The sequence below is a fragment of the Typopeltis vanoorti genome, chromosome 5, assembly GCF_054136105.1.
Source record: "Typopeltis vanoorti isolate ZY-2024b chromosome 5, IOZ_Tvanoo_1.0, whole genome shotgun sequence".
NCBI classification, from domain to species: domain Eukaryota; kingdom Metazoa; phylum Arthropoda; class Arachnida; order Uropygi; family Thelyphonidae; genus Typopeltis; species Typopeltis vanoorti.
Genome location: NC_143553.1, coordinates 95,194,214 through 95,263,601, shown reverse-complemented (window position 1 = coordinate 95,263,601; position 69,388 = coordinate 95,194,214). Strand labels below are relative to the sequence as shown.

General features: G+C 34.1%; 3 protein-coding genes across 7 annotated transcripts in view; 2 read left to right on the top strand and 1 right to left on the bottom strand.

Annotated features, from left to right (window-relative positions):
• The first annotated feature begins 18,019 nt into the window (after positions 1-18,019).
• Positions 18,020-35,452, top strand: LOC150106667 (zeta-sarcoglycan-like). The gene is made up of 5 exons (XM_090393450.1): positions 18,020-18,277; positions 19,391-19,492; positions 22,811-22,898; positions 26,002-26,121; positions 35,376-35,452. The coding sequence occupies exons 1-5, from the start codon at positions 18,020-18,022 to the stop codon at positions 35,450-35,452; spliced, it is 645 nt and encodes a 214-aa protein (XP_090249576.1).
• A 7,736-nt stretch (positions 35,453-43,188) lies between these two features.
• On the top strand, positions 43,189-55,026 carry LOC150106666 (delta-sarcoglycan-like). The gene is made up of 2 exons (XM_090392619.1): positions 43,189-43,224; positions 54,235-55,026. The coding sequence occupies exons 1-2, from the start codon at positions 43,198-43,200 to the stop codon at positions 54,463-54,465; spliced, it is 258 nt and encodes an 85-aa protein (XP_090248745.1). The 5' UTR covers positions 43,189-43,197; the 3' UTR covers positions 54,466-55,026.
• Positions 55,027-63,261: 8,235 nt separating this feature from the next.
• The window catches only part of LOC150106665 (uncharacterized), a 272,404-nt gene continuing 266,277 nt past the window's right edge, over positions 63,262-69,388 (bottom strand). For all 5 annotated transcript variants that reach the window (XM_090393265.1, XM_090393267.1, XM_090393264.1 and 2 more), the window contains one exon: positions 63,262-65,233. In XM_090393265.1, the coding sequence (XP_090249391.1) occupies positions 65,208-65,233 (26 nt within the window). In that variant the 3' untranslated portion in view covers positions 63,262-65,207. The remainder of the gene's footprint in view (positions 65,234-69,388) is intronic.

Sequence of the window (69,388 nt, the reverse complement as noted above, 5' to 3'; positions counted from 1 at the left end):
GAGAATGGGGAACTGGACAATGAGACTTATTTGTGCCTATGGTCCCACAGAAGGTTCTACTACGGTAGAAGTGGAGGAAATTTTTTGAGGCTTTAGAGAAAGCAACAGACACAATGAATAATGAAAACTTTGTCCTTGTTAGGGATCTAGATAGCAGAGTAGGAAATGATTGCCAGACATACAAAAATATATTGGGAAAATTTAGAGAAAAGAGCAAAGCTAATAATAATGGCAAATACCTGTTGGATTTCTGCTTAGGACATGGACTGCTTATTACTAATACAATATTCCAATATAAAAATGTGCACAAATTCACATGAATAGAAAACATAAGGAATAAGAAAAGTCTCATTAACTATGCTATTGTTGATAGTGATGTTTTCTCCCTGGTGCAGAACACCAGAGTGTACAGAGGATTTGAAATTGGAAGTGATCACCATTTAGTCTTGAGGATAAAATTGAATTTCATATTGAAAAGAAAAACATGTGAAAAGGTTTTAAAGCGAATAAAAGTTGAGAACAGGAATCAAACCTTGGTGATTCAGTGGCAAGCCCTGAAGAAAACACAGATTAATTCAGCCAGAGAAGCATATGGTGAGGTCTGCAAGGATAGAAAAATCAGAACTCCATAATAGACACAGGAAGTTAAAGAGGCAGTGAAGGAAAAGAAAAAAGCATATCAAAAGTTCCTGTCAAGTAAGTCAGCTTGCTTGTGCTCTTAGAGAATATATTGAGACAAATGTAAGAAAGCTAAACACTGTGTAAAAGTAGATAAGCAAAAGTCATGGAAAGACTTCGGTATGAACATAGAAAATAAATATCCTGAAGGTGACTAGATATACTGAAGGTTGTTGAAGAAGCTCAGAAATGGAGGAAAGTGTGCCGTAAAAGGAATTAGAGATGATAAAGGGGACATGAAAACAGGAGAGAAATATATCCTTGAAATATGGAGTAATTACTTTGAAAAATTGCTAAATGAAACAAGCAGTAATGAGAGCACAGTGGTAAAAAAACACTGACCAGGCATACAGTCAGGAATACATATAATGAATATACTTGAAGTAAAAAAAAGTCATGAAAAGCCTGAAATGAAGAAAGGCAGCAGGAGTAGATGATATTCGACCAGAAATGCTGACGTATGGTGGTATAAAAGTCTTACAGTGGCTGCACTGCATAGTTCAGGCCTGGACAGAGGGACGAATTCCAGATGATTGGAGTAGAGCTCTCATAGTTCCCATATATAAAAAGGGAAATTAAACTGAATGTGAGAATTACAGCAGTATTTCATTACTGAGAATTCCTGGTAAGGTATATGCAAGTATACTTGAGAAACGGTTGAGAAGGATTGTGGAATGGAAGCTTCGTGAAGAACAAGCTAGATTCAGTCCAAATAGAGGCTGTCAGGGTCAGATTTTCACTTTACTACAGATAGTTGAGAAATCATGAGAATATAGCAAAGATCTGTATTTAAGTTTTGTAGATCTGGAAAAGGCATATGACAAGGTACCAAGAGAGAATCTATTCAAAACATTACAGTTGTATGGAGTCAATGGAGCTTTATATCAAGCAATACTTAGTCTTCATTTGAGTTGTAAGTCAGCAGTTAGAATTAAAGGAAGTACACGAAGATGGTTTAATGTTAAATCTAGTGTCAGACAAGGATATACATTATACCCTCTGTTGTTAATTTTGGATATGAAAGAAAGTGGTATTAAACCTGATATCAAAATGGGAGATGTTAATCTCAGCTCTTTTCTTTATGTGGATGATGTTGTACTTCCGAATAAATCCGCTAGAACTCTGCAAGATTCCCTGATCAAATTGAATTACTGTTGTAATAGATATGGTATGGTCAGTATTAAAAAAAAACAAAGACAATAAAAATAGGCAGAAACATTGAAAATATCAACTGCATTGCGAAGGAAGAACCTATAGAACAAGTAAAGTATTTCAGTTACTTAGGCACGATTTTTAGTGAAGATAGTAAATTAAATTTTGACCAGATGTCTGTGTAGCATGTTCTAGTCGCCGACCAGAACAACCTTATCTAATGTTTTCTTCTACTGGTTCCCGAGTTAGTCGATCTCTTGCACAGCCAGTTGGATTTTAGCAATTTACAATTCATACCAACAGGCGAACCGTAATATCGGGTATGTCCACTTTTGCTCTGATCACTTCCTGTGCCCTTTGAGGGAGGCCTTCCACCAATATGCGACAGACATCAAGTGAAATATGTAAACATTCCTCTATCTAAGCAGCACTGAGTTCAGTGACAGATCGTGGACGTGCTGCTCTGGGCCTCAATCGCCGCTCTAATTCGTCTCACAGGTGTTCGATGGGGTTGAGGTCAGGACTCTGCACAGGCCGGGGCAGTCGTTTATCATCCACCTCTTCATACCATTCCATAACAGCTGCAACTTTGTGGCATGGGACATTGTCGTCTTGATAGTAACACGGGTCCGTTCCATAAAAACTGTAGAGTGGAAGTAGCACCTGATTATTCAGAATATCAAAGTACTGAGCTGCTTTCGTGGAACCACGGACAACGACCAGTGGTCCCACTTCAAACCAGCTGAATGCATCTCACACCATCACTCCTTCACCACCAAACTTCACTGAGTAAAACATACGCTGTGGTAATTAGTATTCACCATGTTGCCTCTACATCTTGCCATCAGACTGGAAACAGGCGAACCTTGATTCATTGCTCCAGAATACCGTTCTCCACTGCTCAATTGTCCAGCTCACATTGTTTGCCAGGCCAGACGAGCCGCCTTTTTCGTTGTTGTTGTGATGTTCGACTTGTGTGCCGCTGCTCTTCCGTGGAAACAGTAAATGGGATTCTTTTCGTATAAAAGCGCTCTGGAACTCATTACGGATGGTCTGTGTTGATTGTAGACGGTTTTTGCATGCCACCCGTTTTAAAAACCTCCTGTCCCTGTCAATTTCGGCGGCTGCCTTGGGTGTTTTCCTGCGCTAATGATTCCCGAACATCTCCATTTGTTGATCACATTACAAAACCGTTGATTTTGGATGCTCTAGTTGAGCGGCAATAACACATATGGACATACGACCAATGTGGTAGCCCACGACGACATCTCTCAAGTCAATTTTTACTTGGTCTGGAGACCAAATATAGAACGTTCTTTCTCCAACCTAAACAATCACAAACATCCATTCCCTCAGTGGCATTTGAACCCAGAACCTATTGGTTGAAGAGTGGGTAAGTTAACCACTAAAGCATACTGGCTGGCAAATACACAGCATTTAGTCTACATGGTAATTTTCCCACATACATTCTGGTAAAGCTTCAGTGGAAATTAATCTCCAGCTTTTTGTGTAAGACTGGTCTAAGATTCCAGTAATGTTTGCTTAGAACGATTCCACATGCCGTTCAACTTATTCCACAAGTTCATTTCGGTTGAGATCGCAGTTCTGATTAGCTAGAGGTTAGTTGTTATCCTTAAACTAATTGTTCTTTAAGTATCTAACATGGGACAAGTATCTAACTTGTGCCATGAGAGCTTTCTTTAATTCACCAGGAAAAGGAAAAGGAATAATTAATGATGCAATTTTTCCTCAATTATACCATTGCGTTGTTTTATTTACTTTATTTATTTATACCTTTTGTAGTAACCTATAGTTACTTCATCACCACCAACGATTTATCCTTAATGACAAGTCCACAAAAGATAACTTCTACCATGCCAAATTCCTAATCTTAACTGGCATTATTTATAGGTGTTTTTTCTAAGTGGCAGGGTTGAAAATCTCTGTATCCGAGAAGAGAAAACCCCCTCTTCTCTTTCTTGCCAAAGAATCGACTAAACTAGAAATCTGCTGGAAAAATTGTAATTAAGGTTTTACAGGAAATATGGAGTCGGAATTCTTGAGGGAAAATGTGATTATAACATGAATGTTATCTACCCTATATATATAAAATGATAGCCTTTTTCTGTCACGTTTTTATGTCACAGTTGTATGTCACGTTTTTTGAAACTCAGGAGCTACCCTGAGTGTCGAGTCTTCAAAATTCGAGTCATCAGAATTCAAAGAGAACACCAGTCCTGAACTCAGGGGGTTGGGCGCAGTAGGCGCCAGGAGGGGGGAGCCCCCTTTCGAGTCTTCAAAATACGAGTCATCAGAATTCAAGGAGAACCGGCCTACCAGTCCGGAACTCGGGGAGGGTGATGTAGGCGCCAGGGGAACCCCCTTTCGAGTCTTAAAAATTCGAGTCATCAGAATTCAAGGGTGGGCGCAGTAGGCACCAGGGGGAGGACACCCCCTTTTTGAAGGGGATCTCCTCCCCCTGACTCGAATTTTTGAATTGGAGTCATCAGAATTCAAGGAGAACCGGCCTTCCAGTCCGGAACATGGGGGGTTGGGCGCCGTATGTGCCGGGGGGGGCGTATCCCCCTAGTATAGATATAACATGATATAATATTATGATAGATATACCAAAAAAATATATAATAATTTTGAGGAGATTACATGATACATCCAGAAAAGAAAATATGGAAATCACTTTCAGCAAGATAAAAATATTATAATAATAATAATCAGAAAAAAAAAAGAATTATATGCCAAATAAACACTGAAACGCGAATCAAGGAGAATCAAGGGCAAGAATCGTGATTCAAATAACTTGGCACTTTAAGTAAAATATGAAATAATTCACAGACTCGATAAAGAATTGCTCAATATCAGACATCGATATCTTGATCATAATACAGCAGCTTTTTTGCGGAAATGAAAATAAGTTATGAATAAAAAAATAATAAATTCTAGCAATCGGGATAAAGTGTAGAAGATGGATCAGTAACACAAAATGAAGAAGAAAAAAACTCAAGAAAGGGACGAAACTTTCAGATTTTCGAAATACTCAGAAAGAGAACTTAGGTGCTTCGGTTTTTTTTTTTTTTTTTTTTTTTTAAATTACAGCCTTGTAATCCTGAATGCAGGAGTTTCGTGAGACGCATACAGGAGGTCAAAGAACCAGATGGATCTACATGGTAAATAACAGCATAGTAATAATATCGGTGTGCAGATATTTGAATTAGCAAGAGAAAGATCTGCATCGAGGGGGGGGGGGGAAGATCCATGGAAAACTCGTTTACCCAAGGGAATAATAATCGTCAATGTGTGTGCGATCGCTTGTCAACGATGCCTCGTTCTCCTTGATGCAAGAGATTATTGTTATGATTAGAAAGCAATCTGAGGAGAGATCATTCTTCCATCTGATTAGAAAGCAGATGGAAGCAAAATAATCATCTTTAATGGTTTTGGATCTGAAACTTTCTTTTGGACTATTGGTGTGAAAAGGTGTGGAGAATAAAAGGGTTGCACTTCTCTAGATCTGTCTAGAGAAGAAGTGCAACCCTATGTGCATATTGCTAATCTTTATATCGAAATCTATGATGCAGTCGACTTGTACAATAACAAACTAATGAAAAACAAAAGCATATTTATTATTATAAAATTTGCATTTATTTATTTTTATTATAATACAAATTTCAAAGCTTGTATTAACATTTGAGAAACAGTTCAAAATTAAGAGACCATCACCTAGTTTTAAATAATCGGATTAATAGTCAATAAGACAAACTTATGTCATCATCAAGAAATTATGCACTAGGTCAATTAAAAAAAAACAGCACTTCGCGACAACCTATTAAGTGTTTATATTTCTAAAGTAGATTTAAGTTTATTATTAATAATTATTTTTATCAGCTCTCTTATATATAATCCGATAGGTGTGCTTTATCTATATTTCGCAAGAATTATAGATATTGATTGGCTAATTCAGTATTCCTGCTGTAGGTAAATAAAGAAACTTCGACTGAAACTCAAAAGTGTCTCATGTTAACTCTGGTGGTAAACGCAACGCATCCTTTTGTCGAAGGTAAGGAATACAGATAACTGCACATGATATTAATTTTGTCACTACCCATTATTTTAGAATATAGAGAAACAAATTAAATATAACCTGAAACAATAAACATGATATAACTTAAAATGCTTACACCTTTTTTTTTTTTTGTTGTTGTTGTTGTTTGTATTTTCTTATGCAAATTTTCACCGTTTGTTAGAAATAAAGTATCTGTTGATCTACAGATTATGACAGAGTATTCACACCCTTGAATTTTAGAGTTCATCGACCATCGTTGCAATATTTTCTTTGTATCACTGTTCATTTCGGAAGAATCGACGCAGCCAGTACCATTTGCTTCGTACTCATCGCCATGACAACCAAGGTATAAAGTACGATGACGCTAGAACCACTCTCGTGCTTCACAGAATCCTGGGAATCAGCTTCGGTTGCATCTCTTTTCTTTCGCCGAGAGCTAAAGCACCCACTGTACTGCGCTTGCGTATTGCAAGCTGACTTACGGATATGCAGTGAAATTCCGGAGACAGAATGCACAGCAATAGGATAAATAGAGTAGCTTAAGTAAACAAGAAGATTTGAAAAGAAGCCCACAATTTCCATTGACCGTATTTCTGTAAGTAATAAATTCGATCTTAGTGAATACGAACTCTAGTCTGATGTAGATGGTGAATACATTTAAAGGGGGAATGGGATGCGAGAAATGTTTGTGCTGATGCAAGTAGAAAGCTTGTAAAAAAAATAATGATTTATCTTTATAATTATTTAAACACTACATTTATTAATTGATGGTGCTTTGAAAATATGAAAGGGCTTGAATTTGCTAAATTAAATCAGGAAAAAGGTAGGGGAAAATGGGATAAGACGCACCATGCAAATTTTGTTTAAATTCGGACATTAGAAAAATAGATGACGACTGAATGAAACCTTCAGAGGAGTGGGGGGGGGGGAAGGATGGGTGGAATGATTTTGAAATTGATGGTTGAATATCCAAAAATTTGAATTGTATACAGCGTGCATTGTAAGGTGAATAAATCAATCGGGATAATTTATTTGTCATGTGATAATTATTCGGCTAGTTTTCATCCGCATTCGTATTGGATTAAGTGGCGAATGCAGCCCTTTGCGTTCCCATTTTGACTCAGTATCCAAATGATTTGAGAATATTGAGATATAAGAGGGATTCTATTTAGTTCATAACATTAAGGAAACCTTCATCTGATTTTTATGGTCCTTGATTCACTAGATAAAAGAATAAAAGGTCAGTTTGCAAAGCGAAGTGTTTTCCTAAGATTCAACAGTTCAATTACGTCTCTGTCATAGCATTATTGAAGTCTTTATTTTACATTATGATTGTAAATTCAGATGGCTGAAATGATTTGTAGCATAGCATATAAACAAACTATACGTGGTCAGTATTGTAATGATGCTACAAAAATGCAAGTATATTTCCGAATAAAATATTTATAAGATTGGGACCGCACAGTTTGTTAATGGCATTTAATATACATTTCGACATTTCAGTAACAAATACTTGACTCAATATAAATAATTAAAAATAAGCAAAATAACTTAGCATTTAAATTATTAATCTGCTAAATGTTATGAAATTATTTATCAAATCAATAAACCGATAGAGTGAAAAATTAGCAATTTTTTTTATGCTAATTTTCATTTACGAATATAAAAAATCAACACTCCACATATTATAACTTATATGTATTAGATGTGTATTTTCTATTGTTAATGCATATAAATATCGATTTAGATTCCAATTGATTCGTGATTTCAGTCAGTTTATGATCTGGAATTGGGTGATGAAAAAATAATGTGTTCACAAACCAACTGTGCAGTTTCAGTAATGGATAAGTTTATTGTGATATTTTTACTTTTAACAGAGCAAAAATTTTATCGCAGATAGTACTGTGAAAAGAGACAACTTTCATGTGTTTGCTATCAAACTCTGTCTTCCATATATTTAAAACATTGTAATGTCTCAGTGAAGAGAACTTTTTTTTTTTTTGACTCTTCAGATTTCTCGTTTCAAGACCGAAACGAGAAATTTGAGAGACAAAAGATTTTACGGATCTAGTAACAAATTTCATTCCGTTTTGCTGATTTCAAAGGGTTACAAGAAGCGAAACGACTGCGGATTTTTTTCCCATACTTTTTTCCTGCTCCAGATTTTTTTCCTTGAGCCCACCTACGCCTCTTACCTTTTTTTCTGGCACAAATAAATGCATCACGTCCATGGTCTCTTTAGCTTTTGCACTTCCTCTTTAAACATCACCTCTTACCAGCACAACTGTTAGCGTTGCATAAATCCAAAATTCGCCCAGCCTTCGAAAACTGTTCGTACATTTGTGGATAGTTTACCAAAAACTTTCCCGAGAATGCTTGATTGTATCCGTAGAGGGTAGTCCACTTGTTAGATATTTCCTTTCTCTCAGATTCACCAGTAAATTTCTCATACACGTTCTGTTTCCGTCTTGTGCCTTTTTCTTCAGGCAATTTTACGGATGCCGTTTCCCATATCTGCCATCGTCATTCCTCTGTTTTTCTCTAAGCATGTAAAAACAACAGCGGCTGTTGGTCGGTATTCAAACACAGTTCCGGTTCGTGCTTAACGAACCAACTTCTCATCTGTACTTTCATTTCATGGATCTCTGTTTTATGAAACGGTTCTTCTTCACACTGGATTTTACCAAGGACTTCGCCTTTGCGTTACGACACGACAGTGTTGTGTTGTCGATTTTGCAATTTCCCATGTGCGGGGTTGATACATTAAAAAAAAAAAAGAAAGAAAGAAAAGGAAAAGGAGTAGTTATTCTGAATTGTGTGTGATTGGAATAAATTGCCAGAGGGAGTGCTAAGTGCTGAGATAATGAATGAACCTAAGATGCAATGTAACAATATTGAAATCAGATCCGGTAATGTTTTGTAATTTCATGAGAATGTGTTAATAATAATAAAAGCAAACAACACGAAAACTTCAATTTGATCTTAGAATGTAAAATTTATTTCGGACAGCAAATACATCACGTCCATCGCAGATTTTTCCCTGCTTTATATGAGAAAGAATAATGTATCTTTAGTAAGAAATATGGAATATTATTTATGTTTGAAATGAATTGTAATCATATAAATAATAAATAGAAACGTCTTTAACATGCTTATATCTATCTGAGATAGACTTCAATATCTATTTGTTGTTTTGTTTATCAAAAGTGATTGAACTTCATTTGTATGTTTATTTATCATAAGTGATGGATAATATGATAGTTTGTTTTAATTTAAAAAAGAAGCTCTTCAGAAATTATAGATAATTTTGTAACTGCAGCCGAGATACTAAATTCAACCAGAAAGGGGGGGAGAGAGAGATGAGGAAAGAGAGAGAGAAGGGGGGGGGGGAACATAACTGCTTGAGGAACTGTCTGACCTCATTAATGAGGAATGATGTGAAGATGATGTCTGTTACATTTTTACTTCCTTTAATTGTGATGAATACTGATACGTAGAGGCTTTTTAACATATGCGAGTATTAATGACGTCCGGAAGGGTCGTAGTAACTTATATAACATTTCAATATTCAGAATTAGGTTTTAAAAAACGTAAACTAATATTTTCTAATTGATTTGAACGAAGAAGACTTTATATTCAAACAATTCATATTTTACAATAATATGAAAATATTAACTACAGCAAGCATTTGAATGCATACGAATCCAAATCAACGCCTATACGATCCAAAGCTAAAGTTCAGGCCGATCGGACTGTGGTACAGAACAAATTGACAGTGTTCGTCTTTTCTACGTAATGTTCGCATATCTTGTTTTTAGATGATTGCTGTGAAGTATATCTATCCCAATTACCGTTATCAGTCCGATTCTCCTCCCCTGTATAGTTAAAGAAAGAAAAAAAAAAAAAAAAACAGGACGGTTACAAGTCTTACTAACTGAAAAACTTCCATACTTAATGTTTGATCTCTAGAGTGAAGCTCCAAGGATCATATAACTCCACCTACGGTGCTAATGTGGGAGCGGGTTTTCGACCTACATTTAGTGTGTGAGATTCACATTAAAAAAAAAAAAAAAAAAAATCAAAGTAGTCCAGAACAGAACTTTTATAAACACCCATGTCTTATGTGGGATTCGAACAAATAGCAGTATTTTTCAAATCAGCAAACAAGAGAGAGAGAGAGTAAACCAATGCTTCCCAAAATTATACAGATATTATATACCTATATAAGTATACCGGTTTGCAATAAGTGCTGAGCGAAATTATGTAATATGTAAAAATATAAAGAATACTGTCACTCTATTTAAACTGTTAAAAAAAGAAAAAAAACCTTAAGCCAAAGGACAAAGTGCTGCGTTATGAATGTTGCTGTGACCTGACCTGACCAACCGTTTTAATGAGCAAATTAAACGTATGTTCAACTGACGAGTAAAAGAAAACAATAGCACACATTGAACGAAAATTATCTAGTAAACAAAGAACAACATTATATTCCAACTCCTGTACTTATCCAACCAATGATAAATCCAGTCATTCATAGTCGGAAAGCTGAATACAAGAAAATAGTACTAAATCTTACAGGAAGGTTTTTTTGTTTTCCTGCTTGTTGCTATTGATTTGTTTACAAATAATTTTTAAAAACTGTTCGAATCACTTGTATTTAGTTGATTTTCGCAGGAATCTGTTAATACGATACTCTTAAGGAATTTTAGTAATCAGAGTTAATTAGGTAGTGATAAAATATCCCCCCTCCCCCCATTTCGACTGCTTTCAGAATTGGCAATTGTCAAAGAAGTCAAAAACAGAATTATGGTTTAGGATCAGTAGTTATTCTTTTAAGGATAGACAAAAAAAAAAAAAAAAAACCACTTCGTCATAGGATTACAGCCGTCACTTATACATTTTTTCTCACAAGTAATGTAACTGTTAATCACACGTTCCCAAATAAATGTTGTGATTGAGAGCTCTAAGAAAATGAAAATTTTATTCGTGATGTCAGAAGTAAGTCTTTGGAAAATATGAAGCGACTAGAACTCGTTTTTGGAAGAAAAATAAATTCATCTGGATTTGAACTGTTAATGGAAACTGATAGTGTGAGGTTCACACATCAGTTACATTTAAAAAAAAGTAATATATCTTCTTTTGAGCATTATAATTGGATTAATATACTGCCCTTGGAAAATATCTCCTTTACTTCTTTCTGCCTAGGACTGATCCTGCTTAATATTTAGGTTATTCCAGATTACAACTTTAAATATGCATTTATTGTGGTTTCGTTTTAAATTTAACAAAGATTCATTTCACCGACAATTTTCCTTCTCTCAAGAACTGATTAAGATTGGCAAATCAATTGACATTTTAATAAATCCACCAGAATAGTTTCTTCGCTCTCTAACCTTGGGGTTATGAACTCAGCTCCAGCTGTAGCATGGAAGCCTGTGAGAGTTTTTAGTTGGCAGATGAATTTCTTCTCCTTATGAGGCCACTATCCTCCTCGCTAATTGGAGGCAAGCACAGTGGTTGATGCATCTCAAAACCACTAAACATTGTAGTCTTTATTTTATTTTTCAAGATCACCAAACATGGTAAGATATTTTGGTTCTGATTACCTAACAATTAGTCCATGCATACTAACGTGCAATGGGTTTACAACTTTGTGTGAGGACAGTTCTTTTGATCATACTGTCTCCTGATAAATAACAGATGAATTCGGAAGAAAATTGTTGATAGGAAGCTAGTAATAAATGTAAACTTAATTCTGTAGTACAGTCCCAACATTCTGTAGCCTCTTGAGGGTACATAACAAGAATTAACGATGATAATTTATACAAAATTACAAACTATACAAAATTACAAATTTATATTACAAAATTATATACATCAAGCCCTCTCTGGGATGGAAGAAGAAGAAGGATTGCGTCTTTGGCTGGTTCGAATATTGTCCAGATGCAAGAAGCATTCATTAACCTTTCAGCAAATATGAGTTTACCAGTCTATACGGAGACGAAAGGGATTTCCACTGCATTGCTAGACACATAGTGAGAGGATTAACTGTCTATCATAACACAAGTTAAGTTAATGAAAGCCTAATACATAAAAGAAAGATGAGATGAAATATATATACATTCGCACCGACCACACTCTAGCAAATGAATGAACATTCTATCGATTCAAAAGACGCGCAGACTGATAAATGTAAATTGACATTTATAAATCTTATAATGTCACCTTTGAGTAGACTGTTATTCCTCTATGATTATATCAGTACAAAGTCACAAATGGTGGCAAGCACACTCATGCACAGAGAGAGAGAGAGAGAAAGAAAGAATCTGAAAAATATATTTCGCTTTTCCATTTTCACTAACTAGAGTTGACAACCTAAGAGTCCACCAAACAGTCTGGTATTTGAAGGATGCATAAAAATCGAGAGGCCAAAAATAGAAGTCATGTCACCGTTATTAATTTCGCTTTTTCCCAATGGAATTTTCTGAGCCTATCGCTGACCAATGTATGTGTTAAATACGTCGAGTATGAAATTCCATTCGCATCTTCGTGTACAGCAGTGTAAAAATGACAGAATAATAAAACTTTCTATCGTTTCACGCGACTGAGAGTCCACGGTAATTACGTATTGATTAGGAGTTTGAAACTGCACGCAAAAGAAGCTGACGCCCTTTAGGGAACAGAAGGGAGTTGGTCTTTTAGAACGCAACATGTCAAAGAACATTGCTGAAGTCAACTATTTCTGGAGTATTTTCATATAAATGAGGAATATTCATTTGGCAATACAACAATTTAGGAATCTTCTTTCTCTTATTAATTTGACATTTCTTTTATATTCTTGCATATTATGCTTCTAAAGGTGACAACAGCAATAACCCATTTAGCTAATATTTACGAAATAGGAAATAAGTAACAGAAATTCATTTAGTACTCACCAAATCTTCCCCAGACACACAGCAGCATTAGTGATCTCAGATGAAAACGCAAGGAAATAAGTAACTAATGTTTATTTAAAGCCATATATTTCAGCCTGAAATATATGACTATTAAATGACAATAAACCCTCTACAAGAAAACCCTGCTGATGTTGTTATTCTTCTCTATCAAATGCTGTTCGCCATTTTTGAACAATCTGCTCTAAGTATTCACTTAAACTACATAAGACACTTGATTGTCATCAGTTTATTTCTTACGATAATTCACAGCAAGATTAACAACATTTATAGCTTTCAACCTTAATGTATTTCAACTAAAGGATTTTGAACATCACTACGAAAAAATTTCCTTCTATTGGTGATAAGTTTAGATGCATTAATCTTGAAAGATACACTAGGTCTAGTTCTTAATATGCTATTGACAGTTTGGGATCCTTGCGCATGTAAGTGGTCACCTCTCAATCCTCCTCGTTCTAGACCTCTAGAGCAGGACTTCCCAAATTGTGTTCCGCGGAACACAATTTGGGAAAGTGAATAAGTGTTCCGTGAAAAATTATCAAAATTAATATTAATATGAGCCTGAAATGGTTTTAAATGCTGCGACTGTAACCAAGGTGTTTCGTTAAAAATTTCATGATTTGTGAAGTGTTCCGTCGTAGGAAAATTTGGGAAACTCTGCTCTAGAGATTGTTCAAGTCACAGCAATATCGCGAGAGTTTTTATAACTAAACTGAGACATGAACTGCTCGGTTAAATGAAATCTAAGTAAGCTAACATACAAGGAATACCGAATTACCATCGGAGACATAAGTAGTAGTTTTTGTTTCCTTTGTAAGACTATTGTTGTTTCTTATATGAAATTATTGGGTTGTTCGACAAAGATTTTTCCCAAATGTTTTTTTTTTCCTTCCTAAATATTAACTCAAAGAGCATAAATCCTCTGATAACAGAATCGTATAATCTCATTAACAAATAATGATTTCAATTAAAAAGTAAACAGATTTACGCATTTTAATCCTATTAAATATTAATTAATAGCCCTAACTGATTTTAAACTGCTGAGAACCTGCTCTGTACTTGGCTCACTTTTTTGTATATGAGATTTTTTATGAGATATCGCTTATTTTATTATGAAAATCCATTCTTTCAAAAACAGTCTAGAAATAATTGGTTGAAATAGGTTAAATAATGCTACTGTTGGATTCTAATTATGTAGAAAATAGAATAAATGTTGTTTGATCCAGAATCCAACATGACTTTCCGTCACAAGAACTATATTTGTAAATATTATTTGATGTAAATAACATAAATTGTAATTGATATTATATAACTACCTTAATTATGTCAAATATTTAATTGCTTAATCAAAGAAATGTGTTAATGGTAAATAGATTCTGTATTAAATATTATTAAGCGATTTTTATTTATTGTTATGTCAATGTTATAAAATCTTATATTTGTAATTTAACTACGCATTTATTGGAATGCAAATATTCTATTTATTCTTTTCGTGAAAGCTTAATATTATGTAATAACTCAATGTAGTTGTATAGCGTAATGTAACATTCGCGAGAATGTTTACGTCTATCGGTTGTCATGGAGACGCGTGAAAATAAACGGGCGCGTGTGAAGGGAGCGTTTGTGGAGAAGGGAGAAAATAGATACGTAGTTGTAAGTGAGAGTCGGAAGGGAACTTTGGAACTATAAGGTAGCAAGGAAGTAAACTAAAGAAGTAGAAGTAATTAAAAGATTCCTAAGGATAGGAGTTGAGTAGATATTTTTTTTATAAGTGAATCTTATAGTTGGCTGAAAGCAAAATCAGCCATAGTAATAAAAGGAAATTATTGCCGTAATCGGATAATTAGAGAACTGGACATTCAAAGAAGAATACTGAATAAATCCAGTCAGTCTACGATTACGACTTATTTCTATACTACCAAGAAAGGGAATTGTACGGAGTTAAACTAGTTGATGAATGATAAATAAGAATAATTAATGTACCTTATAGTTGTTATCTGGATTTTTGAAGAGCGATTAGTAATGTTTTAGTTATTTAATGTTTCGCAAGTGTGATAAATACAATTTGAAAGTGTGCTCACAAAATATTGGAAGTACTGAAGATTATTTCTGGTAAGGACAGTCATATTAGTTTATTTCAGTGTATGCAGATTTAAGTATTAGCTCCGTTGCGCTGTTTCTAACATTAACTGTAGCTTACCATCGAGGCTGAGAGTTGAAAATATAGACATTGAAGTGATATCTACCGTGGTTAGTGCCTGTTATGAGTTAATCGTAGAGTGTAGCTGAGAGACACAAGGAAACTGTTTAAATAAGAATTTCTATTGTAATAAGTTGAGTATAGGAACTTTGTGATTCTGAAACTGTGAAATTGTATGTGAAAGTTTGAAAGATTGATTTATTGTGAATGACCTGACCTGATGTACTAGCTTGACTGAGTTATCATATTTAAAAGTGGAATACATGTATTTTGTTATATAACCATATATTAAATGTTTTGTTTGTTAATTTAAATATTGTGTTTGCCTGAATTTCTTTTTACTGCACCGTTCACAAAAATTCGGATCTAGCGGGAATCCCAGAAGGAAAGAAAATAAATACCATCGGCCTGAATGAGTGAAAAGACTGCTAACTAATTTTGAATTAATCTTACTAATTCATATAGACTTATCTAAGGATAGAGTGGCGCAGTATAATAGAAATTTCTCTACCCTTAGATCAGTGATTAATTTGCAATTAGTTTTCCTTTATTTTATGAAAGTGACTTTTAGCAAGATGGCGGATTTAGAACATAACATGAAAATAGAACGTCACGACACTACCCCCCCCCCCCTACAGAGGTGTTTCCGACAATAACAACAACATAAAAGCAACTTCCACACCTTGTCATTTTAATCAGATTGAGAGAAATTCCCAAGGAATAAGAAGCAGCGCAAGAAACAACTGTATTCCAAAATTTCTAGAAACTGTATGAATAGTACAAACAGCAGGATATTTTAGGACGATACAAAAAGCATGCACATAGAGAAAAACTTTAAGAAAGAAAAAGTGCACTTTTTTTTTTTTTTTTTCATAATCTGAGCTTAAGAGTCACTGCTGAAATTTGTTGATGACATTGTCTAAAGTTTCCAGCATGAAACCATTTGATGAATGAGTTGCGGTTTAATGTATGATTAAAAATATACGAAGTAATGTATCATTTAATTAAAACAGAATCAATAAAGTTACGCTACAGCACTCCATATTCCACTTTTTTAAAGCTCTGTTTAAAAAACAAAGCAAACAGAAGCACATTCTTCAATATTTATATACATGACAGCATGGAAAATATAAATTCTCTAGTTTTTTGAGTGAACAAATTAACTCAGCGAATGAATCAAAAGTCAGCTACCTTGTTCTCGAAACAATGATTCTTGTCAAGAAGTAGCACATTTCTCAAGAAATATTATACAATGATACCCTTCCCTCTCCTTTTTAAACCCTTTAGCCACCGAATAAGCAATGTGGTGATGGTTCCACACTGAGCTGATAGGATTCGAACTTACAGCTTGTAAATTGGAGAAACAGACGTTTATCCAATTGGCAAACCAGGTTAAACTGCCTGAAGTAAAATGAATTGATATCAAATTCATTATTCCTGACAATCTTCTTCTTAATCTGCAAATTTAAAAACTGGATATGTTATATATCTGACTAATAATGGACTTGGATTCATTCAACTGCCATGGGTTCCCCCCCCCCCCTCTTGCCAACTATTACATGGAACATTTTGAAAAACGAGCCATTGACTCTTCCCCTCTAAAACCTTCTATCTGACTAAAATATGTACATTATGTGTTCTCTATTTGGCCTCATGGCCCAGACACATTAGACTCCTTCCTCGGTCACATCAGGAGTCTACATCCAAGAATCCAGTTTACGATGGAAAAGGAAAATAACAATAGTTTACCCTTCCTAGACACCTTAGCAACACGCCTTCCTAATGGTAACCTTTCTTTCTCTGTATATAGAAAACCTACTCATACAGGCGGATACATTCACAAACTCTCCCACCACCACCCATCCCAACAATATGGCATTATTGCTGGGAGGGGTGGTGGTGGGAGAGTTTGTAAAACTCTGACCAGTAGGGCCCACAGTTTTACTTTGTTCCAGTAAAACTGCCCTTTCAACCGAACTCAAACACATACACAACACCTTCCTTTCCAATGGCTATAATGACTACAGAATTAAAATAATAATCAAGTCCTTCCCCATTCCCCGTCCATCTCTTCAGAAGGACTTCTGAAATGCCATCACCATTCCTTACATCCGCGGTACTTCAGAAAAAATAGCCAGATCATTAAAAAATTACAACCTCCATACACTTTTAAGCCCCACTGTAAACTTGCTACCCATATCCGCTCCACTAAAGACCAGCTCCCTCCTCTTTCAGTGCCTGGTGTATATAGTGTAACTTGTTCCTGTAAACTTGCCTACTTCGGACAAACAGGCAGGTCAGCATCCATTCGGTTAGAAGAACACGGTTCTGCAAACACAATTATGGTCAATCTGGCTTTGCAGACCATGTTTTGGATACATCCCACAGGATCTCCTGAAAAAAAAACTACCATGCTCCACCATAGTAAATTCAAAAAAGAAAGACTATTCTTTGAATCTGCACTCTGGAATCAACCTAATTTAAACAAATATGGTTGCATTAAACTTCCCAAAATTTGGGAAACTTTAATTATCAGAGATCCCTCTTTACATCTCATGCCACCTGCAAATGCCCATAGAGGGCGCACCACCTAGATAGGACTTTAGTTTCACTTTGTATTGTATTTGTGTGTGTGTGTGTTGTTACAAAAAGTTTTTGTAATCCCCGAAGATGTCTCTGTGACGGAGATGAAATATTGGAAGTATTAAAATTCGTTTTAATCCTTTCTCAGTGCTGTTAATATTCCATTAAACCTCTAACATGAAACCATGTGTTACATTATCAACTTTTTGTAATTGTTATGGCCATTTTTATGAAAGAAACTAATTCTTGATATTTCAAGGTAGTAATTTATAAAACTAGTCCCATAACAACTTTTGCATGTGTTTACAGTATGGTAATCTTGCTGCTTACGATATTAAAGCGTTTTACCTCACTGACATTACATTGTTTTATAGGATGTCTCTGGTCACCCCAACTTTATCAACTACGGGATCGCATACATGTAATGGAGGTGTTGCCCAGGCAGCACTCTCTTCCACCCAGGACGGAAGCGTTCCAGGCAGTGATGTTCTCAGATTAACAGAGAATTATCCCCCCGGTATCTACGGCTGGAAAAAGAGATGTCTGTATATGCTTGTAGTGCTACTCCTAATGGTTGTGGTAGTCAACATGTCTCTCACTATCTGGATTATCAAACTGCTGGATCTAACTTCCGTAAGTACTGGGTTTGCTTCAGAGAATGAGATTTGATGCTATTTATGATAATTTGTTATGAGGACAACACAAGATGAGATGATTACGTTAATGCTAAGTTTTATCTTATTGTATTTATCTAACATTTTGTGTTTTGTGTTACTAAAAAAAAAGTCTGATACGGAGGCGAAGGATTTTTCTCCGGGAACCTAAAGGTTTTCTTCCCTCAAACCACACAAACAGGTCCCGTGAACACATACATCTACACACATCATGTACTCGCCCTTAGAAGATGCAGATGAGTGGCAAGTCAGCTGCGTTATAATTGCCTAAAAACCCCTAATTATGGAACTCAACTCATCCCCAACGGAAAAGAATGAGATGGATGGATAGTTTCATTTAATGATGACTAGCGAAGGGTAAATAATGTGGATATTTCTCTCAATTTTCAAATGAATTTTCAAATTCATCAGAGTTACTTGTCATTAACTCAGAGCCTCCGCAGCTCAGTCGGTATAGACGAAGCCCTTTGGTCGGAAAGCTTGGTTCGATTCCCGTTCAAGACCTCACGTCTTGGACGGGAATCGAACTTTCGTCCAAAAAACTCTTTCGACCAAAGGTGAGTTAGCCAGTCTCATACGGAGGTAGGGTTTTTCATCCCCCAGAACCGGCAAACCGGCCCTCATCTACAGACATAGGAGACATTGGGCCAACCACCTTATCCTCGAGACGGTCAAATAAATACTATTTAAATAGTATTTATTTGAGAATTTGAGAAATAAAAACTGAAACCACAAAAATTTAATAAAGATTTACAATGTTTATTTTTTGAATTCCAAAGCATTAAAAAATTGTAGCTAATATCATTTCGGTGTCTAAATGAGATTATAAATTCACTTCTAACTTACACTTTTAAAACCTGGAAACACTTAAGTCACCAGTAACAATTGTAATATTATTTTAATATTGTAATAATTATTATTATGTTTATGAAATGATCGCTGAGTTGATGAAAATGTCTGCAAAAAGTTATGTTTGGCTATTTTTCGCTAAATTGCTAGAGATTTTTAGAAATTAGTCGCTGCTAATATCGAGTACACTTTTTTTTTTTTTTTTTTTTTTTTTCTGTTTCAGGAAGGACCGGGAAAACTTACTATTGTTGAAGATGGCATGAGGGTGTCCAGTGACGTGGAGTTTGTGGAAACTTTATATGCCAAAGACATTATATCGCCTAAGGTAAGGACATAACAAAATGCATTGCCAGAGAGTCTAAACGGTGTGTAAGTAATCTCATATTCTTCAGTTTCATCTATGAAGCATCAAGATCATTCCTAATTAGCAAATTTATGAAACGCTTTTTTTTGTTGCATAATTTACATTATTAAGGTTTCTGTCAGACTCAGTATTTTGCCACATGTACATTAAAAAAAAAAAAATTCATATCTTCTTATCCAGATCGATCACAATAACTTGGTCTTAAATAATTCTGAATGTAATCTTATTGGAATTTTTAAAATTCCGATTATGTTATCACTTTTTTTATTATTGTTGTTGTTTCGTTAAACAAACAAAGAAACATGCGTTTACCATCTTATTTATACAAAAATAAATAATGTGATGTCAGTTCAATTGGTTTCATCTACTGTTACATAAATCGAGGCATATGAAATGAATAAATCAACAAATAAATAAATAAATAAAACACAGAGATATTTCTGAACATACAAATCAGCGATTAAAAAGTATTCTTTATTTCTGCTTAAAACATAAAAAGCTGCTATAAATTTTGTCATAGCAATACACAAAGTCTATCTTAGATTAAGGGCTTTCTTAGGAAAGAAGCATATCAATCATCTCGACTGATGCTCAAGTATTTTCAAATATCTAGCTCCTGGAAATTATAATTCTTGCAGAGTGAGATTTGCATTCTTGACTACTCTTTTGTTATTCATAAAAATATGACATAAAGTGTGGCCAAATCAAAATCCCTTTCAGGAAGAGTGAAAACAGTGTTCTTAGATACAGCTGGAAATTTTTTGTGCTATTTCCTACGAAATAGCACAAAAAAATTGCACAATTCGCTTGCAATTCACAAGCGAGAGAGAATAAAACTTACTGAAAAGACAATAATTTTACAATTTTTGCAGATTTCGTAAAGCAAGCTTCATAATCCTAGCACAATCATAGCACAAAAGAAAAGAATTGTTATTGAATCAGGCATTGTATTTCGATCACGTAAATAACGTTTAAACATTCTGTTTAAGAATGCTACAGAAATCAACTTGGAAGTTTTTTTAGAATTGTATCTGGCTCGTTCACTATTGCGAAATGGGGAATGGGGTTTGCAGTTGTTACAGCCCGGCACAATAATCTGTTGTTATTTTTTTCTTATTTCTTATCTGTTCATCTCAGCCATGGTGCTTAGACTGTTTATGCCCGCTTACCTGATTACCTTGAGGAGATCGAATTTAAATGTCACTTGACTGACCCATACTATTTTGAAATAGGTGTTGACATGACATATTCATTGAAAACATGATTCATTGTCCAACACTATGTAATGATTTCTTCTCTTAAGTCCTCAAGACAGGGCTTTGTGCCATGTGAATTTTGTCTTCCTCTGGGTCTTGTACCCACCATAGTGCCCTCAAATACTAGGCGAGGAAGTCTGTCCTGTTCCATTCGCACAATGTGACCAAACCAACAGATGTTTTTTTTTTTTTTAACTGTATTAAGAATTGTTGAGTTGGAGATATTCACATCTTGCAACACTGTGCATGCATTAGTCTTATGTTCTGTCCAATGAATTCTGCTTATTTTCCTGAAGAATTTCATTTCAAAAGCTAACAGTTTCCTCTTTGCTTCTCTTTTTAAGGTTCAAGTTTTTGCCTCGTAGAGAGCTGTTGGTAGTTTTATACTTTCGTATAATTTTATTTTTAGAGTTGTAGGAATTTTGTTATTTTTCCAAATTTTATTAATTTTATTCATCATTGACCATACTATGGATTAATTGGTTAAAGCAATGTTAAAACGTTTGATCAGAAATATGGCATTCTGCTAAATAGATTTGCGACTTTTAATATTTGTGATCTATATATTACTAATTTATCAAAAAAAAAAATAGGTCTCGAAATCAACTATCGCCATAAAGCAGAAGTGAGGGACATAAGTCGGAAAAGATCAATGTTTTATTATTATTATTATTTTATTTGGTCCCACTAATAAATTTGCACACAGACAATTTACGAGTAGCAAGAGAAATTACGCTGAAGTTTCACGTGAATATAGGGGACAGTTGTTTCACTCTGAAGCAACTAAGACTGAAAAAAAAGATGCATATATTATGTCTTTAAAATGTGTAATCTGACTAGTTTTGGTTCCAAGCATGGCAAAAAAAAAAAAAAAAAAGTGTCAGTGATGAAGAAAGATAAAATCGGGGTGTTCATCCACATCAAGGACTGATTAGAATATTTAAACTGTAAGGCACTTATTCTTGATAATATAAGGGTGTCGATGAAGTGGAAAACTCAAGGACTCAGGGCCGGCGGAAGCGGACCTGCATTGAAGGCGGGTGCCACACCAAGGTGGGCGTCGTTTCGAAGTGTTAGTATGAAGTTTCATTCTTTCTTTAAATTTTTGTAAACGAATTAAGTAATAATAATTAGGTAAGTCAATATAATTGCTGCAAATTGAAAAACAAAAATTACAAGATTACAAATTTACAAAGTTACAGTTACAGATTTACAAAAAATTCTTGTAAATTCTTTCCACATGATTATGACAAAAATAAAAATAAATTTCCGTTTGTTCGGGGACGCTCATTTCAGCTTTGCAGCGGGCGATGTCCAGTCTAGCGTCGTCCCTGCAAGGACTGATTCCACATCAAAGACGGATTAGAATATTTAAACTCTAATGCAGTTATTCTCGACAATAGAAGGGTGTCGATGAAGTGGAAAACTACCTGCATATTAGTTACGGATCTGCTTATGAAGGTCATCCATAGAAGACACTTCGGTAAAGTGTGGTCGTGATGTATTTTCAAAGAGCTTATGAACACATTAGTGTAAAATGCTGCACGATAAGTGGGGAAACAGCGATTCGGAGTAAGTAACGATTATTGCCTGTTTTGTGTTGTTGCAGACTAACTCTCGTCCCCATACTATAGTCAAACTGTGGAAGTACTCCAAATAATACAGCTTAAGGACCAATGTCATGCTCCATATTGTCTTCTGTATGTAGTCATCAGTTCAGAGAACGGTTCCTCGAAACAAATCGATTACATAATTAATAAACAGACCTAAGTTGATACCTTCTTGCTCTCATACATATTTTCAAGCAGGAAATTGCACATTGGAAACAATAGATGATTCAAAAGTCATCATTGAAAAAAAAAATAATAATATTATATAACGAAATTTGATCAATAATCGAAAAGTAATAATCGAATTTTTATAAGAACAATCAAATAGTAACTAAAACTTTTAGAATATGCTGAAAAGTATATTTTTTTTCAAGAGTGCTTCATATTCAACTATAATTTTATTTTAATTACAGGATCAACCTTTGAAGTTTGAATCTGTCAGAAACGTATCCATCATTGCCAAAGATATGCATGGAAACGTCAGAAACAAATTAACTTTAAGTAGGTAACGTATATTCTAATTTCTAAATACTTTAATAATCGCATTTGATTTAATTATAAAAGAGGTGATAAACTTTAAATAGGTACTTAGACTGGAATTCAACTTTCTGGTTAGTGTGAAAATTTCAGGCAGGAATGTAAATAGCGACACTACGTAAATTGTTCAAAGTTGGTTCTGTGTTGATGAAGAAAAGAAGCGGAAATCAGGCAATGGATGTGGATTAACTTGAAGGAATGTACGAGTATGTTTTCCATCCTGGTAAAACCACTACAGTTGTCGCGAAATGCATATTCCATAGTCTATCATAAACGTGGTTTACACAAAATAATGTGGCTTTGAGTTTGCAAGATGAAGATGAAGCAGAAGTTAAAGCATTGAAATAACAAATCTAACAGAAAAATATTTCCACTAAAAACGTTATCAGGTGATGATAGCAATACTTTTCTCAACCAAAGTGACTTCTCGTTGTACTTTAACAGAAGCACGATGCATCTGTCGAATTCAGGAAAGCGAAATTTCCCACATTGTAATAGAACAAGAGTTCGACAATCCCACATTAAATGTGTGCAGTGTATGCTAACTTCGAATTCCATGATAGTCCATTTCTTCTTATTATTATTCTTTGCAGAAGCCGCGGTAACATAGATGCCGCCTTATACCGACTCAGTAAAGGCTTTCATGTACAGAGTGTCCACAAATCTTTACCCTGATTATAATATATGATAACTTTTCAGTGGCTACTTGAAATGGAACACAAAGTTAGACTTCAATGCATAACATATAGAAAACAAGCAATGAACAACTTCAACATGTGCACCGCCGGTAACACGTAAAATATCCAAGCGGTAATCAATTAACACGCCACACATTCTCCAACATTTGTTGTGTGACTCCTTCAACTGCATTTCTGATGCGCTGTCTCAAGGTCACAAGGTCTGGAACTGGTGTTGTATAAACAAGATCCTTAACATACCCCACCCCCCAAAAAAGAAAAAAGTCTAGGGGTGTAATGTCCAGTGACCTCAGGGTGGGTCATGGGACTGGACCATCTCTGCCAATCCAGCGATTCGGGAATTAAGACGTTTGCGAACATCACGAGACCAATCAATGGGGCGGGGGGGTTCTCCGTCCTGTTGAAAAATAACATTTAGCTACATCTCCTGTAGCTGGAGAATAGCATAATTATTGAGCATGTCTAAGTACACATTTCCATTAATTTCTTTTTCAAGAAAGAAGAAAGGGCCAATCACTCGATCATGCATTAGTCCACACCACACGTTGAGTTTTGGACTAGCTCGAATGTGCTCTCTTATGGCATGTGGGTTTTCAGATCCCAGATCCTTACATTTTGTCTGACTACTCCACTCACGTGAAATGTTGCCTCATCAGAGAAACAAACACCCTGCAAAAAATCATTATCCTCATCGATGCGGTTCAAAATGAGGTTAGCAAATTCTTCACGCCGTGGACGATCATCTGGCTTTATCTCCTGGACAATTTGAACTTTGTAAGCAAACAATTTCAAACATTTGAGTACCACTTTGTGGACTGTACTCCTTGGCATTTGAAATTCTAGTGAAGCTCTTCTGATTGACTTCTGCAGTGACCGGGTTAAGGCAGTTTGAACTGCCTCAACTGTCTCCTCGGAAACCGATGGTCTACCACTGCTTGTTCCCTTATGAACTGAACCTGTTTCTAAAAACTTTGTCTTCCATGACTTAATGAGCTTGACATCAGGTGGGTTCTTTCCATACTGTGCCCTAAGCATTGGCTGCATTGTAACTGGAGATTTTGTTTTTGCTAGCCACAGAACACATGGGGCTTTTTCCTGTACTGAAGCCATTTTTAAAGAAAATCATCAGCAGCGCTCCTGGTGGTAAAAGCAGTATACTGAAGATACTAGTATGGAAACTTTATGAGTGCTCAAGTTTACATGTAACAAAGTTTGTTCAGTTAGTTTCATTGTTGAAATATTATAACCAGTTGAAATCAGGGTAATCATTTGTGGACACCCTGCATAATCAGTTTCTAAAAATAATGACTCATAGATTAGATCAGTTTCATGTACCAGCAAATAATCTATCTAGGTTGTTGTTGTGATGGTAGATAAAGCACCTCGTGCACAGAATGTGAAGTTACTTTGTCATTGCTCCTTTCACTCTGCCACATCGGACGTGTTACAAAACTTTTGGCGAGAGAGATTGAGTAATGGCTTAATATCGCCACTAGGGAGCGCACTTGTCGAAATCTACTGAAAACACTAAAATAAAACGTTTCTATTCTAAAGTAAGTTTCTGTATCCCCGCAATTCATTGCGAAATGTGTACTTTTTTATTAGTTGTAATACTTCCTGACTCGTTTTATGTAACACTATAAATCAGAAATTATTTTGTACTAGCAGCAAGAAACAAAAATAACTTTTTTTTTGTTATTGTTTCAGTTATTAAGTTGTTCTCTCACCTATTTAGAAATTTGCCATCAACTGAAATTTATAACCGAAATCGCTGCATTCTGTTGAATGTTGATCATACCTTCTTGAAGTGGCTGGTTGCCAAGTAACGAAAGCTAAATCAGGTGTGGTGTGTCACTTTATTTCTAGTGTATGCTAATCTGTCTACTTCTGAGGAGGAAGCTCTACCACTCTATAAGACTATTTCATTCGCCTTCATTTAAAAAGCTGTTATATAATGGAAAATGATTGGAATGATTCCATTTTGAGCAATGAAGAACGATACTTCATTGCTAGGAACTTCAAGAGCCAATTGCCGCAAGCCAATTTTTGGATAAATTCTAATGACTTTTACTTCGGCTTCTTCGCTGTTTGTTTACAATCACTGGAAACCCCACTTTTTGTTCTAACGATATCTTTTAGAATTAGGCCCAGAAATTTGCTCTCTGTAAAATGACCTATCAGTCCATCCATAAAGCATTTAATATATTTCAGATTACACATTAACTGCTATTTTTTTATTCAACATTTTCAAAGTTAATTTTGATTAATCATATGTATGTCAAAAGACGTCATTTTTCAGAACAGAAAATGATTTAAATACATTTGTAAATATATTAAGCTTGAAAACATTAATTGATTTACTTATCCAGGTGAAGCTGGATTGGAATCCGTCAGCAGTTACTTCTTGGTAAGAGGAACTTTAGGAAATATTTTGTTTCATGTGGATCCTAATGAGGTTGTGGTAGCGGCTGGCAATCTAGTGGTGTCTGGTAAGTAAAGAATTAATTTATTATTTTATATATGTTTACAAGCACTTACATATTAGACATGCTTATCCCCAGCTTTGTTATTAAAACTAGATGTAAAAATAGTCGTGTATTGAATAAACTTAACATTTATAATCTTCAGATAAATTTTGCGCACGATATATTACATTACTGCTCTTCAGGGATTTTTTTTTTTCTCTTTGAAATTATGATGACCAAAGAGTACTATTTGAAGTTCCTTCCCATTATTGCGTATAGACGCCTGAGACTAGAATATTTATTGTTTTATGAGAATTAAAAATTTTAATTCTCTCTCTAGGTTGATAAGTATGGAAATTGAATTTTTGATATAATCTGTGAACAAGTTATAACATGAATGAAACCAAGAAGTAAGATATTTACAGCTGTTTAAATACGAAAATTAATTCGAAATAATAAAACTAACTAATCTTATTAGTTAATATGAGATAGCAGCAGTTGTCTGTAGTACTCTCCTCCCTGAATTCCTATTAAAATCAATGATGGTCTTGAGCACGCTATCTATTTCTGATTGGCTAACGGTGGAGATTGATTGTCTCCATTCTCCAAACGTTAGATGAGCTAAACGACCTCACCTATTCCTTTTAGGAATAAAATGCATTAGAAGATATTGGTTAACTGTGCGTCTTAGAAATAGTATTTGATAATGTACAGTTTCCCAAAAGTTTGCTTGAGAAAATCACTCATGAATATTTGTTTAGAGTTAAAATACATGTAATAGAAAAATCCTCTTTAAGTGAGTTATATTTCATTGCTATTATTAATGAAACAATAATAAAATTTATTATTTTATTATTATCAGCAAGTTCTTGCAATTTGGAAAAGGCTACAGAAAAGATTACAAAATACTTTGATAAGCCTTTTGGTTTTTAAGAAAGAAAGGAAAGAAACGAAACGTCTGGTCAAGATGTATGTAATGTGAAGCAGATTTGATATTTAAGAAATGTTAGTCTAAAGCGGATAGCCAAGGTTGCTAGTGACAACGTGTTGCAGTTTATCCAGTCGTTGTTTAGTTTTCCCAAATTAAGTAAATTTCATGGTTTTGAGCGACTTTTTTGCTTCCTGCAAATAAAAAATCGACCTCGAGAAAAGAATTGATTAAGAGAATTGAACCCTGTATTCTTTACGGATAAACTGGTGACTGCTGTTTTTTCCTTGTTTAAAAGTTCTCGTCTAGAGCAAAGAAACTTAGAAAGAAAGTGTATGAGATTTTGTGTGATTATTATTTTTTTCTGCTTAAAATGGCTTGTTTCATATCGTGGTTTCATTCTTCAACTTCAGAGGTTTTATTAATATATATATATATATATACACCATAGTTGGAACTTCGTGTCCGATCTAGTATGAGGCGAACTTTTAACAGGACTATTTGTTCTTATTGTGATGTTGATGATAATGACGATGATGATGAATTAGTCTTATACGGAGGTGGCGGAGTTTTTCCTTCTGGAAACTCGGTTTTTTTTTATCGTTAGGAGAACACAAACCGTTAGGAGAACACAAGTAATTTGCAATATATTATAGAATTATCTCAGGTTTTTATTATTATTAATAATAATAATAATAATAATAATAGAAAAGATAGTAGCTCCTATAATTGTGATATCCAAAAATAACTAGTCCAACCCATTTTATCCTTCGCTATTTAGGTTTACTTCAAATTTCACTGTCATTTACAAAGTGAAATCTCAGTAACTTTAACTTGAAAAACATGACTTCTAAACTCGAATAAAATTGACCTAGTCTAAAAAAAATAACATAATTATGCTTTTCATATTTAGTTTAAAAATAAATAAATCCCCTTTATCAATGAATTTTAAAGGTAAAACTTTATGAAGTTTTTAAGCATTTAAGCTTTTCTTTAATTTTAATTTTAGCATGCTATCATGGTAGTAGGTAAGGAGCTTTAAAAGTCCCTAAAAATAGCGCAACTCGCTAAGTATGACTAAGTAATTAGAAAGAGATTCCAGCAAGAATAAGATCACAGATGAAAAATAATGATGACTTTTAGCATATTCATTTGCTGCATTGAGCAGAAGTTAAAGTGATATTTTTCTAAATTTTATAAAAATAAATAAAATAAATCCTCCGATGCCTTTAATTCTCCAAAGCGTGTGGCGAGGAAGCTTTATCTCCCAACGTTTTTAAGATAGGTAGAGAGAGAGAGAGATTTAGTCTTCATCTTCACAGATGAACTCACGCTGTCAATCAACCAATACTTTTAGGAAAGAATACAGCAGACAACTGTCTCCACCTCGTGGTCCTGAATTCATTTTATTATCTGTAATAGAGTGAATGCTACAATCGGTTTTCTTGAAGTGTAGAGTTAAAAACCCTTATTTCCGGAAGGGGGGGGGAGACCCTACTATACCTCTGGAACCGGCTGATCAAAGTCTTAGAAAAAGTTGCTTTAGTTGGCGACTATAATCACACATATAATGGTCTCTCTTTCTCTCTCTTTGAAAGCCTAGCACTATGGAAGCAAACGATATTTCCACAGGGCTACACAGCCACAAGATGGCGGTATGTGTCTGTTTACTCTCAATCTTGAAAGTCTTGGTTCATTAACAGCTTGAGCTCACTACAACATTAGAGAAAGCTGAATGATGGAGAGTGGTTGCCGACCTTCTGCAGAAAGTGTTTGGAGTCAAGAAATCTGCCTTCTCCCGTTAGAGAATAAAATATATTACACGATTTATTTCATTTTTAGAAATAAAATTTAAAAAACATCCCGTTAATGATACTTGTACTTGAAAATTTCTCTCTTTTTTTTTTCCTTAGATTTATTTATTTTTCTACAAATACTTCTACCATTTCATTAAATTTGCATTCACACCTCTCTGCTTACCACTAACTCTGTTCAAACCCGACAGTGGCTGCCCAACATTTTTTTTTTTCACCATCCACTTACTAATCCATCGATCCTACTTCTTCTCTTTTTTTTTTTTTTTTATTCAATTCGTCATGGACATTTACGATTGTTTTTAGATGGAAGAAAAATTTCATCATCTGGTGTGAGACCGCCAGCTTACCGGAGAACTGAAGTGGCTTGAAAAAATTCCATGTTTGGTCAATAGTAGTGTTACCCGGACTGTGTAATAAATAAATATACAAAAAATAAAATAAAATAAAGAAAAATCCTTAGCTCACCCACGGTACGAAAGTATTACAGGGTAAAAAAAAAAAAATTATGGCGGGAACTACATAAAGAAAAAAGCAGCTTTTAATGAAAAGCTGCTTTTTTTTTTTTTTTTTTTTTTTTTTTTTTTGGAGATATTAGCTTTCACTTATTTAAAGAAAGGTGTTAACTGTATGGGCGTTGTGGCTTAGTTGGTTAAAATGAATTCCTAAACATGAAACCCAAAACAGCGCATATCAATCTCACGCGAGCTGTAATACCATCCCCTCAGCACCGTGAGATTGAAAGAGGACAAATAAAACAATCCCATGTACTAAAAAAAAAAAAAAGTATTCACATTAACCCTGAACTTAAAACATTCTTTTACAAAGTACACCACGCCTGTTTACCCACAAAACTATGGTGCATAGGGAAAGGCATTCCACTGCACCATCCAGCCAAATGTCATTTTTGTCCCCCAACCAGAAACACTACACCACATAATGCTCTACTGCCCTCATACGTCAAAAATATGGAACACCGTACAGCCTCATACACAACACAAACTACCCATCACAAAACACACACTCTTCTGGCTAAATGAAGGACATATTAACAACACTACAGCAATAATCATCATTTCAGCGATGTATGCTATCTGGACCTGCAGATGCGATAAAGTTTATCGCAGAGAAGCAGGCCCAGATATAATTACAAAGCTGAACAACTACTTAAAACAAATCATTACAGACACTATACACAGAAAAAAGATTACAAGAAACCAATGGCGCAGAACAGGTCTCATAACAGAAGATGTTGATGAACAAGTATTCAAGAAATAAAAGACCCACCGTAAAACAAGAAATCAAGCCCATCCCCTATATACGCATACATACAAGAGATAATGATGTAGCAATAACCCAATTAATGATATACAGCCAAAAATATATGAAAGAAACTATATGTATAGAATATGTATAATAGGTAAAATAATTATATCTATAGAATATGAACGATCATATGTAGAGAATATGTATTATATGTAAAGTAGTAATAGATATGTATATGTATGTGTATGTAAATGTGTTTATATGTATATACATATATAAATATGGTATATGGAAATAGAATTTCAGTTGTCAGATTAATTCACAATGTAAAATCCGAACCTGTATATATTAAAACAAACCTTACATAGGCTTGTTTTTTAAGTGTCTCCTAACAAGAGATACTAACGTAGATCGAATCCCATATGTAAGTGGAAATATACAACAAAAATATATGAATATCATATAATAGAAGGAAATATGATTTATGAAAAGAGATGTGACTGTTAACTTAAATTCATAATATAAAATTGAATGGATACAAAAGATATGTTATATTAAAAGATAAAAAAATACTGCTCAGCTCATGTTAAAAGGACTTTAGTAAGAAGCAGACACTGAGCAGATTATGATGTTAAAAAAAAATACGGAAGAATAAATTGTAAAAATATACATATTGCTAAGATATGAAAAAATGTAAATCAAAATGCTCAATAGAATAAGCATTCTATGTACATGTGTATATATATTGTAAATAGTTGTACATATATTTATTTTGAATGTACTTAGATGCTTTGGTGTAAATAAAATATAATTAGTTGGTTCAAGTGCCTATCTAGTAAACAAGAGATCGTGGGGTTCGAATCCCACCGATGCCAACTGAGTTTTTCTTCTCTGGTTGGATTTTTGAATCTTTTAAAAAGCATGGATGCCAGTAAAGCCTTCCTCGAATAATCTACTAATACTCTCATAATATTTAACACGTGAAACTTTGTTATGAAATGAAACACGTGGAAATAAAAGGAAAATAGGAAATATTAATAAATAATTTCATAAATCTATAATCATTATTTTCTATTCAGTAACCTATTTGAAATGCGTTTTTCACGATTTTTAAAAGTAGAAATCGTTATTATTTAATATAAAATTCTGTATTTCTGAAAAATTCAAACGATTTTCTAATTAAATGTCCACTCACATAGAAGTTTCTTCGAGTTTTACTGGCCCTGCTAGAAAATTCAATTTTTCATATCTCTTAGCATTTAAGATACTCCTAAGTATATGAAATATATATATATATATATATTTTTTTTTTTTTTTTTTCCAAGCCACTTTAGTGGATGGGATTGCGATCTTAGTGTAAAAAAGAAAATTGTGTATTCTCTCAAAAAACCTTTATGTCACCGATTCGAACCCAGGCTCTGTTGGTTAAAGTCTGTCAGGATAATGAGGATAGCAATGCTCTCAGTTTGTACTTTGCTTTGCTTTAAATGTTCATTTTTCTACAGTTCAACTTTTCTGATAGCGAAGTCAGCTTTTCGCTAGATTTTGATAGTTACAACACCAAATGTCTTCCATTTTTTTTCAAGTCAAGAGGTATGCTTATGAATTTTCTATGTGTTTGCTCTACTAAAATCCTAGTATCAAAAAGGGCGATCCTGTGATGGTTGGATTATTGTTTGCATTCTCCTGTTTCAAATATTTGCGCTGAAAGCTTTCTGTAAAATAGTTCTCATAGGTATTGTTCTTTATTTACTTCTGTTCAAAAGTGTGCAAAGCTTTCCGAAATTTAAAAAAAAAAAATAAGCATAATTTTTATACTTTCATCGAAATTTCCACTTTCCACTTCTGATATATCAAACTTTTCACGTCAAATAACTGCCTTCATAGCTCAGTCAGTAGTAACGATTTTCTTTGGTTGAAAGACCTGGATTCGAGTCCTGTCTAGGACGCAACGAATCTTTCACCAACTAGCCAGTCTCGTATGAAGGGAAACCTGAATTTTTATTCCTGGAATAAAGATGGGATAAGAAAGATGTAAACAAATGATTAACTTGTCGATAACGAATTTGAAACAGCTAGAAGTAGACTTGTACTGTGACCAAATTTTAGCCCTACTCGCTCTGGTTCCTTTTTTAAAGAAGTCGAATTTTATCCAACTCTGCTTCCATCGTTTTCGCATACAGATGGTTTAATTGCACCATTTTCCTGGTACATTCTAGATACTCGATATCCTCTTTGAATTAGTGTCTTACAGAGATGATAGACATATCGCATATCGTCCATTTTGGCTGCAAAATAGTCTCCTAGTCCGGATGGCATTTATCAGATTATTCTGAAAGTTTCTATTCTGAGTTTACTCGTATTCTATACGAGTAAACTCTGAATGCTGTAAGTTCACTTTTTTTTGGGGGGGGGGAGGGGATATTTATCCTGTAGCTTGAAATTTTTGCTACACATACCGGCGACCGAATTAGAAATATTTATTTACTTCGCGGAACTAAGTGGTTTCCGTATAGTCATACGACTGTTAATACCAGTCCTCTTCAATTCCCTGCACATAATTCGATGAGGGAACCGTTTTCATTAAATGCTTCCGTCAATTGCTGCACACAGGAAGTTCGTTTGTCCTTACAATCTTCTCAGACGACGGCGATCTCATTCCTAATGTCTTAGGACCACAGTTCCCACAGTAAACAATTTATCGAACTCTGAAAGATCCTTTTTTCTCATTACGATCAACATTGACGATTACTGACCAACAGCATTCTTAAATAGTCGCCTAGAACACGTGACCAAGTATTTTGCATATACGCTGCGTAAGTTTACATCTTACATCTGCATCAAGGTTTCTAATTGATTGTCCGGTACGTGTATATTTCATGTATTCCTGAGAAGGACAACAAACATTTATCAACAAATTACCATTCTATATCTCTCACTTCAGTTCTCTCTGCAGAAATAATGGATTAATGGAGAAGAAATCTATTGAATACAGTATACTTCTACGCCACCTAAAAACTTACATTATGAAATGATTAATATGGAATTTTTCCATTGTTGATCTACAGAGAGAGAGAGAGAGAGAGAGAGAGACGTTACTGATTACTCAAGATCTTTAAGGAATTTGATCCGGTTTGAGGCCTATTAAGTAATAAAATAAGCTCTCATCTTATGAAACATCTGCCTTTTGTAACTGCGTTGTCAGCTTTTCTCTTCTCGTTGAACATTACATGTAGTTAGATGGAGAGATTTTTATCCTCAAATTTCAACAAATATTGGGATACCACAAAAAACACCGTTCCTTCACGTTTTTGAATCCTATCTAAGACACGATAAACCATTATAAGGGCTTAAACCTGAAAGTAAGGTAGATGATCTCTTAAACTATATACACTATCTACCAATCCAGACACCGCTGTTATTTGAAGTTATGGAACATTCTAGATTTCTTAATAACATAAAAACCAGTGTACAGATAACAGGAAACAGTATTTCATCGTAGAAGTTGAATACAGGTGGTATGGCAACACGACGTGAACTTAGTGACGTCAAGAGAGGTATCATGATTGGCTTCAGTTTGGTTACTTTTGGATGCTCCGATCAATACTGATTTACATTATTGTAAATATTGTAAATTACATGATTTACATTTACACTACATTACTTACAAGAGACAGCGAGCAAGTGCATTATCAAGTCATATCCTCTTCTCGGCTAATCCTGATGATGATAACCAAAGTCACAAAGTCTGCTGGGAAAAATCTACAAACATCTTCCGTTGCAGTGACGAAATAGAGAGAAAAATTGTGGAATCGAGAGAAATCATCTTCAATCCTGTTCATCTAAATAACAACTTAAGCTACAACCTCCCGGATAGTCATTCAGCTGTAATCATGTACTGGCGTTCACGTGATGCAGCAAGCACGCACTCTTCCAACAATGCAACAAATGAAAGAACAGCTTCAATTACAACTACAACGTTTTAATGCTAATTATGTATAAAGACTGTCTATGTTGTTCATAGTCTTTTAACCCTCAATGTTTAGTGTTTTTTCTTTTATAATGTCACCTGAAGAAGGCTGTTACAGGCCGAAACTAGTAGTGTGTTTATATTAAAACCTTTTTAATTAAATCTCGGTTCTAGTCATTCAATTTTTTTTTCATAAAACTATGTATGTTAACCGAGTCAATGATCATTCTGTCATATATATATATATATATATATATATATATATAAACATAATTTGTTTCTAACATTTGAGTTTAGCGTTTCTTGTAGAAACGCTAAACTCTGATCTTTCTTGGCTGAATATATCCTATGTGTGTTGTCTCGGAAATTATTTTTTTTTTCTCTCTGGGCATTACTTTGCCTCTTAACAAATATTAACTTTGTGCAAATAGCGTCAAACCTTGAAATACTGTTCTTACATTTGTTCTAGCATCCGAGCTCTCTAAAAATCTTCGCGGTAAAGAAGCGATTGATGACCGGTCTCTCAATGAGTTACCTCCCTCTCTTTCACACAGAAGTCCGTTTTTAATTCTTGTAGGACCTCAGTAGCTCATTCGAGAGGATCAGGCCGGGATTCGAACGTAGATTTCTTCAGCTTTGCGTTAAAACCTGGGTTCGAATCCCATCTAGGGCACAAGTAACTTTTATAAGAGATTTTTAACTGCGGTATCTAGTCTTATTGGGGTTTTCATCTTATTAAAAAAGCAAATCCCATAAAGCACATGTATAATGGCTGGTTTTCACAATTCGACTCGGTCACCGAACAATGCCTATTCGTTCATTGCCCAATTTGCTTTTTTTTGGAAAAAATCTTTCTTTATATGTATTTATTTCCTAAGCATATTTTGTCCGCCTTCTAGACTTTCCGTCCCCTAAGATAACCTAACTCAACATCTGTTATTTGTAATCATCTCATCTTAATTAAAAGAAAGAATTTTTTTTCTTTCTTTACATAAAGCCAAATATTTAAGTTACAGAAGAAAACTGTTGAATTTGATCCTGCCTGCGTGAACAAATACAGTACAATTAATTTTTTTATTTTCATGATTTAATTTACGAAATATAAGAATATTAATTTTTCTGAAACAATTTCTACTGGAAATTACAAGCAGATTTTAGAAGTTTCTTACGTTAGATATTACTTAACTCTATTATAACTAAGATATTAGATATTACTTGTAAATGTTTACAATATTTATTATAAATAATTATTTATCTATGTACGAAGAATTATTATTCTCGAAACAAATATTATTAACAGAATCTGGAGGACTTCGTCTTGAAGGATCACTGAAAACTAATTTAGTGAGAGGCAGTTCATCTCGAGATCTCAAGTGAGTTAAAGTGATTATTTATTAATAATTGTATTATTTACTGAAAGAGTTAATAAAATAGATAAAGAGTATACAAAATTTGAGTTGTTTCTATCAGGAGCGTATTCTGGAAAGAGGACGAGAGAGAAAGAGAGAGAAACAACCCATAAAACAACAGTGCAGCAAAATGTCGGTACTTTTATTTTACTCTCTCTCTCTCTCTCACTTAAAATTCTATTACTTCAGGTTCTTCCCCCCCACACACACACACAAAAAAAGAGACCATAAGCATCCCGGATTTATGTACTGTGTATATATATATTTATTTATTTATTAATAACGTCACCTCCACGGAGTCCATAGAATCGTCGTGGGAGGCTCTGACATGTACTAACTCAGCAATTTTGCACAATATCGGTCATATTTTTCTTCGGACTGATTGACTAATAAAGCATTCACAACTGACTCTGACAATCTATTCCACTGATTCACCACTCTCCAAGCAAAACTTTTTGGTCCGCAAGCCCTTGCTAACTACACTCTTACTTAATTTCCAGGAATAATTATCAGTTTTACCCCACACTAAGTCATGTACTGAAAATTTTCTTACCTTTATAAGTCCTATAAAAACTCTTAAACAGTTTATATACCTATATCTTATTCCCCTCCCCTTTCCTGTCTATGAACCAGTCTCTGTAACTTACAATTCTTTGACTACTTCTCATAAGGAGCATTCCGCAGACCATCTTGGTCACTCGCCTCTGGATCCATTGCATCTTTTTCACATTACCAAGAAATTCAGGTGGCCAAATTTGTGCACAGTAGTCAGATAGAACCGTATCTCATGCCTTATAAAGAGGTATACGATAACCTGCTCTCTCTCTCTCTGTTTGTCAGGGTGTTCTTCATTAAATCAGGTAATTCGATGAGCTGCTTTATCCACTTTTGCAATATGCCCCCTGACTTCAACTCCCTATGTACCGACACCCCAAATTTCTGACTTCATCGATTTCCTCGAGTGTCGTTCCATCAATGCAGTACGCAACTGGTAATCTTTTTCACCCCAAAATGCAAAACCTTACACTTTGCCACATTAAACTGATATTCGTTTGTCTATACTGACAGTGTATTTAAATCATCCTGTAAAATTTCAAAATCATTTTTATTGACACATCATTTGCTATATCATTAATGTACAAATTAAATATAGTGGCCAAATTATAGTGCCCTGTGCACGCCACTATTCACAGGCCTTCTACTGAACACTACTTTTGAATAAATTACTGTCTGGCATCTCTCCATCAACTACCGTCTTATCCACCTCAAAACTTCATGTCCATCTCCCATTTGCTGCATTTTATGTATCAGAATTCCATGCGATATTTTATCAAATGCCTTTGAAAAGTCCAGCAGTATCGCCATGTAACTATTAACTTTATCTAACATGGCTGTCACTTTATTATAAAAAGTGAGTAGGTATTTGATGCATGACCTACTCTTCGCAAAGCCATGTTGTGCCCCATACAGTATCCCATTTTAATCCTCTCATTCCTGAATTTTGTCTTTAACCAACTTCTCGAATATCTTGACTATCACTACTGAAATGCTGATCGGTCGATAATTTGCTAATTCTGTCTTGGAGTTTCCTTTATGCAATGGGACTATTTTTCCCCTCCATCCATTTCCTTGGGACGCTACCAGAGCCAAGTAAATTAAACAATGTAGTCAAAGGCAGCACCTACATAGCTCAGTTAGTTTCTTTGGAGCCCTTTGGCTAGAAAGAGCTCGGTTTGAATCCCGTCACGACGCGAAGAACCTTTATTAGGGCTTTTCATTCAAAGATGAGTTAGTTGGTCTTATACGAAGATGGAGGGTTTCCTCTCGGAATCCAGGGTTTTTTCGTTCCTTCAAATAGCAACCCGTCCCCGTGAACACACATATCTACAGACAACAACAAATACAAAAACCTATCGGACAAGGAATGCAACGGGAAGCCTCCTTGTTCTGTTATTATTAGATAGCATCGCTACCCCACCGATCAAACTAACCCATTAATAAACTACCAAACTGCCTCCGCAATGCGAAGTGAGGTGAAATCTTTGGACGACGCAGTACTTTTGGAGACTAACACGAAAGAGTTTACAGCTCTAGCAGGCAGGCACACACACACACACACATACGCACGCACACAGAAACGTGCTGTAGAGGGAAGAAGGGGACAATCGAAAATGCTCTCCGAAAACTACCGATTACAGCATTAAAAAAAAAAAAAAAAAAAGTTGAACATTCATAATAACTTCATCATTCATTATTATTTTATAGCAACTGAAAAAAAAATCACATGCCCTATCGGTAATTAAATGCAATAGGAGAACGAGAGTAAATTACAAGCAGATGAAAAAAAATTTTCGCAACATAACAGGGTCTTTTTCTTGAGAAAGAAAATAAGAACGAAGCTCATCAAACATGCTTAAAATTCTGTCATATAATTTTAATATCATATATTAAAATTATATGATGGACTCAAGGACAAAAATCTTGTATTTCCATGCACTAACAATTTAGTCTAGTTGTTTCCAGCAAAGTCACAAAAGTTTTTCAGTTCTTCAACTCCGACTATGTATATATTGAAGTATTTGTATACTTTCACTGCAAAACATTCAATATCAATTGATAAACAGTCGACAGCACACTGGAGACAATTGTGTATCATGTGTACCTCACAACCAATACCGATAATCTGCCTCTTCAGTTCAGTTTCAAGTTTTTGCCAAGTCGTTTGCAACCACCAAAATTGCCGTTCGTGTTAGCAGCACACAAGCAGCAATTTTGTTTTGTAAGGCAAATTTGTCATTTACTTCCCTCGACATAACACACTATAGGTCGGATGTTTCACTAGGTAAGGAAATAAAGTCTATAATTTTGTCTTGAACACCACAATTTGACAAAAAGTACCACACAACGATTGGAAAAAGTTTGATGTCTTTTATTCAAATCCTCTATTATTTCGTCCAATATGTACGGTGATAAAACGTTGGTAAATATTGCTTCTGATTTGGTACATGCTAAAGAAAATTTTAGTTGATAAATTTTATTTATCAGTGTCGACAAGCAGTCATCCTTGACGCACAGTATGATAAACAAGAGCTTCTCTTACTGCAATTTTATTGCTTTCACTATCACCATAAACGGGCTGATGTTTTTAACTGAAGCCAGAGTCTTTGCAGCATCCTTATGTTTCTGGCTACGTAGATGTTGGTTGATGTCGCTTCTACCTCCATGAGCAACGGAAAAATGGACATTACAATGTTGGCTACTACTTTTGTTCCATCGCTACATAGCTTGTCCATTTTAATAAATTGAATTCTTTCTGGAGATCGTCATTAAAACTGCAGTTTCTCCTCTTTGACATTGAAAGGATAGACATGAAGCTTTAAAAAATGGGACTGAAAACTTCAAAAAATATGAAATTTAAACCACCGGCATTGAATAGCAAAGCCACCGGTTAGCATAAGACAAAACAAAAACTAACGCTACAGCAGAACAGACGGCGCGTCTGAGACGCGCAATTGTTGCCAACATGTATTTCTCTTTTCTTTTTATTTTTTATTTTCTCTGAATAAATCACTGCAGATATCGATATTTGGTATCGAACAATGCGACTCCATGGTTATACAAATTATTGGTATCCATGATGTTGATATACAATTATAGGTTATGAATAATAATTTATGATTGACCAATATTAAAGTATATTTATAGTTTTTATTAAAAACAGGACAAAATTTATATTTTTATTAAAACAACTGGACGGCCGGGAAATATAAAAAAAAAAACGGCACTGTCCCTTTCAAAACGGTACGTATAGTCAGTTTAGTACTATATTATTATTATTATTATTACTTGACACCTCCGGGAGTCCAAGGACTCATCGAGGGAGTTGTAATTCAGCAGTTAGAACTGGAGGTACAGGAAGATGGTTTGATATTAAATCAGGTGTGAGACAAGGGTGTACATTATCTCCACTGTTATTCATCAACTATATGGATCACATTATGAAGGAAAGTGGTATTAAACCTGATATGAAATTTGGAGATGTTACTCTCAGCTCTTTCCTTTATGCTGGTGATATACTTCTAAATAAATCCAGTACAAGTTTGCAAGGTTCCCTGATTAAATTGAATAACTATTGTAATAAATTTGGTATGAAAACATTAACTGCATCCTGAATGCAAAAACCTATAAAACAAGTCAAACATTTCATCTATTTAGGCACAATTTTTAGTGAAGATGGCAAATTAAATATGGAAATAGATGACAGAATTAGTAAAGCTGGTATGGTAGGAAGTTAACTGAATAATATATGTAATAAGAGAGAACATAATCAAAACACTAAGCTAGCATGACAGAGTTCAAGCTAATTTTAACGTATGGATCTGAGAGCTGGGTTAAAAATAAAACACTTAATCAGACTGGAGACCACACCACAGATACGAAAGTTCTGAGAAAGATTAAAGGAGTGAACAGATAGCATGTAGGGCAGTATCATGATGTTAAAAATGAAGCTATTAGGAAGAACTTGCCATTGTTAACATTCAGGAATGTGTTAGCAGAGCTAATCTCAGGTGGTATGGTCACCTAAACAAAATGCTAGGCAGATTGATACAGTAAAAAGTAACTTATAGAGAAAAATAAGCTCTGATAATACTGCAGTCTCGACAGATAACAGATTAACTTGGAGGAAAATTGTTGATTGGAAATTAGGAATTATGTAACATTTTCATGTAGTACTATTGATACAATTACTATTGTATTAATATTTTACCAATATTACAAGTACTACTGGTACAAGATAACAGTACTACAATTGTCATTTGTGGTACTATTATCTTGTACACACCCTGAGCGCACCTCTCAGGAATTTGATAATGATGAATAACTAAGCTGTAAAATATTATATTATATACAATAATAATAATAATAATATATTATTATTATTATTATGTAAATAGATTTCATATATTTTCTTAAACGTCCTATTTGTAGTTAGAGAACTGCATGCTTTGATAAAAATCATAAATTGAGTTAATTATGATTAAACTGGCAAATTAGTGCATTATTATATCGATTTATGTTGTTCAGTATAAGTAACAATTAATAATCGTTAGCTAACGAAAGCAAGTTTATGATGGCGTGCTGAGATATGGTTATGGTGACCATATTTTTTTTTGAGAAAATAAAAGACAAATCAGAAATTGTTTCATAATAATAATAATAATAATAAAGCAGGTTGCGTTTATTTGTTTCACTAAAACTAAAAAGCTTTATAACATTTATAATAAAATATAAAGCATATGCATAGCATTTTAAACAATCATTATTATTCATAAAAATTCAATCATATTATTCTTAAAAAAATTTAATTTTTATACGTTTCACAAGAATGAACTTTTTTTTTTTTTTTTTTAATAAACCAGGTTTGTGTTTTAAAAATTCATAAAACTGTATACAATTCATGTCAAAGTTGCATTTGGTATAAATGCATGCTTTTAGCGTTTCTATTTTTAATAGGGTTTTTTCACTGGTCCACATATTGTTCACTGATGAAAATACTCGTTCAGTGTGGGCATTAGATCTAAATTATTATTTCAGTTCACAAAATAAAATACTGTCGTTTTAAATAAAGGACGTCTGGTCACCGTAGATATGGCACGTACGATTATCTAGCAATGACATTAGAGATGTATAAAATATTATAATTTTAAAAATCATGTTTACTGCGTTTCTTCGACCTTTTGATATTTATAGTATGAAATGAGATCAGCAGAGAGTTTGGGATTTTTAATTGTCAAAAATGCAGACTTTTTAATATTACCTTGTTACAGAAGTTTGTGTTTTTCAGACTTTTGGCTGACTGCAGGTATCAGACAAATTATTATAACTTTTATTATAAGTTTTGTATGAAATAAAAATTGTAAATCTTCATGAGATTTTCAAATACTGTACAGATTATTATTAATAGAGCATTTATACTATATATATATATATTTTTTTTTTATTTATTTATTTTTTTTTTTTTCCATGAATCAGAAAGATAGAAGTTGAGCGAAGTAAATGTTTAATTCGAAACCTGGATTTATAGGCTGCATCAACAATTGGACGTGGATCGAGGAAAAACTTGAGGTCTGACATAAGAACTCATTCCGTGCGTAATTTTAAACAAGAGTTTTGACACCATAAAGCTGGCAACATGACAGGATTCTCTTAAACCAACATCCCACTTCACAGGACGCGTCTTTGCGGGTGTCGATTGGACAGGTAGAGCAGAAATAAAGGTGAATGACCTTAGAAAAGCGACATTACAGCATACTAATGATGCAGTCACTATGATCAGAGCATCTCTCTTTCTCTTATTTAATGCAACGTAAGAGAAAAGTGATCATAAACAATCTAAAATGAATCGTTTCGTAGTATTATTGTAATAGTGACTTCATCCATTATTATTAATTCTTATTATTCCTAGGCTCATTGGCGAGATTCCTTTCTCTTCCACACTACTAGCACATTCGACGACAGTCAAGTTGTGGCATGCATTACCCATTCTGGTCATGCATTTCACTCACCAACCACCTTCTATGGAAAGAATTCACCTCTCATCCCATATTCCTAAACGTTATACAACTTCCAGGAATGAGCTTCCAGGCGTCAGTAGACTCATATCTCGGGAGACCCAAACTATCCAACACAGCATCTCTCATACCACTCATTGACAGACGAAACACTCACAACTGAGTCAAACAACTCATTCAATTGATTCACTACTCTCCAAGCGAAGAATCTAGGATTCTATACCGTTTTTCTATACCGTATATATGTTGCAAAGCAATGAGTTCCATGGAGTCTACTGACACCATGGAGACACCTGTATAATAATATTTTTTTTAAATTAAAATTTATGATTACATATTTAAATTACATGTGATGCATACATTGCGTACATGCATGCATTTGATTACATATGATACATACATTGATTACATTTTGTAAAAAAAATTCAATCCTTTTTTTATTATTAAAATTATGATTACATATTCTAATTACATAATTACAACATGTAATATTACATAATTACAACATGTAATATTACATATTTACAACAGGTTTAATTCTGTTTTTTTTTTTGTAACTATGAAATTCGTACAGATTTTTCTTTCTTTTCGTTTTTCTGTATAATGTATTAATTTCTTTCTTTGGGAGGCATTTCTGATTTCTTCCTCGAAGCTTTGCAGAGCTTATCTGAGGAAGATGGAAGATGGAAGATAAAAGATAATAGACAATAATAATAATAATAATAATAATAAATTGGTGTTATTTTTACATTGAAATAAATATTCATTTTGAAATAACCATGCTTTGAATTTTATTTCATATAAAAATTTGGGAACTATTCAGCACCACAAGTATTTTTTTTTTTTCATAGTAGCTATTTTCTGTTCTCATCTCCTACATAATAATTCTAAACGGTGAAGAAAAAATAATATTTTGTGAGTGATAATCCAAAGTTTAATGAAAAATGCAACTCTGAGCAGTTGCTGGTATGAAGCGTGTTAAATACTGTGATGTTATGCTTAAGTACTTGATAGTTCATTAGTATTTAATATGATTTTTTAAAGCGTTGAATCACCTCTGAGATCCGTCAGTATTCGTGGAGATGCTGAAGTTCAAATCGAATCTCGTGCAGGTGGAATTTCTGCGAGCTGTCTGAAAGATATGAAACTACAAGCTACAGAAGGCAAGGTACGTTGTCTATCATGCTAAAGTCATTAATAGTTTGTTTGTTAATCAGAACCCAGTGTAAATGACTATTGTCTTAATCAGTGGCAGCCGGTGGAAATTTTAAGTGGGGGGTGCTGCATATGCAAAATAAAAAAAAATTCTTTTTTTTCCTAATCAGTAACCAATTTATTCATAAATAAATTTACATATTAAAAAAATTGCTTTATTAAAAATATTTCACCCAAGGCACGAACGAACACCAATAATAAAAGTTTCGTATCTCACAGAAATAACGCACCCAAGCATACAATTTATCTGTAAGTGATCCTGCCCAAACGAGCAGTGTTGGAATCACTTGTAATGTGCAATGGTAAGCGCAAACGAATATCGGCGAGTCTAGCTGCCACTGGCCGAACGCGATAATTCTGACGCGTTAGATCGCAGTGTATTTGTTTCGTGTAACGATAATTGAAAAAATATAATTCTTTTCGTATTTTCAACAGTGACACTCGTCATAATTCAGCCTTGTATCTATAATAAATAAATAATTATATGTTATTTTAACAAAATGAAATAAAATTCACAAAAAATATTTAATCCTCACCACGAACAAACACCAATAATAAAAGTTTCATATCTCACAGAAATAACGCGCGGAAGCATACGATTTATCTGTAAGTGACACTGCCCAAACGAGCAGTGGCGGAATCACTTGTAACGTGCAATCACAAGTGCAAACGAATATCGGCGAGTCTAGCTGCAATTGGCCGAACGTGATAATTCCGACACTGTGTTAGAGCACCGTGAATTTGTTTCATAATCTAAAGCGTTAATCGAACAATTCCAATTATTAACTATTCAATCAATGTCGAAACATAAGCTGTAACCTTTAACAGGTTGTATTGCATTTATATAATGTTGTAAGCATTGTTATTATTTATAAACACAAACAAATTTTAATTTTTTAATTTTTTCCTTGGAGGTGCTGCATTGTCGCAGTGCTTATGTACTGGCTGTCACTGGTCTTAATGTTATGATTTCTACATTTGCTTGTAGTATTTTCTGTTGCTTTGCCTTCTCGTTTCCAATTTTAATTCTTTCACTTTTATTGTACATTTTATGTTTTTAAATGCATTTTTATTTCATTCCTTTCCCACCTCTCCAACCTTCTATGATGTCACTATGACAAACTTTACTTTGTACCCTACAATTAATATACTATAGTAACTTTTTTCTTTATGAATATACACTTCGTTGCACTGAGATAGTGGGTAATTTTAATTCAGCCATCCTTTGCACAAACAGATTTCACTTTTTTTTTATGGAATCACCAAAGTTCAATGAAGGCCTGTGTAGCTCAGTGGAAGTGTTGCTTGCATCCTTCGAGCTAGGCCGCCCGAAAATAGACTTATAGTTCAAGTATAGTCGCCGACTGGAGGAACTTTCCTAAGCCTTTCTTCGACCGGTTTCCGAGTTAGTCGACCTCTGGCATGGGCAAATGGGTTTTTTCTGTGGGAAACTTGATTTTTTGCCCCATAAACTTAAGAAAATCGACCTCCAAGTTATTTCAGACAACAACACATCCTGTTAGGATTAGGTACCAAGAGATGGCAGCACTTGTTTGCTGGTCTCTTCATCTGTTGCCACCTATAATTAGTGATAGACATGGGCTAGCTATCTCTGATTGGTTACCGGTGGAGATTAAACTGCCCACTCAGTCTGCAAAAAGCTAGATAGGGTTAAAAAGCCTCGCCATTAGCTTATTATTATTATTATTACTCCATCTCCATGGAGTCAGTAGACTCATCTTGGGACATCCAAACTACCCAACATAAGCACTCAGGACCTTATCAGAGCTCATATTTAAGTTAAACAGCGAGTAAGAGGGCATTGATAATTCCTTTGCACATTCACATAATATCCGAACTGATATCCCATCCAAACCTACAGCAGTATTTGCATTTTAATTCTGCAATATACCTAAGTTTGTTTGATTGATTAACTTCAGTTCTCATATCAGTTATTGCTGCATAAGACACAGAAATACGAAATATTCTCACTCGGATGATAGACGTTTGAAAAGTGGTCACTCAGTAACTGTACTATTACATCTGACTGAGTCACCTCGCTACCATCAACGCCCTCTAAAGTTATCCTTCCAAAGTCATTCTTCCTATTACTTTCCACGTAGCGAAAGAATTATTTGAAATTTCCTTTGACCTGCTTGGTTAAGATTTTTTCATAATCTGATTTAACCTTCCTTACTACGCTGGTAATCTTTCTAGCCTGATCTTTGTATTGCTCATGAGTGTACTGATCACCTTTCTCCTTATAAATCCTCCATAACATTTTCTTTTCTTTTTTTTTTTTTTGCAGATTACGCCTAATACTACTACTCATCCATCTAACGCCTATTTTATTTTATCTTCCTGACCATAGGAATCCATTCCGATATTGCTTCCTACATACACCCGTTGATTATATCCCATGCACTGCTAACATCTTTCCCCTGCAATTTCTTATGCCATGGAACTGCTGTAAGTTGCCTACGAGGTTTGTTATAATTACCTACTTCGTACTTCAGTATATACCCCTTCATAAGAAAGAAATCCATAAATTTTGCAGCCTCCCAAGTCAATACCGCATGATCACTCTCACCAATCGGAGGTAACGTAGAAACCTAGGTCTTCGGAACCAATGACTAAATCCGATACTCTTACGCCACGAGTCCGTTGCTATTTCAAGCAATTATCTTTTAGAAGGTGTATGAATTCATAGCAGCAACCAACTGTATATTTGGTTCCACTATTTCATACCAGATCGCTCAAATGAACTACGATTCACGCATCTATCTTCTTAATATTCTACTTTTTTTTGGCTGCAACTCTTCAGCTATCATCAGCAAATCTCCCCAGTTCTATCTGCTGTAGCCTCGATGAAAACACTGTACCATCACATTCAATGCTGGTAACCACATCTTCTGCTGTCAGCCAAGTTTCACTCATACCTACAACTTTTGGCGAGATTGCACTGACTAATACCGCAAACTTTTCACTCTTATTTCGAATGCTTCTTGTACTAGTTTCTGTATTCACAATAGCCCCATACCGATTTTTATCCTACCGTATATTCGGAACTATCCTGTATTTTTTTCGTATAATTTATGCAAAAGATTTCAAATTGAATCCATTCAACTTTTTGTTTTATTGTATACATATGAATATCAGAAAGAATAAAAAATAAAAAAAATAAAAAAAATGAAATAACTGCTAAAAATTTTCTGTTACTAGACATAATCGCGTTAATTTCTTCATGATTTATTAGAAAATATTGCCACACACACATACATATTAAAAGAAAAAAGAAACAAACTGATATTTAAGCAGTTTATTGGTTAACTGAATACGAACAATCATTCTAACACAATCAAGAGAAAGAATCCATCAACGACATATTCATGTCTTGTGTATGTGAACATCACGGAGGTTTTGACTTTCCTAATTTATATAACTAGAGTGTCATATACTGTACGTTCGTGTAATAAAGTGAGTAGGTAATGGAAAAGATGTTTATTGAATGGCATAAAATCGGAATCGGTTTTACTTTGTACAACACGCTGTATACAAAGTAAATATTTCTCGCAGATGGTTCGACTTCCGATGGTCATTTGAAATGTTAACTGTCATAATTCACTGTACCAAGTACGTGAGTATGTATGTATATATCCCTTCAGCCGTATAAGCACTACAAAAGAAGCAAAGTAAATACTACCAGGAGCAAAAACGTCCAAATGAAATTTCAAATCTTTTAAATTGTTAGCGCTTTATAATATTTTTAGAACTTCAGCTGCACTATGTTAATACGAGCAGTTTCTTCAAGCAAAAAAAAAAAAAAAAAAAAAAAACCTGATTAATTCAGTGTTGCTGCTTTCGCTAATAACTTGAACAAGGCTGACTATTAACAGTATCCGTATCATTATATTTTAAAGGATATTTTAACAAGATAGCATTTATTTTTCTTGGGAGCTTATCCAAAATTATGAGAGTAACACACATACTACCACTACTATATGATGTCACGTATGACAAACGTGTCGATGCATTTGCAGAACGACAATGAATGCAATCATTTCAATCTGCGGAGCTTCATTGTGCACGGGCGGGATGGGGGGGGGTGGAGAATTCGTGAGTCTAACGAAAATTGTAAAGAGATCCACTGAAAGTTTATTGGGGAAGCAGTGATCAATTGCTGAAATTATTTACTGTTCTTCTTCTCTTCACGTATTAGGCCTTGTGGCCTGTTACGGGGCTATCCCTAGCCCTTCTTAGCCGTACCCGTCCCGAGGATAGGGTGGCTAGCTCTATGTCTCCCGGTGTGTCCTATGTCTGTAGATGCGTGTGTTCACGGGGCCGGTTTGCCTGCTTGCGGGAGGAAAAACCCTGTAGTCTGCGCCCAAGATTGGCTAACTTAGCTATGTCTGAGAAAGATCCTCACATCGGCGACGGGAATCGAGCCCAGGACATTCTTTTCCCTGGCATATGGTTGCGAAGCGCACAGCCACTCGGCTAAGCGCGCGGAGTGAAATTACTCTACTGCTTGTATTTTATTCTATCCGTAAAGTCTTCTTTCTCGGGTCGAAAACGTCACAGAAGGAAAACTTTAATATTACTTGGATTTCCACATCTTTCCTTCAAAATATTACATTTCACTGGCGTGTTTACTGCAGATATGAATTTTCTCCATTTTTATTTTTGACTGCGATTGTTCATTTAAGAAAAAAAGAAGCTTGTTTGCTTCATTTTAAAAAGAAATCTTTGCTAAACTGGGACATATAGGAAGCTTAGTAATATTGTACATTACTACAACGTCACTGTTGTACTAGTGCTAGGTGGTCCATAAGTCACAAAGGGATTTAACATTTAATGACTCTATAAAAAATAATTCAGCTAATGCCTTTTATTCTCTTATAGAGAGTAGGCGAGGCCTTTATATCCTATCTAGCTTTTAGAAACTGAGTAGGTAGTTCAATCTCCACCGATAGCCAATCAGAGATAGCTGGCCCATGCCTATCACTAATTATAGGTGGCACCGATGAAGAGATGGGTAAACAAGTGTTGTCATCTCCTAACAGGATATGTTACTGTCTGAATTAATGTGGGTTCTACGGTCGATTTTTTTGAGTTTGCGGGACGAAAAACCCGACTTTCAGCGAGAAAAAACTCGCTTCCCCGTGCCAGAGATCGACTAATGCGGAACCGGTCGAAGATAGGCTTGAAAAAATTTCCTCCATTCAGCGACTAGACTTGAACTTAAGTCTACCTTCAGGAGAGGATGCAAGCGTCACTCCTACTGAGCAACACATGCCTTTAATAACTTTATTTAGTTATTAATTATTTTTATTCCTTTTTTTGTTATAATGAAATACAGAACTTGGAGATTTTTTTAAGTTAGTTATAAGTTGTTCACATTTCAAACCTCTTCGTGACATGGGCCACCCTGTATATTTGCCACATATCTTGTAATGGAACAAATTGAGATTTCAGTCATTTTGTGGGGTTTATGTCACTGTCATCCTAGACTAATCGCTAGCAGAAGGTCTATACTAATTATGCATACATTTATTAAGAAAACTCTGTGCTATAGTGGAATTTGAATGTTCCTGGATAATTTGTTGATCCGCTTTTGAACTAGATGTAGAAATATGTAACATATGCCATGTTATGTTTTGTAAGCATAATAATAGTTAATATTATTATGCTTACAAAGAATAATAGTTATTATTATTATGATTATATACTGTATTTGTTAATGTTCCTCGCCAACAAGTACGTTTACTCGCAGATGCAAGCATAATCAGTAAAAATATTACAGCGTATTAAAATATTAATAATAATAAATCGATCTGGCGAACATATCGACTGATTTTAAGGGTTTTCCACAAGATTTCAGGATTTGACATGATTTTCAGAGTTATAGTTGTAAAATCTCAATCTACAAAACCGATTCAAATAAGTAAATAAATGAAAACGAAATTTATTATCCCACCTTATTCACTATATGTAAATTCCATGAGTAATAATGAGTCACAAAGGATGCTGTTTAGTTAACGTCAACATCTCCAAACCGTATGTTGCATATATTTTACTCACAATCAAAATTATTCAATTTAAATTTAATGTGTGTTCACAATCGTCTAGACGGAAACACCATTAGCTCGTTGTTATCATTGAAATTCACCGAAAAAGTGGGATGATTTTAAGGCCTTTTTGGGAAGAAGTAGAATCTCGTTTTAAGGTACAAAAATAAATAAGATTCAACTTTCTTTTTAAACTTTTGGCCAAAGGACATATTTAGAATTACACTTCTCTCTCTCTCTCTGCCCGGGCTTGATTGAAAGTTCAAGTTGGTTTCAATGTGCTTTTGGAGCTTTAAAAAGTGCATTTTAATGCTTGTTTAGAAATGTGAATATATTTTCTAGCTGTGTATAATTTTTATTACTGAACTGATTTGACTCTGGGTTGCCAAATGTCGCTGTAAATATATTTACTGAATCTAAATTGTATTGTTCGGTATCCCTTCCCCCATTTAAATGAATATACCGTCCCATTTTGTTGAAGAACCATGCTTTTAAATAGAAGGAACTTGGCAGCCTATCAGGTTATGGAGGATGTACTGTATATTATTGAAACAACTAGCCAACATATGGAAATTCTTCAGACTAATTAAACTTCTCATAACAGTATTTATTAATTAACTATAATCAAATTAAAATTTAGTTACGACATTCGAAAATAAATGGTATTCTTATTTCCAAAACACTTGTTCATAATAACAAATCAGGATTAGTTGAGTCTTCTGACTCCATGGAGATACCGTTATAATAATAATAATAATAATAATAATAATAACTTGCTTAAGAGTCAAAGCTATATAACTGAGAGGAGACCTCCACATAGCCTTTAAAGGAATGCGGAGAACCGACCAAGACTTCTGACCGAATGTCCAATCCTCACCTTCTCGTGGTGCACCCTGTTGGGTATCTACCTGGATACTGAACGAACAAGGATGGGCTTGCAATTTGGGATTTAGCCGACCAAATTCTTATTGGCTTAAACAAAAATATCAAATGATGTTAGTGGTATGAACAGATGGCATTAATGGCAATATCATATTAAAAACGAGGATATCAGGAAAGAACTTGACATTGTCAGTATCCAGGAATGTGTTACCAGAGCTAATCTCAGGTGGTATGGACACTTGAACAGAATGGGAGAGGAAAGATTAGCAAAACAAGTATTCTCTGCCAGGTTGTCAGGAAAAAGACCCAGAGGAATATTAAGATATAGGTGGAGTGATACAGTAAAAAGTGCCTTAGAAGACAGAAATATAAGATCTGTTAATTTTGGAGTCTTGACAAGCAACAGACTGATTCGGAAGAAAATTGTAGATAAGAAGTTAGTAATGATGTAAATTTTTCATGTAGTACTATCAGTCAAGGGCTCACTTTAGTGAGTACGGGAGTGGCGAACCCGAGGTACCTGATGCTGGACCATACCTTATTTCATGTAATATACATCTGTTATATTATCTATAGGATGGTCCCTACTCTTATTTCTTTCTTTCCTTTTCTTCTTTCTTGTTCCTTCCCCCCAATGCTATTAGAGTACTCGATAGCTAAGGGTGAATCTTTCTATGTTTTTTTCATTTCTTCATGCATAGAAGGCAACGGGAAACTGCTATGCTTCTACTTTTCCCTAGTTTGGATGAGCAGCAAGGATCAAAATGACGAGCGATGCACAGTTCAAGATGGGACTCCTGGGTCTGGAACTGCGCAACTGGCTACCAGGGAGGTCACTTGTTCCAGTATGGATATTGACCAGACTGCATGTCAGTCATATGAATCATCTTTACTAAAGCCTGCGGGAGGTGGAGAAGAGAAAAATGGAATATATTCACGTGGAAAAGGGGCTAAAAGTAATTTTCACATTGGATCTTGGAATGTGAATACCTTACTTCAAACTGAAATGATTGGAGATTGTAAAGATGGAGATGCTAAGATTGAAAACATGTTCTGGGAATGGCTCAGGTGAGATGGAAAGGAAAAGGAGATTTTAGAACAGAGGATGGAATGAGAATAATTTATTCAGGAGGGGAAGAGCAACATCAAGCAGTTGTTGGTATAATATTGAATAAACGAGTGGCAGGATATGTGGATGGCTACTGGCAAATCTCAGACAGAGTTTTGGTGGTAAAGATGAAAGCAAAACCAAGAAATATTCTACTTGTCCAGATATATTCGCCTACTTGTAATTATGAGGGTGAGAAGTAGAAAGAGTTTATGGCGATATAGAACAGGATTTGAAATGTAAAGAAACAAAATATATAATTATAATACAGGGCGATATGAATGCAAAAATCGGAAGAGGAAGATATTGTTGGGCTATATGCATTGGGAGTGAGAAATGAAAGAGGAGATATGTTGTTGGATTTCTGTAGAAAACATGATTTAGCAGTTAAGAAACATCCAAGAAGATTGCATACGTGGAAAGCCCCAGGGGAGGATATAAATAGTAGAAGAAATCAGATAGATTATGCTTTGATAAACAAAAGATATAGAAACATTATAAAATATGTGACAACATATCCAGGAGCAGACTGTGATACAGATCATATATTGTTGTCAACTAAGATGAGGATTAATCTAAAAAAGGTAACTGCAGGGAAACGGAACAAATCATGGAACATGGAGCGGCTGAATATACCAAGCACTGTGAATGAATTCGCAAAGAAAGTAGAGGAAGAAATGAATGAGAGAAATATGCAAGAAAGTGACGATGTATGTGAAAAATGGAAGATTCTGAAGGAAAGCATAATTACTGCTACAGAATTACATTTAGCCAAAAAAGAAGAGGAAAGAGAGAAAAGAAAGAAACCATGGATGACGGACAATATTTTGAGGAAAATAACACAAAGAAGAAAATTAGTTAATGGTAAAACAGAGGAGAAAAAAAACAGTATAAAGACTTGAGTAGGGAGATTCAAAGAGAGATAAGAAGGAAAAAGGAGGAGTGGTTAGATGAAATAAGTGAAGATACAACAGCAAAAGCAGAAAGAAACGACATAAAAGGAAAAAGATGCAAAGGATTGGGGCAGTCAAGAATGAAAGAGGTGAAATTCTGATAGAAAAAGAGGAGATATTACAGAGATGGGGAGAATATGTAAGTAAACTTTATGAAGACAGAGAAAGAGGAGAAAATCAAATGAAAGAGCATAGTGGGCAGAGGCTATACATCATGAGGGAGGAATTGAATCTAGCAATTCAAAAGATAAAAGAAGAAAAATCCCCTGGAATAGATGGTATACAGATAGAACTTATAAGGAATATAGGTGAAAAAGGTATGGAAGTGTTATGGCAAATTATGTGTCATAGACACCCAAAAAGAGAGATATGGAAAGAATTAATGCATTGGAAATGTGGTGTTATAGAAAGATGGAAAATATTAGCTATACTGAGAGAATATCAAATCAAGAAGTTTTAAGAAGAGTTGGGATGGAAAGAACACTGCTCAAGAATATTATGCAAAGAAAGACCAGATTTACAGGACATCTTCTGAGAGGTTCTTCGGGACACCTGACAAGAACTATATCATAAGGGAAAGTTGAGGGGGAAGGGAAGACGTGGAAAACCAACTAGAGAGTGGTTCAATGACATCATGGAATGGACTGTTAAAGAATGACGGATGCGATAGACAGAGAGAGAGAAATGGAGAAGAGCTGCTCATCTTCTGCAACCCTCTTGCTAGAGGATGCTACCGGACGATGACTATCATATCCTGTACACCCATTGAGGGTATATATATCAAGAATTTGATGACGACGATGATGATAATAATAATAACGAATTGCGAATTTTCAACGATTTCGCTTTGGACAAGAACGAATGTCAACTTTCGTCTATGGGTAGCTGAATTACCATACAATTTTCTATTTAGGTAAGTAAAAATAAATGATTAAATAAAAATAAAATTTATATTCAATAACCAGGGTTACCAAGAAGAGGCGAGAAATTTTCCCATCATCATTGTCATCTTTTCTCAAGGTGTTGGAAGCTCAATGGGCCTGTCACGCTCAAGTAACTTGGGTTCATAACTAATTAAATGCTAGAGGACAGTTAATTCTATCTGAGTTTCTTAGTTTAAAAAATGTGATTCACATTATTAATATATTTAGTTCAAAACGAGACGTTACAAGAGATTTTAAACTAAATATGAAGTTAATTTCATTATAAAATAAACACGTACTATTTGGGCTATAGAGAGTTCGGTAACTCCACAGGGGAAGGTGTTGGGAAAAATCACTCCTTTCTATACTCTTATTTCAAACAAGTACATAAAAGTTTTTCCCTCTATTTAATTCTTATAATGTGCAACAGAAGTGATAATTACAAAATTAACAAAAGAGAATTCTTCAGAAAACTGTCTAATAGATAACGTTGACTGTTATTTCCGATATAGGTATTGGTTTATAATTTTATTACTTTCAAAACTAAATTTTATTCGGTTTACTATTGTATTGTATCTTTCCCTTAAGCCCCTGAGCTGGTGGGGTAGCCATATTCTACAATCCCAAGGAGATGATTATGAAGCAAGGTGGTTTCCCGTTGCCTTACTTGTCGTAAGTATATTTATGACTGTGGTCATGTATGTGTGTGTGTGTGTTCACGGGACTGGTTTGCCTGTTTTGAGGGATGAAAAACCAGAGTTGGTTACCAGGAGAAAAACACTCCACCTCCGTATGAGATCGGTTACCTTTAGTCAAAAGAGACCAGATGAAAGTTCCTCACGTCATGGACAGGAATCGAACGCAGGTCTTTCCGACAAAAGGGCTTCGTCTATACCGACTGAGCTACGTAAGGCTCCATTCAATTTAGTAAATTGCACATTTTTTACGATAAAATATTACTTCATAACAAATGTTTTTTTCCCTATTCATTTCAGTTAATAATTTCATTTTTTTATTTTTATTTTTTAGCTCACACTTGATACTACAAAGTTAGAAATGAAAAATCTGCAAACATCTTGGTCATATCCACGAGACAGCAGCTTCAGACAAGTATTTCAAGTATGCACGTGTGAAAATGGACTATTATTTGTGGCTAACAGCGAAGGCCACTGCCAAATTAAAGCAAGTGTTTGCAAGGACTCCTCGAAAAAACAAGAAGACCGAGCTAGTATAAGCAGCTGGGAAAGCAGTAGTATTTGAATATTCTCAATGAATGTTACAGTGGTAGAAAGGTTTAGGTGTTGACAGTTTTCATATCAACTTTTTTTTTTTAACAGAATTTACTCACTACACCAAACGTAAAGAAGATAAATTGACAAGTTGCTGATATTTCACTGAATTTCAAATCAGCATAGTTGGTTCACAAAAAAAGGGGGTTAGACACTAACAATGAAGTAATTGCAGAAATGTTTAGAATTATAACAGACAAAAGCACCATCGTCCTATCAGCATGTTCTCTTGGATTGAGTTTAAAGGTCTATAGCCATTGGGCTGAAGATAGTCTTAAAATGACTATCTTCTCACAACTCCATAAACACAATCTTCATCTGTTTTAATTCACACATCGAACTGTGACCCTTTAACTGTTCTCCTAAAGTCCAGCCTCTAGGCTGTGACACTTCCACGTGCTTTGCGCATGGAACCCAACGCACCATGGACAGGCAGGTAGAACCGTTGGCATCTGCATCCAATTTAAAGAGGTTAAGAAATACATTACCATCATTATTGTGAGTCAGTTTTAATAGACCACGCTTTCATTCACATAGGATTAAATGGAAGAAAATGCGGTAACAAATCTGAAAGACTTTTTTTTTTTCTTTCTGAGAATCTTTTGAATTAATGTAGTTATACCAGTTTATTTCCAATAAACAAATAAGACTGCATTATTTCAGGGAAAAAAAAAAAAAAAAAGGAGGTAGTCATTTTAAGATCACCTTCAGCTTACTGTCCATTTGCAATTTCGAACTGTTTCCAAATTACTTAATTGACAATGTTTTGTCTCCCGTGAGAATTTCTCTCTCTCAGGATGATGTTTGAAATCCAGCTAGTATCATTAACTTAATAAATTTAATTTGTTTTTGTGCTTTAATTCAATACTGTTAAAAAGTTAATGTGGATATTTAGAACTTTTTGTTACATACGAAATTAGTTACATTGTTAAATATTTGTATTTAATTTAACGCAAGTTAAATTAGATACAAATATTTAATATTTTATTTTATCATTATTTTGATCTGTTTAAAATCTGGGGAAGCATTTTGTAAAAAGCATATATATATATAATTACGCGAGAATTTGGAGAGTCGATGTCTTATCACAATTAAGCAATAAGTTTTCATTTTCTTCTCATAAATTTAAAAACTAAAAAAAAAAAAAAAAAAAAATTCAAACTGTTTTCTTTTATTATTATTAGTATTATTATTATCGATGTGAATCCCACTTAAGAAAGACTATAAACCTATAAAACATTAGTCCCATCGCTGGGTTGGAGAAACTGTTTCAAGCCTCTTCGCTTGCAATAAGCAAAATAGCGGTCTCATATCAGCTATAAAATCAACTTATCACCTAAAGACATTTACCAATATTCATTTAAGCAGAAATTTGAAGCACAAGCCTGTTGGCTGAGAGCAAACATGCATATATTGTTCAAAAACAATTATTTGTAATTTAATAAAATTAATTGCAAATAATCTTGTTTATTAAAAACATTTCTAAAATTTCTTCAATATTTAATTTCATTAACGCATCCCTTTCCCTCCTGCTCATGAAAAGTAAAAACTTACGGTACCGTAGACTGGACAAGGTTCGATAAGCCGGGAACAATAACTTATTCGGATTTCAGTCCTCCATTTTTTTTTTTTTTTTTTTTTTTCGCTTCAGGCTTTCATTTGAAGAAACTTATACCCTGCATGAGAGTTCTGGTAAAAATTGTCAATCACAGAGCTAAAATAAGATATTTAAATAATTTACACGGCTTACACAAATACATATATAGAATTTTATTCAAAAACAATATATTGAAGCAGCTTTTTATTTTAGTCCCGTGACAGATAATGTTTATCAATACTCAGTATCCACGGTACAAATTTACTAACTTATTAAGTCAGTGTAGTTTTCAAATACTAACTAGAAACTTTTTCCCCCCTCTCCGCACTGTCTTTGAGCTCAGCGCCTGTCATATCAACCATAAACTATTTATGTAGATTAACTTAAATACATAATTGATTCAATAATGTATCATCTTTTAATAATTATATATTTCGCACATATCAACTCATAGCCAACTTTTCACTAACAAACCGCAATCATTTGTAAGTCTCTTGTTTTAACATAATTAAAACCTTGCCACTAGTTTTTTTTTAATTTTTTTTTAAATATTCAGAAATAGTGAAAAATTTATGAATTACACCCATATCGACAAAATAATTATTTTAAAAGTCTTTATGTGCATCTTAAGCAGATAATTAATTTATAATGTAAAGATATTAAATTGACATTTATGATGTAAATTATTTATTTTTATGTTTCACTGTTGCAGTAAATTCTTGTATTCCCAGTGCAATTAGGATTTTTTTTAAGGAACAAATGGTGCAGACTATGATAAAGTATTGTACTAAAAGTATTTGAATCATATGTAACCATAATTAATTTTGTTGTTAAAATCGTGCTACTTTTTATAAAAGCTCACTTCACAGTTTTTCATATTTTATCATTCCTATAAACTACTTTTTTTTTTGGAGGGGGGGTGTTAAAATTTTTAGTGGCTTAATCCATGTCCATGAATGAAATCTTTGAGGCTTTTTTCGTGATTGGAGTAATAACCAGTCCGTGAACAAAACTTTACAGGTTTATTTTTAATTATAATACAAATTAAAAATTTTAAAATAAATTATATTGGTGAAAGATTGAAGTAAACAATATTAACGCTCTCATGCATAAGGGTATGAGGACACATATAAACGATATCCTCAGATGAAGACATAATTTTTAACTTATATAGGGCACAAATTTAGCAAACCTAATGAATTCATGGTAATACCGTAAGATTAAATGGTACTGTATCATCATTATAATTTTTTATAAATAAATATAAAAATCCATGCATGAGAGGGTTAAATAAAACAAGATGTGCTAAGAAAGTTAAGTATTTCTCAACACTAAATTCTCAATCCGCCATTGGTTCAGTGAAAGCAAGTTCATACTCATTGAAAGACTCCACTGAATCAGATCGCATCGAGATTTTTTTAGAATCTTTTTTTTAATCCAAAAAGCTAATTAATAAACACGGTTTTGCGTTTGTGACTCACGTACACGAAAGGTTGTAAACTTCAAAATTCGAGTCATCAGAATTCAAGGAGAAACGGCCTACCAGTCCGGAACTCCCAAGTCACATCGGCGCTGTGGGCTGGCTAAAGCATTTATTTATCATTTTATATTTGTATTTTTTCTGTATAGTCCAGAAACCTTGTTCTAGAGACCAAACATGAGATTTTTTCAAGCCGCTTCGGGCATCAAAAAAAGAGGGAATGGTCTCACAACACGCACTAAAATTCATTTCCCTCTGATAAACACGATCACCAACGGGTTCGAATCATGCCCATGGCGTGATTCGAACCCGCGGCCTGTTGTTTGAAGAGCGGATACGTTAACTACTCGATCAAACAGGCCGGCAGTAATATCTACAATCACCATCCAAGTCATACGTGTATATAGGAATATATATATATACTAGTGGAGCTACTCCCCCCCCTCCGCGTTCCGGACTGGTAGGCCGGTTCTCCTTGAATTCTGATGACTCGAAAGGAAGGGGGGCTCCTACCCCTGGCGCCCAATCCCCCGAGTTCAGGACTGGTAGGTCGGTTCTCCTTGAATTCTGATGGCTCGACACTCAGGGTAGCCCCTGAGTTTCAAAAAACGTGACATAAAAAGGCTTATTATATATATCACTTTGGATGGTTTCTTTTTATCGTTCTTACTCCAATAATTTATCCAGCCTTGCTTTGAATGCAGTTGTCAACGAAATCGTCGATTCAGCTGCAACATGGACTTGTCAATTTTTGATGAAAGTGCAGAAAACCAGTTTCGGGTTGATGGGGATAGCTGAAGTAACAGTTTCAATGTTATTTTATTCAACATTGAGCAGTTTTCTTGTACTCTCCTCCTTGACAAGAAAAATTTGCATAAGTTTTTCATTTTTATCCTTGCAAACTCATTATCTGAAGATAATTCTATCAATTTATCTTCATTTCAATTGGTTGGCAATCCATGTCATATGAATGAATATTTTGCCACTTTAATTTCAGCTAGTGTAGCCTTTCCTTTAAGGAAAGGCTACACTAGCTGAATTGTTCCTTTAAGGCTGTGTAGCCTTAAAGGAACAATGTTCGTTTCCAGAATGCTTTAAAAGAAAAGGAAAAAAAAAAACTGTGATACAATCGATTCTATAATAGTACCGAACTAGAGGAATTTTTTCTAGTTTTTTTTTTTTTCTGCAGTCAATTCCAATTTGTTGATCTTTAGGACAGACAAGGATTTATTTTCACTGGAAAATCGTGTTTTTAACCTATGTCAGGAATGTATACTTCAGAATTTGTACACTTTCCAACATGAATACAAATGCTACGTTTATGATCACGAAAATGTGAAAGTTATCTGGTGTAATCCTGCTCTTAAACCTTTAAAATTATAGGGAGTCATGATGTCAGCTAGGGTTAGATCAGCTGCCTATAAAGTTCCAAAAGGTAGTCAGAGCTAAAGACTGGGGAATTTTACTCCAGCAAGTATTTTCTGATAATTCAATGCACTGCATCAGTTTTGCTTTCATGTAGTTAGTTAATTTTCAATATTTGCAAGGATGGAAGTTTTATTTTTTAGGCACAACTTATCCAGCAACAATTTTCTAGAGAAAAGTTTCAATTTTAGTAAAAACATTGGTCCAAAACCTTGTATACTTGAAATTCAATTAATTTCATAATGAAAGCATATCAGCAAGAAACCATGTCATGAATTGTTCAAATAATTGTGATTTTTATTTTTTTACTTAATTGACTAAAATCAGATAACATGTATGGCTGATTGGTGTACTTGTGTATGCATTGGTGGGAGAATACTCACCTGGATAATTAAGGGGAGGGTGCTTCTCATGCCATTTACATCAGCCATCTGGCTTCATTCAGCAAGTTTATTCATTTGTAATGTTTTCTCTTCCCAACCATCCATATATAATGAAAGCACTCTTTGGGATTTTCCTATCATCTCACTAATAATCTTATCATATTCAAGGGAATATGAGAACTTGAAATCTGTTCTCCTTGGTCTTGTACATAGGCAAATCAGCCTTCCGAACACACACAATTTACAGACAAAATATGCTGTTCATGGTGATGGGCAGGTGCATGTGGAAGAACGAGTGCCCTCCCATGACGAGACCTTGGAGGTGTCACGTAATAATAGAATGTTACTGCTGTTATCTATTATTTCTTAACTTCCAAACACTTGGTCTTCCTTAATCAATCTGTCCTATAGCTATCTTGTAATTATTTGCCTTGAAATTCCATATAATTTCCTTTTCCCTTACGCTGTCATATACCTGTTCACCAGATAACACCTTCTCACTGTCATGAGTGTGATAAAAAATGAGTTCTGCCATAGTAACTTTAAAACAAACAACTTTGACGCTACAATCAAATCCAAAATGTCTTATCATTTCTCATTACCATATGTTGTGTGATATAATCATTCCTCATGGATTCCAAAATACTGTTCATTTATTACCTCATATTGTTTCAAGAGTTGAATTTATACCACCATGGTTGAAATTATCTATAATGCTCACTTGATCACTAGTTTACTCAGATTGGTGTGTGTGTGGGGGGGGGGGGGGGCGTTTGCTTGGGAATACTTTTTCTGGTCAAACAGCATCCCTTATTTAAATATATCTAAAATAAGCAATTTAACCCATTAATTTTAATGTTAATAATTATAACAAATTTTATTACTGTATAAAACAAGTTATTTAGCATGTCATGTATAACAACTAAAGACATAATCTCAAACAGTTATAAAAATAAATGTTAATTTAAGTCTTGTGTAGTTATATCACTGAAACGAGGTATCTTCATCGCCTCGTGGTCACATTCTTGGAGGTATGACAAAAAAACACTTTGACTCTGTATTCTTACAATGATCAATCTTTTTATCAAGGCAAGTAGCTTTTATCTAGAAAATACAAATGATTTTGACTGCGCAACTCAGACCTTAGAACTTGCATTATAATCATGGATTATTACTGGTTAGAATTTGGAACACTTGACTGCAACAGCTGCCTGCTACATTCTAATGCCACTTTCATCTATCATTCAGGCTACAGATTATACCAATCTTTTGGTGATGATTTGTTACTGCACAAAACGCCAAAGTGTGCATTAAAACAACATATTACCCAAACCTTTGTTATTGAAGTATGCCAAAAGCACCCTGCCCTTCAAGTGATGCTTTGTTTACAATGTTTATATGCTTAACTCAAGAAAATATGACTGCACCTAAATGTCATGAGTATGTTTCTAATCCATACTACAGTATACTGCAGAGTATGATTAAAAGGTTTTGTGAAATATCCAAGTATTCTGCAAACATTTTTTCTCAGATCTCAATATATTACACGTCATAATTACAGACACTACTATCTTATTCAGAATAGCAGTTTTCAAATGGTCAACTTCTCTGAGTTGTGTAGTTAAAAAACTCTCCTCACTTATACCATAAAATGAATTAATGCAGGAATCAAATAAAGGAGCAGACAAAGTTCCCTTATTCATAGGTTTGACTAAATCTGAACCAGTAAGCTGTACTTCCACTGAGTGTCTTTTCCACCCAATGCAGATAAATTCTTTATGAAATCGTTGCAACACTGCAAATGAAATGAGTTTTCATCAGTGAATTGAAGAACATTCTAGCATGATAACTAAGGCTCAGCTGGTTACATACCATATGATTTTCCTTTAAGCACTCTATTTAATTCATTCTTGATATGAATTTTGCCAATACTCATCATAAAACTCCAGCTTTTATGAGCTTTCCTAGGAATCAGTGTTCTTGATGCAAAATTAGTCACAGAAAATACACTATCATCATCATCAAATTCCTGCCATGTACCCTCAAGGGGTGTACAGGTAGAAGATACACTAGTGATGCTTTAAGCCAGAGAAAAGGAAAGAGAAATTTTTCCAATAAAAATTTAATCAGTATAAAGATGCTTGTACTTCATTATTAATTTTTGCTTCAAGTTTTTAATCATTTTTTGTGAACAAATCACTTTAGTTGTTTAATCTTTTGAGGCACACTGAATTTTGATTTACTGAATACTTCACCATTGGATCACTAATGAACTTTTCACCATAAAGTGTGTTTCTTGAATTCAAGTTCTATTTTTTTTTGTTGTAAAAACTGAACTTGATCATGTCCAAATTTTAATAACTTAAAAAAAAAAAAAGTCCATATCTTTAAGTAGTGCACAGCAGTTGCTTTGGATTACACTACTAAAAAGACGGATTCTGCCCTGGAACTCATATTCATTTGCCTTTTATCAGGTTTCACTGGTCTGACAACTATTAGTTCTCATCAGAGACCAGGTAGAAATTCTCCATTCAATACCACAGCAAATCCCATATGTCAGAAAGTTATAATTCATAAGTAGTAAACAATCCAAGGAAAACTCCTATGCTGAAGGTTATATTCTCAAACTGTTAAATTTCAAAACTTTTGAAGTTTCTATCTCATCTGGCTATAACATCAATGGATTAATAACATTCTTGTAATCTATAATTCACTATGCCAGACTGAAGCCTCTTAGACGAAATGGATTATTAAAATAAAGGGCTTATCATTTTCCACACATGAAAAGTTTGGAAGTTTTCCCACTTGGTTATACTATAAATTAAACACACCAAGAAATTATATACTTGGTTTAACCACCTTACCGGCCGTTATGGATCAAATACGCATTCACTATGCCAGACTGAAGCCTCTTAGACGAAATGGATTATTAAAATAAAGGGCTTATCATTTTCCACACATGAAAAGTTTGGAAGTTTTCCCACTTGGTTATACTATAAATTAAACACACCAAGAAATTATATACTTGGTTTAACCACCTTACCGGCCGTTATGGATCAAATACGCATACGCTTCGTATCCATCATATATTTCATTGTTGTAACAATGGTATTATAATTTTAATAAGCACTTCGCATCCATGATAATTTGAACGTCTATAGACGTCTTGGCCGGTAGCGTGGTTAATCCTTTATCCAAGTGTAAGCAAAACAAAGTTCACACCTGAAATATAATCAGGACAGGAGTAACTCGTATATAGAAGCTAATGACTTCACATCACTTGCCTTAGTATCCCATAATGCAAAACACATATCCTGGATATGTATAATGCTGTGAATTATGGGAAGTGTCATTACCCAGACCAGTTTTGACCTTTATTGAGGTCTTGTCAGTGGGAGCCAGACCCAGAGGTGATACTAAGGTTGAAGTAATGCCGAAGTCATATTTTCATATACGAGTAGCCAAAAGGTGTCACACCTTGGAAGTTTTTCCACTTGGGGTCACTACCCAGACCGGTTTTAACCTTTATTGAGTGAGGTCTCGTCAGTGGGGTAGAGACCCTTCCCATAATGCATAGCATTATACATACCCATAAGGATATGTGCTTTGCATTATGGGATACTAAGGCAAGTGATGTGAAAAGCCATTAGCTTCTATACACAAGTTTCCTCAGTCCTGATTATATTTCAGGTGCAAACTTTGTACATTTATTTTATACATGTATAAAATAAAATTATCAGAGGAAATACACTATGGAATACTAACAAAAAAAAAGCACCTCCCTTATTAAGAATGGAAACACATTAATACGCTAAATATGCATAATCTACCATAATATATAGCAAACAAGCAATGCAATTTAGACCAAGGAAACAATATCACTAACGTTATGAACAAACTTTTACTTTTATTTCTACAAAAGTTGCTCTTATACGGCAAGATGTTATAGATGAGCATATACAGTTTATGTCTTATCTACATTACAAATAAATACTGTGAAAAAATAAACATGCCAAAAGAGCAATCACATATCCTTAGGACTTTGGCTTTTGCTTAAAACTTTTAGAACTTGAACACATCCTTAGTTAATAGTAATTTCTAGTTATTTTTCTATAATTTCTAAACCTTTTCAAGGATTAAGTTCAAGATCTTGAATAAACCTCACTAAAACGAAGTGCACAAAATGTGGTGACTGGTGAGGCATCACATTGTGCACTGATATATATATATACGGTAAAAGGATTTTGGGAAGCTCAAATGTTTTTTTTTTACAAAACTATTTCTACAAAAGCACATTTGTAACAAATTTTTATCAATTCTATTTTCAAACCGTCTACATATTACAACTAATTATAATATTTACATTTTAAATATTTCAATAATTTTACTTCCACTTAATGTAATCTATTGTTTGATTCTATACAATCCTAACTGTATAACTCTGAGATGCTGACAATAAAAATGTAAGCAGCTGTTTTTTCATTTGAATTTAGTGAATGTGATTGATGCCTCAAAAGATGGTTAAGTTTGTTGGTTTCTACTATTCTAACAATTATATTCAATCATACAATATAACAGTTCAAAATTAAATGTAAATTTCATTGTTAAACTTAACAAACTTAATAAGTGGAAGAAAAGAGTAAATGTAACAGTGTTCTGCAGAATTTTCAAAAGCTATTACAGGTTAAAATATTTCAGATCACCACATGAAAACATGTTTGAAAAATATCTTAACTAGAAACTGTACAATTAATAATTTTATAAACAATACTTATTTAAAATGTATTTTTCTAATTTTCTTGCTTTAAAAAAATCATATATGCCAGGTAAGAGCGATTCAAATACCCAGACAACAAATGGCTCCATAAAAATTAAACTCTCCTTGTATATCAATAAAATACCAGGTTATGTTCATAAATCAACAATTAATTTTTTTAATAATTACATAGTAGATGAACAGAAATTGTAATACATATTTTGTGGAAGCCATGCTTAACTATTTCTGTTTTCACATATTCTAAAACAGAAGAGGATACATCAACTATTATGAATATATATTATTTCCAACATTTACATATATATTCTTCAAAGACAATACTTCCATCACAGCAAAACTTTAAATGTCAGAATACTTGTTTGACATATAAAAAATATCACAGAATACAGAACATAGAAAAAATTTATTTCGGTTATTTTCGTTATTTCATACAATAATTTATAAATTATATACAATTCTCTAATAACTTGTACTTTGAGGTTTAGCATCAGCCATAAATCAGAATCTTAAAAGCAGTTAGGAATTTAATATGTTTTTCATCATCTTGAAAAAATGTACAACTACTATTCTTAAGTGTTTATTTTATGAATAAGACTTCTAAAATCTAATTTTGTACTCATCTATTTTTTTTTCTTTTCATATTTACATTAAAATAATAGCTATTGACATAATTACAGTGGATGCCCTATATATAGTTTATCTCCACAAATGCACTTCATTTCTTGGTTGAAGAAATCAGCGCTTGAAATGTTCTCTAAATTGCACTTTATAACTCTGGTTGCAATATTAAAAACTAAAGATGTGGAACACTCTGTTCTAATTGTTATTTAACTGCACATCAGTAAATAACCAAGATAAAATTAACAGTCTTCTTTAAAAATCACATATGAACATAAAAAAAGTGCTGTTGACTGCACACACAAGAAACAAATGTTGTGTTTCTATATGCTGATGGCATGCAGTATTAGGCACTATAATTTAGAAGAAACTGAGTAGGATGATACAAACTTTCTCTTGCTTCTTTTTTGAATATGGAACCCATCTTCTTCATTTACACTTGGCTAAATTTCAGCCCAGCTGGAAATAAATATGGAATAACTTTTAGAAGTGAAATTTAAGAATACAGTTAAATAGCTATGCATATATTTATTGAACTTAATATACCTTCACAAAAACTTGTTTTACTGCAAAGAATTTTATGGAAGAATGCTCACAAAATTATTTGTACTTCGCATAACTTTTCAAGATCAACAAAACTGACTACAAGTCCTTGTTATATATTACAAAGATTTATTGGCTATTTATTTGTCTTAACCTACTTTTAAACTAAAGCAGGTTGAAGTTTTGTTACACCTGATATCTTAAGAATGTAGAATTCTCAGCTATCATGGTGTAACATGAAGAATAAATAAATTAAAAACCCTGCATAAAAGATAATAGATTAATTAATTAAAAGAAAAAGAAATATTCTTGCATCCAATAAAATATATAAAATATAAAGGTGTTTGTTGAACTAACTACTAAAAAAGAAAGAAATTATTAATGTTGTGATATGATATAAGAAAGAAAATTTAACTAAATAAGACAGAAAAGGATTAGTCATAAGAGATGGTATGTGAGAGGCTAGAGATTAAAATATTAAGTAAGTTCATAGAGAAATTTTGGAAAGGGGATTAAGTTAGAGGCTAGTAAAAGAAAAACAACAGACTATCGCTCAGGGCCGATTCCCGGATTAAGACATCGTTACGGGCTTGCCGACCAAAGGACGTTTGGCAGAAAAACGCCACCCTAATTGGTCGGTGAAGTAAAATCAAGTAGGGGGGGTGGAGAAAAGAAGTTATAGAAGGTGCCATTAGGAGAGCAAGTATAAAAGGGTTGACCCCCCCCCCCCCACCCCCCACAGGGACTGAGAGGCTTTTAGACCTTTTTGGCTTTTGGTTCTGTTACAGGAGAGTTCTTCGCGAGCTCCTTCGTATGGGTTTCACGGTGTTTTCCTGAGTGGCGAGATTGGAGTTATATCTCCGTCGTCACAACACCGAAACAAAAGTGAGCGGAATTTCGGTTCCGTATTTCCTATGTAAGAAGCGAAGAATGCCATATAGTCGAGGAAAAGAAAGCATATTCTTTGTGTTTCAACTTCAGTGACAACTACAAAAAAGGGAAAGCTGTAAAGAAATCGATATCCATGTCGCGAGTTGCACAGCCGTTATTTAGACGATTCAAAGTGTGTCCTGAATAAAAAGGTAAAGACTGCGTAGGCATAGTTCAATTCAAAAGGGAACATAGGAGAAGCAGATTATCGGAGAGGTTATACCAGGATACTTCAATCAGAAAAAGATAGAGGCCCATACGGAAAACTCAGGAAAGAAAGAAAGGTACTGTAAATTATATCTCGTGCTAACTAAGATTCGTCTGTATTAGTTATCATTATTCTAATACTGAACTGTTGAAGTGACCAAGAAAACAATACTAGGACTTTAGTATCTGATAGAATATATTGAAAGTAAGCTGGCTAGTGTTAATGTTATATGAGTAATTAAGTGTCCTGAAAATTTTGCATGTATATTATATTGTATAAGAAAGTTTAGATGCCATAGTTATGTGTTAGTGCAGTAAATGGTTTAGTTAAGCTACTTAAGTTTGGATAGTTAAATAGTGTGAATTAATCTTATATGTCCATGTCAAATGAATTTATGTGTTGAATGTGTATGGCGGCATGATCGTAATACCCATTATAGGATCATAGCTTAATTATTTATGATAAGCTGATGTCAGTTTGTAAATATTTAGTATAGCATTGAATTGAGTAATAACTAAAATTTGAGTTGTACCATGTTAAGGAATTTAATAAACCTTTTGTCCAATGATAAAACAGTTGTCTGAAATTGCTGTCCAATGCACCACTTGAAAAATACGAACCTAATCACGTGGGAAATTAATGTGTTAAGAAACGAGATAAAGTGTCACGACTGCAATATTGTTTCACATTCAGACATATTTTAGTAATTGCTCCTTGTTTTTATATCTCAAACTAAATGTCCCAAAAGGCGCAGCATAATATAAATATTAGGGACACCAAGGGGAGAAATAACTTAAATATTTGTATTTTGGGTGATTCTCGTGCATAGATAATAGTAGAACATAGATGAGAGGAAATTATTAGATAGAATAAAAATCATAAAAAGGTACACAACAGTTTATGTCTTTTTATTTTATTTTTATTTTTTTAAAAATCAGTTTGAACAATGGAATCTCTACTCCAATCAAAAAGTGCTTTAACAGTGAGTGAAATAACAATAATACTGATTTTTTTTATGGTATTTACTAAAAAATATACTAAATTTTTAATAACAATAACGCCCATTTTCAGAGTTTTATATAATTATAATAAAAAACATAATCACTTGGAAATATGTGAAATTAATGCATCCATAACATTCATTAACCATGCTACAATTTTTCACAACTGGTAAGTAAGGAAAAAAAACTGCCCGGAACGATTATTTATCAACCTTATACACTAAACAGTCCTAAATAATTGCTCACACTCAAATCCCAGCAAATACCTTTTCATTTAATTTCATACTACTATTCAATTTCCATAAATCCATAATAATAAAATACCTGATATGTACCCATACAGAATATTATGATTACTACATGAAAAGTTTACATTATTACTAACTTCCTATCCATAATTTCCTTCCAAATTACTCTTATCTTTCAGGCTCCAATGTTATAAGATCTTATATTATGATCTCTACTGCTAAATAATTGTTAATAATATTCTTAACTAGAACACCACTAAGTGTTCTAGGTAAGATTTAAGCAAGAACAAAGAAATTTTTCTTAGCTCCTGCTGAAGGGGTTAAGAAAAATTGTAGAAGGGAAACTTCCACAATTTTTAATGGTCACAATGTGTGAGATTGAAATACACAATTTTATATGAATTTTGTCTTATTACTTTTCTGCTAGATCTCGTATACACTCTAAGATTCCCTTTCACAATTTTATATGAATTTTGTCTCATTACTTTTTTGCTAGATCTCATATACACTCTAAGATTCCCTTCCACAGTTCATGTATATATGGTGTATATCCTGTAAAACTTTTAGACTTGTCTTTGAGGATTTCTGCAATATATTCTACCTGCTTTTCTGACTTCTGATGGTCATCTCCAAGACTGATATATACTCCTGATTGTATTCTGCCTGAATATTTTGCATCAGTTTTGTCAGTGCTTATTTCATTTAATAATCTTTCAAAGTAATTAATCCAGACATTCACAATATTTTTTATCCACCTTTATCATCTCTGATTCTTTTTATAGTACTCTTTCTTCTTTCCTTCGAGGCCTAGCAGAAAAGTGATGCGTTTTTTTTTATCATGACAACTGGCAGCACTGTTGACACAACAATGAAGTAGCATTTTAAAGTGATTCCTGCTCTTTTCGTTAGTACCAGTTTCTTGTTGGTAGGATAAACACCTGTACAGTTATTATGTTTTTTATATCAGGTGTATTCATCGTGAAAATGAAGAATTTAAATCTTGAACAAAATGAGATTAAATTTTGTTAAACTGAACAAGATTGCTACCAAAATGTTCACTAAAATTAAGTGGGCATATGATAATGATTCTTTATCATGCGCTCAAGTTTTTAAATGGCACAAGATGTTTTTAGAGATGAGAGATAGCATAGAAGATGAGCAACATGCAGGGTGGCCTGTCACAACAAGAATGAGTGAGGAAGACTGTCAGTCAAATTTACTATAAAGAAATCCTTGAACATTTGCAAAATGCATCTTATGGGTGCATCCAGAGATGGCAAATGACTGGATCTTGCATCACAATGATGTGCCATTAGTTCACGAGTATTTTTCAAAAAAATGCATTCCAATGCATTTTTTTGAAAAATGTGGTGGAACAGCCAAACAGTACCACCCATTTTAAGATTGTACAAAACATCCAAAGAGCTGTGAGAGGGGCCATAAATGAGCTAACAGAAGAGGACTTCCAATCCCGTTACATCGCATGGAATGAATACTGGAAGGAACCAGTACATTTCATGTGAGCAGAGTTACTTTGAAGTTCAATTCAATTCAATTGCCTGACACATTGACCACAATGTGTCAGACAATTGAATACACAATTTTATATGAATTTTGTCTACTTACTTTTCTGCTAGACCTCGTATTCCAAAGTTTTTCAATAGCCTTTAGAATATTTTGCCAC

Excerpts from the sequence above, each read along its gene's own strand:
- LOC150106666 (XM_090392619.1), top strand. The coding sequence starts at position 43,198 with ATGAAACTACAAGCTACAGAAGGCAAG. Across the intron at positions 43,225-54,234 it reads TACAAGCTACAGAAGGCAAG|CTCACACTTGATACTACAAA; the intron begins GTACGTTGTCTA and ends TTTATTTTTTAG.
- LOC150106667 (XM_090393450.1), top strand. The coding sequence starts at position 18,020 with ATGTCTCTGGTCACCCCAACTTTATCAACTACGGGATCGCATACATGT. Across the intron at positions 19,493-22,810 it reads AAGACATTATATCGCCTAAG|GATCAACCTTTGAAGTTTGA; the intron begins GTAAGGACATAA and ends TTTTAATTACAG. Across the intron at positions 26,122-35,375 it reads TGGCAATCTAGTGGTGTCTG|AATCTGGAGGACTTCGTCTT; the intron begins GTAAGTAAAGAA and ends TATTATTAACAG.